Here is a 67,339-nt window from a genome sequence, read left to right on the forward strand (position 1 = left end):
CTTCCAGAGAGAATCACAATGCATTTGGAAAATCTCAGAATCGATCCACGAATCGCGATACATTGATTTATCGTCACAATGTAATATTGATAGTAATTAACTGTTCCACTGCACAGTAAAGTCCAGAGACTCCATAATGATATGTCTTGCTTTATTTAGATGAACATTTTAGTGAATACAATTCATTAAATGAGCTAACAGAAAAACAGTGTAACTACAAATCAACTAAACAACCCACTAGATCAGGGATCCTCAAATCTTACCCTGGAGGTCCAATGCGCTGCAGAGTTTAGCTCTAACCCTAATCAAACACACCTGAGCATGCTAATCAAGGTCTTCAGGATCATTAGAGAATCACAGGTAGGTGAGTTTGATCAGGGTTGGAGCTAAACTCTGCAGTGCATTGGACCTCCAGGGTAAGATTTGAGGAACCCTGCACTAGATTGTTACATTTTATGCAATCAGAAAGAAAATTATTTAAAAAAGCCATATATTAAGTGTTTTTAATTCATAGGCTATATCAAGAGTGATTATGCAGTGACACGATTAACCATATGTAACACGTATGGAAAGTAATATGTAAAGTGAAAATGTTTGCAAAGTATACCTGATATGCCTATCTGTGTGTGTGCACCTTCCCCTTTAAATTCCTACGGCACAGTTAATCTTCATTTCCTGTCTTTGCACCTCCTCTTCCCTTTCCACACTGTCTCCACATGGGAGAGGTGGGTTTCTGTTAAGCTTTTATAATGTTATCTTTATTTTTAAAACCACTTTAAAAGTTTTTTTTCTGTTTACATCATATTTATAACTTTATTTTTTATGTACATTTCATTATTTTCATGTTATCTATTTTAATTGAGGTTGTGATTAATTTTGTTGTCCTATCGATGCATTTGAAGCATGTGCTAAATGTGCTGCACTTTTCCTTTAACAGGAAAAACAAGAAGGAGGAAAACACAATGTGTTATCAGATTAAAGGGGTGCTATTATGCTTTTTTCTCTTTTTGAACTTTAGCCAGTGTGTGGTGTGTATGTTTGGACATAAAAAACATCTACAAAGTTACAAATCTCAAAGTCCACTCCAAACGGAGATATTTAGTTTAAAAAAAATCCCTTTTCAAGAACTACAGCGAAACGACTCGTTTGGACTACAGCGTTTGTTTTCCGCATGCAATGATGTCACAACGCGGTATCCCGCCTACTGAAATTCAATTCGTTGGCGGGTGGGGGATTCGTACGGTGGCCGACAGAGGCCAACGCGCTGCAAACAAGAAAACACATGCAAACAGAAAAAAACGACAACAAATTAAGAAAACATCTTCATCAGTTTGACAACACAGGCGCTGCAAATCCTCGCAACGCAAACACAAATACGGAAACGCGCTGCAAATTCTCACAACACAACCAAACTCAGAAACGCGCTGCATATAGCACGGTCCACAACGGAAATGTTTCAGGGGGACCTCAAAAAGTGACGAACTCATCTGGGACCTGATTATTTATATCACTATTACCTTTAAATGATACTATACTATCACTAAAAGGTGATAGTTCACCGATAACACCTCTGCTCTGACCAACAGCCACTGAACAAATAATCAGGTCCCAGATAGGTTCGTCACTTTTTGAGGTCCCCCTGAAACATTTCCGTTGTGGACTGAGCTATATGCAGCGCGTTCGTGTGTTCGCAGCGCGTTTCTGAGTTTGGTTGTGTTGTGAGAATTTGCAGCGCGTTTCCGTATTTGCGTTTGCGTTGCGAGGATTTGCAGCGCCTGTGTTGTCAAACTGATGAAGATGTTTTCTTAATTTGTTGTTTTTTCTGTTTGCATGTGTTTTCTTGTTTGCAGCGCGTTGGCCTCTGTCGGCCACCGTAGATTCGCCTAACTTTGCCCATGTAATATGGACAGCCGCTTTTGGGATGCTACAGCAAGCTGTAGGTCAGCTCGTTTAAACACAGCTTTAACTAAAGGGTCCACGAACTGCTCCGGTAGCCGTGCTGAAGCCGCGCCGTTCACGTGTGTTGAACAGAGGGTCCAAACACACGCAGATCCGCGACTGATGTAAACACGAACATTGACTAGTGATCCTCCGTGGGCGCGTCGGAGCCGCGCCTAGACGTGCAGTGTGTGGTGAGATATTTATTCATCATACAGTGTAGACAACTTCACTAGCTTAATGGTTTCGGGCATGCAAATAATTAAATACATTAGCACAATAATGATAATGTCACGTATCAGCGATCTCCCATGCTGATGGTAGGATAAACAATAGCGTATTATTTATTTACTCACCCTTCATGCATCCTAGGTGTATATGATTTCCTTCTTTCAAACGAATGCAATCGGAGTTATATTAAATCAATTCTGGCACTCGTAGAACAGCATAGACTGAAAATACGTCAATCTATAGTAAAAAAAAAAGTGCCTCACATGGCCCAAGGGCAAGCGGTAAAAGCCTCCTTTAGCAATCAGATGTGTTTTTGTAAAAAAAATATCCATATTTAAAAAGTAAGAATTACTTTAATCTAGTTTGCTGCTTTGGGAAGGGGTATAGCAGGGGCGGAACACGGTCTACACTGTGTGCCAATCACAACGCAGTGGAACTGCTGACCAATCACTATACATTTAGTTTTGTGGAAGGCGGAACCCGGAACTACGAGCCGTTTGTGCCAGCCTGGGGAGAAAGCTATTATTATAATCCAAATATTGTGAAAAATAATGCGTTTTTCAAACAACTAGGCATGAGAGCATGTTCAAGGACACCCCAAAAACAGAATAAAGACTTTGTAAAGGAGCATAATAGGACCCCTTTAAACCAACCATCAGTTGATGTTCGTCTGGTTTCTACATTGAGAGAAAAAAACAACAACACAGACAACACTGGTAACACATATATATAAAAAAAATGTAAATGCTTTTTTGATGATTTTTAAAAACAGACCAGATGATGGCCTGCTGTTATTAGTTTTGGCATCAAGGAGCCCTGCAACTTGACCTCTTTGCAAATAAGACAAGACCTTTTTTCCACAAAACCTGCAATTAATTTCAATTATTTTGAGTCCTCTGAAAATAAAAACATCAGATTTTTCCATCATTTGCTATTCAGGCGGTATCCAGGATTGAGTGGAAAAGCTTGTTTAGATTCAAAGTCCATATGGTTCCAAAAGCACATATGTAGATTGATTCAGCATAGTGCCACTCTGTGGTCAATTCTTCTCACATTATGGAGTATAAAGCCTTGTGTGAATCAGTCATTTGCAATGCATGGAATGACAAGAACGTGTGGAGGAAATGAATGAGAAAAATGTGACACTCCTTATGGCCCATAAAAAAGCTCAGCAATAAAACTTGACATGTGAACTCTTTATTTTTTAGTCATAAACAGATCACTGAATGCAGCAATTTGTTACCAACTTTGGAGATGCAGATTTCATTGCATTTCCTGTGTTTGTTTTAAGCAAATTGGTCAAAAACATGGTTGAATATGTAGTTCCCGGTGCTAGAGCTGTGGGGAAGAGACGCTGTAAGAGTGTGGGTGCAAATGAAGCCCCATACCCCAACAAAAAAATGGTCAACATAATCAGCAATTTATTATTTGAGAAAAAATCTTCTCTTTTCTTCTCTGCTTCACTCACTCTCCTTTGCAACTCTTTTTGGATCCAGATGTCCAGGTCCCTCTTGACTTTCTCTTCTCTTTCCATTCTCTCCCTTTCCACCTCCACCCCTCTTTCCTCCAGTTGTTTCATGTTCTCCAGCTCCTCTTGCAGAGATGCTCTTAAACGTCTCAGCCTTTCTGAAATCGGTTGCACATTCTGTTCTTCCTTCTGTATATCCACCTGGATCTGACCAATCCTACCTTGTATTAATTTCCTTTCTTGTACTGTTTCTTGTCTCTCTTCAGTGATGGCATCAGTGAACATGGCCCAATGAGTGTCAGCCATTTTTCTGACCTCCTTTTCTATTTCCCTCATTCTTTCAGCCTTTTCAGCTTGTGTTCTCTCTTCTATTATCCTCTGGGCTTTTTGCATTACCTCTGTAACTTCATTAGTAAAGTGATGGTTCTCATTCACAGCCAGCAGCTCGTCCACTTTCTGCAGGAGTCGATGCACTTGATCTTGGTTTGTAGGGTTTGTGTTGTCAAAGGCCACGAAACGCCTCCCAAATCTCTTCACGAGGTCTTGGATTTTTCGATTTTGTCTTGAAATAAACTTTTCAATGGATTCTCCTCTGAGTCTGTCGGCGTGTGAGAAGATCAAGATGGCGTGATGTCTGATGTCCTCATGAAACATCTCCAGAATCATTTGTACGGTGCGTTGCTGCTCCTCCGTATATCGATCTATCGGTATAACGAGCAGAAATGCATGAGGACCGGGATAACTCAAGGCCAGGCAGTGTATTGCTTCTTGTTTTACTTGTTCTTCTGTTAGGTCTGTGTCAAAAAAACCTGGTGTGTCAACAAGAACGAGTTCTCGTCCTTTCACCATTTCACATGCTCTCTTGCACTCTCTTGTTACTGAACCCATGCTCACTTCAGCATGAAAGTGTCTTTTTCCCAGGATGGTGTTTCCTGTTGCACTTTTCCCTGCACCTGTTTTTCCCAGCAGAACCAGTCGCAGTTCATTTAGTGCTGGATTTACTGTGAACGGAACACTGCCAGGTAAGCCATCTTTACTTGTGCTGGGAGGATTTTGAGTTTGAGAGGGTGAACAAACATTTTGGGCTGGTCTCTCATTATTAATCTCATCAATACTCTCAGTACTCTTGTTAGAGTTATCGTTTGACCTTCGACTCTGAACATTATGTGTTCTTGATGCTTCTGAGAAAAAAGAACATCCTACAATCATTATTTAGTTCACTTCTGTGTATTTAGTATTTTGGGTCTACAAAAGATACAAACTATTACAGCATAAAATTACCCATGAACATCAAGGCTTTTTTTCAAACAACCAAATCCTGATTACCAAAAAACTAAAATAATGTAAACTGTTTAAGTAAGTGTAGATTGTCTGATGAATAAAGATTAATTACCTTCGTTGGACATGTTCTCTGGTTGGGTTTCTCTGTATGTGTGTTTCTAACCTGTTTCATGTTGTTAGACTGGTTTGAAAGGGGAAGGACTTACAGAAACAAACAAAACTCAAATGTTGACGTGTTAGACCTCTGTTACATATTTCCATGGTGAATTAATTTTAAATCATTTAATTATGCATTGCACTTCAATACACAAAAGGAGATCGCAGTATAGTTGTCTTGTAAGGCTGGACATGCAGTCTGCCAAAATATGTACACCCTCCCCTCTCCAAAATGTACAGATGATGGCCTATCATCAAGCATTTTATTTTGTGAATACTTCAGTTCATGTCTAATAACAGTGGTGAATATGAACAAGTTACTTGTTACCTGGCAAAAGTTATAGTGGGATACATATCTTAACCTATTTTTGACTGGGGATACGTTTTTTTATCAGCCACCGGAACCGAAAGAAACAAGTGCTGCTTCAGTTTGATACTGCTGATCCGTGAATAAGGAAGTTGGAAGATTTTATATCAATAAACTGTGTTACACTTCTGATCACTGCTTTATTTTACACATGAGTATAAACAAGGTTGTTTAATGTTCAATTGTATGTTTGTGCAGTCACGAGATGACGAATATTGAAGTGTGTATTTTTAATTCATTCACACTGATTTTATATGAGAATAGTAGTATGATCTTAATCTTTTGTAAAATTAGTGACTGAGCGAAACTAATCATTTAGACACACCGCACTAAAAACTATAGTTAATTATTGGTCATTATGTGTGATTATTATTGTTCATTAGTGTTGGAGTGGGCTAGCAATGCATTCTGAGGTAATCTTAATTTTTAAGTAGTATAGTTTACATTTACATTTTTTGAGTGTAAAATCAACAGTCTTCTCCAACGACGAGATCTTCGAACAGTTGCACTCTTTGTGCAGATATTGCAAACATGGAGGAAAACCTACTAGGCAGGGTTGTCGTGTTACTAATGCTATGAGGTGCTGGTGCACTTGTCACTCTTATTTTCTTTTTATTATTATTACTGCAGACCTTATAATTACATACAAAACTCAGGGAAAAACAATAAACATAACTATTTTGGGCTTGCATACATCATAGTATGAGATTATATACACAGAAAGAGGAAAACAAAGGAGATTTAAGCCAGTTTTGTGTGTCGGTGAACAATTTTGGACATAAAATTAAGAAATTAATAACATATCCGAGAAATAACAATTTGGGTTTTTGTAACAAAAATAATATCTATAAGGAGTAAGGATCATATAAGTAGAGATAAATAGAGAGAGATAAATAAAAATCAACCCAAAATTTATTGGTTATACTACAATCACAATAAAAGGACAACAGGACCACAGAATGAGCAAATTTCATCAACATCAAAATAGTTACAGATAGATGAAATAAACCTGTAGCTCACATCTTTTAAGTTGTTGTGCTTGTTCTAACGCCGTAGATCACAAGATAACGTCAGCATGGCGGAAGACGTTCGGATCGCATTCATACTCAATAAGATTTGGCTGTAGAGTACATACTCTATTAGCACTTGTTAAGTAAGTACTTACTGGAATTAAGTTCCTACTCAGTATGAGTATGCGGTTTCGGATACAGCCAAAGTCTAAATTGTTGTTGATTTTAATATGCATGTTGATAATTAAAAAAGATGCATTTGGTATCAGAATATATAGACATTCTGAACTCTACTGGGGTTAGACAATGTAACGAAGAGTCAGCGGAGTGGGGATACATGTGCAGCTTTGTTGAAACGATCTCAAAGTCAGACAGTTCAGGTAAATTGACAGCAGACAGGTATATCAGAGACAATGCAGTAATCGTAGTAAATAGACAGGCAGAGGCTCGGGCCAGGCGGCAGGCAGAATAAACAATAGTCCATACAACAAAGCAATAAGTCAAGTGAAGTCAAGTCACCTTTATTTATATAGTGCTTTTAACAATACAGGTTGTGTCAAAGCAACTTCACAGTATTAAACAGAATATTGTGTCAATAATGCAGTAGTGTAGACAATCAATTTTTTAGTTACAGGCAGATCATCATTGAATTTAGTGATGTCATTATCCAGCTCAGTTCAAATAGTATACGATATCGCTGAAAGTGTCCCCGACTAAGCAAGCCAGAGGCGAAAGCGGCAAGGAACCAAAACTCTACAGGTGACAGAAACGGAGAAAAAAACCTTGGGAGAAACCAGGCCCATCGGGGGACCAGTTCTCCTCTGGCCAGACTAAACCAGCAGTTTGTACCAATGTCAGATTTCAGAGGACTCATCTGTGGTCTTGCACACACAGTGGTCCAAAGTACTTTTTTCGGATGAAAACAAATTTTGCATGTCATTCGGAAATCAAGGTGCCAGAGTCTGGAGGAAGACTGGGGAGAGGGAAATGCCAAAATGCCTGAAGTCCAGTGTCAAGTACCCACAGTCAGTGATGGTCTGGGGTGCCATGTCAGCTGCTGGTGTTGGTCCTGCCAACTCTCCTGACCTGAACCCCATAGAGAATCTGTGGGATATTGTGAAGAGAAAGTTGAGAGACGCAAGAGCCAACACTCTGGATGAGCTTAAGGCCGCTATCGAAGCATCCTGGGCCTCCATAACACCTCAGCAGTGCCACAGGCTGATTGCCTCCATGCCACGCCGCATTGAAGCAGTCATTTCTGCAAAAGGATTCCCGACCAAGTATTGAGTGCATAACTGAACATAATTATTTGAAGGTTGACTTTTTTTTGTATTAAAAACACTTTTCTTTTATTGGTCGGATGAAATGTGCAAATTTTTTGAGATAGGAATTTTGGGTTTTCATGAGCTGTATGCCAAAATCATCAATATTAAAACAATAAAAGGCTAGAACTATTTTCAAATGTGTGTAATGAATCTAAAATATATGAAAGTCTAATGTTTATCAGTACATTACAGAAAATAATGAACTTTATCACAATATGCTAATTTTTTGAGAAGGACCTGTAGATTGTTCCAGAGTGTAGGTGCTAAATAAGAAAATGATCTGTCGCCGGCAGTTGATTTTGATATTCTAGGTATTATCAAATTGCCAGAGAATTAACGTTTCTGCATTTGACATTGACAGCATAGGTCGTCATTTCATTATGTTTTTGAGATGAAAAAATGCGGTTTTGCAAATGCTAGAAATGTGGCTTTCGAAGGAAATATTGCTATTGAATAGCACACCTAGGTTCCTAACTGATGACAAAGAATTGACAGAGCAGTCATCGAGTATTAGACAGTGTTTTAGGTTATTACATGCAGAGGTTTTAGGTCCAATAATTAACACCTCTGTTTTTTCAGAATTTAGCAGTAAGAAATTACTCGTCATCCAGTTTTTATATCAACTATGCATTCTGTTAGCTTTTCAAACTGGTATGTCTCGCCGGGCCGCGAAGAAATATAGAGCCGAGTATCATCAGCATAAAAAGTAATGGCCCTAGTACTGAGCCTTGAGGTACTCCATACTGCACTTGTGATCGATATGATACCTCTTCATTTATTGCCAAGAACTGATGCCGGCCGGATAACAACGATTTGAACCATTAATGCTAACATAATTTTCAAGTCTATTAAAAAAAAATGCATTTGTAACTCTAATAAGGGCAGTCTCAGTGCTATGATTCGTTCTAAATCCTGACTAGAAATCCTCACAGATACCATTTTTCTGTAAGAAGGAACATAATTGTGAGAATACTAACTTTTTTAGTATCTTTGACAGAAAATGGAGATTCGAAATTGGTCTGTAATTAATTAATTTGTTGGGGTCAAGTAGTGGATTTTTAATGACAATCTTAATAACAGCCCGCTTGAATGTGTTGGGGACATATCTAAATGACAATGACGTGTTAATAATATTCCGAAGAGGATCTATGACTTGATCTATGAAGCACATATTTTAGTAGCTTAGATGAAATAGGGTCTAACACACATGTTGTTGGTTTACATGATTTTACAAGTTTATACAGTATTTCCTCTCCTATTGAAGAGAATTAATGGAATTGTTCCTCAGGAGGTCTGATGCAATACTGTAACGGGCGGCTGCATGGTTACAATTTTATCTCTGATAGTATCGATCTTGGTAGTAAAGTAGTTCATAAAGTCATTACTGCTGTGCTGTTGGGAAAAGTCAGCACCTGTTGGTGCTTTATTTTTCGTTAATTTAGCCACTGTATTGAATAAATACCTAGGGCTATGTTTGTTTTCTTCTAAAAGAGACTAAAAGTAATGTGATCTAGCAGTTTTTAATGCTTTTCTATATAGGATAGGGTACATTCACGCCAAGTGGTACAAAAAACCTCTAGTTTTGTTTTCTTCCAGCTGCGCTCCATTTTCCGGGCTGCTCTCTTTAGGGCGCAGGTGTGCTCATTATACCACGATGTCGCACTGTTTTCCTTAATCTTTCTTAAGCGCAAAGGAGCAACCATATCTAAAGTGCTAGAAAAGAGAGAGTCCATAGTTTCTATTACACCATCAAGTTTTTCTGAGCTATTGGATATGCTGAGGAATTCAGACAAGTCAGGAAGATTACTTACAAAGCAGTCTTTTGTAGTAGAAGTGATGGTTCTACCGTGCTTGTTGCAAGAAGTTGAATTTACAGTTTTAGCTATCTGGAGTATACACGAGACTAGATAATGATCTGAGATATCATCGCTTTGCTGTAAAATTTCAACGCCATTAATTCCATGATACAGTGTTAAATCTAGAGTATGATTTTGACAATGAGTAGGTCCTGACACATGTTGTCTAACCCCAATAGAGTTCAGAATGTCTATAAATGCTGTTCCTAATGCATCTTTTTCACTATCAACATGGATGTTAAAATCACCCACTATTAAGACTTTATCTGCAGCCAACCCTAACTTCAGCAAATTCTTTAATAAAGTCTTTATGGTGCCCTGGTGGCCTGTATACAGTAGCCAGTACAAACGTCACAGGGGATTTATCATTAACACTTGTTTCTCTGGATAATGTTATATAAAGCACCATTACTTCTAACAAATTATACTTGAAGCCCAATCTCTGAGAAACACTGAAACTATTGCTATAAATATTAGAAACACCTCCCCCTTTACCTTTTAGATGTGGCTCATGTTTATAACAGAAATCTTGGGGGGTTGACTCATTTAAAATAATGTAATCATGTGGTTTTAGCCAAGTTTCTGTCAAACAGGGCACATCTAGGTTATGATCAATGATCATAATTTACAAAAAGTGCTTTCGTATAAAGGGACCTGATATTCAATAAGCCAAACTTCATCACTTGTTTTTCTGTATTATATACATTTTTATTTGTTTATTTGTAACATCAATTAAATAGTTACTCTTAATTAGGTTTGGACGTTTTTTGTATTTTCTAGCTCGGGAAACAAACACAGTCTCTATAGTGTGATATATAGGTGAAAGGGTCTCTATGTGCTGAGAATTAACTGATTTCTGTGTCGATTTAGCCAGTCTGTCTGCTTCCTGACCTGGGCCCTAGTTAGTCAAGTACAAGTACGCTTAGCATTAGCCAGCACTTTTAAATTTGCCAAGATGTCAGACGCTCTGGCTCCCGGTAACATTGGACTATGATGGCTGGTGTCTCTATTTCCATGTTCCGTTGATGTTCTGATCAGAACGGAAGAGCGGTGTTTTGCCCCGCGACTATGCCGTCTCACAGTTACCCAGTCGCCCTGCTGCATGGGCGTTGTTACCGGAACCGAACAATGTTCTGGGCTCCCTGAACTAGTCTCATCCAAAGCCGTATCTAAGGTCCTCACATTCTTACCATCCTCTGTTAAAGTTAGGATGTGTGACTCTAGTTCTGAAATCTTCTCTGTCAGCCTAACTATTTTCCTGCATTTATCACATGTAAACCCCTCACTGCCGACAGAGATAGATAAGATATACATGTGGCAAGTGGTGCAAACAACAATAGCAGGAGAAGAAGCCATTGCTCACTGTGATTGTAGAATGATTCCAACTTACCACTGTTGTTTGATGAACTCTTGAAAAACAGATCAGGGGGAAAAACAACGAAGCAGGAGAAAAAAGAAAACAGTTGTAGAACAAACGCGAACAAATAGAAACGTGAATGGCAAGCTAACAGCTAACGGAATGCTAATGATAATAGATGCAAAATAAAAACGTCAATGGAATGCGAATTTCAAGCTAACCGGCTAACGGAATGCTAACGCGCTGCACTCGCGGTTATAGAATAAAAGCTAGGGTGACCATACGTCCTCTTTTACCCGGACATGTCCTCCTTTTTGGCTATAAAATTATGTCTGGGGGGATTTTGTAAAATATCATAAAATGTCCGGGTTTTTTACCTCATTTCACTGACCGTCATTAATTCAACACTTTAAATGCAGCCACTGCCCACCGGCATTATTCTGAGGTACCTGTCTGATGACGTGAAAGACCCAGTTGTCAAAACAAAACAAACGAGGAGCTGCTCTGCAAGAGCTGTGTGTCACTAACATGCTGAAATGCAGATGTAGTTTCACAGACGAATTGCAAAAAAAATACCCGATGTTCATTTGTGGTCGTGATAAATGGGAAGCATTGTGCACCATCTGCACCTATGCTGCCCTCCAAAGGCAAAGTGCAGTAACTACACCAACACTGAAACAAAGAAAAATGCCTTTAAAGTTTTTAGGCCAGCTAGTCAAAGAGGTTGACACACTTGTTTCTCGGAAACACTCTCGTTTCTTTGGGACAAAATTGATCAGGAGACTTTGCCAAAAGACAAAACAGTTTTCATCAAGTCCATTTTAAGCCTCAATTTTGACCAAATGCGTAGTTACTGCTCTTTGCCTTTGGAGGGCAGTATGTGTCTGTTGCAAATAAAGGAGGGGGGGGGGTGCATCCTGGGGAGGGTGTCCTCTTTTTGGATTCTCAGAATATGGTCACCCTATAAAAGCGAATGATCAGATCAGTCAGATTAGTTTGGTGGATAATATCAGAAATTTGATGGGAGTTAAGCTATATTTTATCAATTTAAACAACAGAGAGTGACAGTAAGATTCCAACAGAAAAACAAAGCTCGGGGGAGCTACAAACACAAACCACTCTGCAGGAAGGCAAACAATTAAAGTCCAAGGGCAGGCGGCAAGGAATCCAAGGAGAGAGAAACAGTCCAGAGTCATACATGGGTAATCCACAATAGCAATAGAGAATGCACAGAAAAGTCAGCTGGGGCAAAACAAGACTTTGCAATGTGTGAGTGAGAACCAGAAGTTTATATAGTCCAGGAACAGAAAGTGATCGCCGTGTGATCAGTGCCAGGTACAGGGTCATGGGATATGTAGTGACATGTGTGTATATGTTTGTATTCCGGTGACGCTGACCTCTGGTGATGGTCAGGGAGAAAGTAACTCTTTTTGCGCAGTAGTACTGTTTCTGTTTAGTTTGTTTTTGCTTCCTTTTAGCAATCACAAGCTTTTGATCAGCGACCTGGGGTTGCAACTGCTTTCCCGATGTAGGCAGAATGGAACGGAGACGCCGACTCATCAGCAACTGCGCGGGAGACTTAAATCCGTCAACGGGTATTCCTGTGTTACAATAATCTAAGGTATGGGTCCTTCTTTTCAGCGTGTGCTTTGCTCAATATGGTCTTTGCAGTTTGCACTGTTTTTTCGGCGAGACCATTACTTTGTGGATAGTAAGGACTGGATGTCACATGCACTAAGTCCCACTGAACTGCAGTCTTTAAAGTCATGCGAGCTGTACTGCGGTCCATTATCTGAAATAATTTTTTCAGGTACGCCGTGCCTGGCAAATATGGCCTTCAGCTTACGGATCACTGCTGTTGATGTGGTTGACCGAAGTCTTTCCAACTCGAAGAATCTGCTGTAGTAGTCGACAGCTACCAAATAGTCATCTCCGTTCCACGTGAACAGGTCTGTTGCGATGACCTGCCATGGACGCTCCGGAATCTGGTGGGAGATCATAGGATCTCTTGGGTTAGATTTTCGGCGCTCTAGGCATATGGTGTATCTCTCCACCATTTCCTCGATCTGTTTGTTTATTCCTGGCCAAAACAGGATGTCTCTGGCTCTTTGTTTACTTCTCTCAATTCTCTGCTCGCTGCAGACATGAATGCTACTCATAGACGTCAATTATTTCTTGACAATGTTTACATTCAAAGGACATTCAAGTGTTTTAGGGAACATTTTGCTATCAGACAAACCAGCAGTGATTGCCAAAGTTATTTTATGTCCAGTCATGAAGAAAATTGGGTTATTTATTTGTTAAATATTAGAACATTCTTTTGAAAAGAGGAGCTGTTACTGAATTCACTGTGAGGTACCGCACTTAAAGATTACTGTATTTATGTCACCTATGTAACTGTAAGGCTTTGCTGTTTTATGTGTCAGTTTTAAGATCTGACTTTCACCAGCACTTTCCGCAAAAACTTTTATTTTATAAACCTTCATTTTTAAATTGCACTTCAAGCTTTGTGTTTGATAGTTGTTTCTATGATCTGCTTCAATGCAATAAAAAAACGATGTAGTACCAACATTTTTCTTGGATTGACATTATACTTTTGTAATTTGTTCTACATCATTAGAGATATTAACCTGTTTTATGCTTTTTTGGACAGCCCTGTTTTTCATCCAAGCATTTCCAGTTTCCTCAAACTTCATCACATTGATTTTTGTCCATAAATGACTTCATTGTCCTTTTTTTCTCTTGAACAGACATTTCTCATACTTTTTTAAACCATTTAATGAAGGTGTTACTTAATACTGTAAGCACGTTCATGTTAAAATCCAAGTAACAGTCTACATATGATGGAATATATAATAAATAATCAGACCTGTACACAAATAATCTGTCATTTCTGAAACAGGGTCACTGTGTCTCTCTAGTGGATTTATTAGACTGAAAAAAGGGTCATTAAATATAGAAATAAACATAGGTCTAATGCATAAACAAGTTTAATTTCTGTTTTCCTGTAAGCCCTTCCCCTATCAAACCAGTCTAACAACACTTGAAACTGGTTAGAAACACACACACTGAGAAACCCAACTAGAGCATGTCCAACGAAGGTAAGCAATCTTTATTTATTTATTCATCAGACTTATTTTAGCAGTTTGCATTATTTTTGTTTTTAGAAATCAGTACTTGATTGTTCGAAAAAATAGCCTCGGTAAACACATAGGCCATTATTCATTGGTAATTTTACGCAATAATTGTTTGTATCTTACAGAGAACTGAACTACATTCTTAATGCCATAGAAGAACCTTTTTTGTCTAAATGGTTTTATAATGAACCTTTAACATCTGTTTCTTACCTTTTTATAATCTGGAGAACCTTCTTTTGCCACAAAAAAACTTTTTTGTAAAAGGTAAGAAAGAGAACCTTTGGCTGAATGGTTCTTTGTGAAACCTGAAATGGTTCTTCTATGGCATCACTTTGAAAAACCTTTTAAAGCACCTTTATTTTTAAGAGTGTAAATAATGATTGTAGGATGTCTCCTTTTCTCAGGACCATCGAGGACACTTAATGTTCAGAATCAAAGGTCAAACATGAACTTGAATGACAATAACGAGAGCAATGAGAGACCTGTTCAGAATGTTGGTTCATCCTCTCAAACTGAAAATCCTCCCAGCATGAGTAGACAAGCTTTACCTGGCAGCGAACTATCTGCATTAAATCCAGCTCTGAATGAACTGCGACTGGTTCTGCTGGGAAAAACGGGTGCAGGGAAAAGTGCGACGGGAAACATCATTCTTGGAGAAGATCGATTTGATGCTGAATTAAGCATGGGTTCAGTCACTAAAGAGTATAGGAGAGAATGTGCAACGGTGGAAGGACGAAAGCTTATTCTTGTAGACACACCTATGTTTGCTGATACAGGCTTAACAATTGAAGAGCTGCGACAGGAAGCAGTACACTGCCTGGCCTTGTGTTCTCCTGGTCCTCATGCATTTCTACTTGTTATACCAATAGAACGATATACAGGGGAGCAGCAAAGCATCGTAGAATTGATTCTGGAGATGTTTCGTGAGGACATCAGCCATCACACCATCCTGATCTTCTCGCACGCCGACAGACTCAGAGGAGAATCCATTGAAGAGTTTGTTTCGAAACAACATCGAAAAGTTCAAGACCTGGTGGAAAGATTTGATAGCCGCTTCGTGGCCTTCGACAACACAAACCCTACAAACCGAGATCAGGTGCGTCAACTCCTGCAGAAAGTGGACCAGCTGCTGGTCAGGAAAGAGAACCGTCACTTCGCTAACGAAGATACAGAGGCAATGCAAGAAGCCCAGAGGGAAACAGAAGAGAAAAGAAAAGCTGAGATAGAGAAGGTGGTCAGGAAAATGTCTGATGTTCACTGGCGTGCCTTCACTGCATCCATGAATAAAGAGAGGCAAGAAATCGAGAGAAAAAAGAAATGTATACAAGGCAGGATTGATCAGATTCGGAAAGATATAGAGAAGGAAAAACAGAATGTGCAACCGATTACAGCAAGACTGAGACGGTTCGGAGCATCCCTGCACGAGGAGCTGGAGAATGTGAGAAAAGTAAAGAAAAGAGCGACTGAAGAGGAGATGGAAAGAAAGGAAAGAGAAAAAAAAGAAAAGAAGAACCTGGAAATCTGGGCTCAAGAAGAGGTGCAGAGGAGACTGAGTGAAGAAAAGCCAAAATTTGTACTTCCATCATATTTCAATAAAAAAAACATGATTAGGTTTTTATTCTTAATAATGGGGGGTTTAATAGGATTGATTTTAGGATTTATTATAGCATATTCTCAGCAGTCAGATCGTAAGCAGTGTCATTGGTTAACTTGTTAGGATTTGGAGCTCCAAGAAAGGGAAGGTTTTTTGGGGGAATGGCCAAAAGAAACCTACTAAAAATCACAAAAACTTTAACTAAAATGTAATTAAAATAAAAAATATATATAAATAAAAGGCCATTTAAAATAATAAAAAGTAGAATAGTATCTCAATACTAAAAAAAAAAACCACTGGCTTTGTTATTCACATGTTTCTAATTTATCATTTATTCATTTTTATTATATCACTTCAAGCTTTGTGTTTCAGAGTTTCTATGATCTGCTTAAATGCAATAAAAAAAACGATGTTGTACCAACAGTTTTTCCCCAAACCCTCATTCATCAGAAACACTGGTCCATAAATGACTACATTTTTCTTTTCTGTCAAACAGACATTTCGTCTTTATTCTTCCATCCAAAGATTTTACTTTATATAGTAAGCAACAATCATTGTGTTTTTGTTTATATTGCAAACATAAAAATATAGTGCAGCAAATGTATGCAGACAGCATAAATAATAGTCTGTAGAACTCAGTAACAAACTGTGAAGAATATAAAAAAAGTTCATAAATTATGTCTGCATATTTTGCTTTTTTTTTAAATTGCAGAACTTGTAAAAACATACAAGAACAGGAAAATGAGACATGGATGTATTCCAACAAAGGCCGATCATAAAAATAAGGACGTAAAACTAATAATATGGATTTTCCTATATCAAATTATGGTATTATCCATACAGAAAAAGAAAAGCACAAAAATAAAATTACATCTTTTTAGAAAAGTTGTCATACACTCTTAAAAATAAAGCTGCTTTAAAAGGTTCTTCACAGCGAGAACCATCTTTGGTTCCACAAAGAACCATTCAGTGAAAAGTTCTTTAAAGAACCATCTCTTTCTTACCTTTTTATAATCTGAAGAACCTTCTTTAACCACAAAGAACCTTTTGTGAAAAAGAAAGGCTCTTCAGATGTTTAAGCTTCTTTTAGACAAAAAGGTTCTTCTATGGCATCATGAAGCAACTTTATTTTTAAGAGTGTAATGCACCAAAAATTTGGCACTATTTGTTATTTGTCTAAAAGTCTAAAAGATGAAACAGAATCAATTTCAGCAAAATAAATAAATAAATAAAATAAAGGGTAAAGGAGATTTAAGCCATTTTGCTAATGAATGAAGAATTTTGCTTAAGTCAATCCATAATTTGTTGGTTGCAAACCAAAAACAATTGGGCAGCTGTTTCTTAACAAAACCACAAACCGAACAAGACTCAACATCAGAAATGAACAGGATGAACAGGAAGAATTTTATAATGTATCTCCTTAACCTGTATGCAATGAATCAGTGACGACACTGTGTCCCTCCTTGATGTAGATAAACAAAACACATTATTAAATTCACAAATAATCCCTTTTGTGCATGTCTTACATTAAATATGTTTATGAACAAATACAAATGCATTTATTTATTTTTCACTTTTTACAATCATTGCATCTCATTTATTGGTTTAATGCATCGACATCTGAGTTTGTGATCAGTTTCGTTTCTATAAGTCCTGCCCATCATAAATAGTCCAACAAGGCTGGAAGCAGGTTACAAAGTACAAACACACATTGAGAAACTCAACTAGGAAATATGTCCAGCAAAGGTAATTCAAGATTTAATACTATCATTTATTCATTAGACGGCTACATTAATTTAAACATTTTTACATTATTTCTGTATTTAGTAATAATTCAGAATTTGTTTATTTGGAAAAGCCTTGATAAAGAACACGTATTGTATTATGCTGTACTTTTATGTACTTTTCACACCGAGTGAACCAAATAATGATTGTAAGCTCACTTTTTTTCTCAGGTGCACTGAGGCAAAAGTCAAACAGAAACTCAGATGAGAGTACTGAGAGTAATGAAAGACCTGCGCAAACTGTTTGTTCACCCACTCCATCTTCGAATGCAGTGCATCTGGTTCTGCTGGGAAAAACAGGTGCAGGGAAAAGCGCAACAGGAAACAGCATCCTGGGAAATAAATGCTTTGATGAGAAACTTAGCATGAGTTTAGTCACAAAAGAGTGCAAGCAAAAATGTGAAACAGTGGAAGGACGAAAGCTCAATCTTGTAGACACACCTGATTTTATTGACTCGGATCAAGCACTTAAAGAAATACAGCATTGCCTGGCCTTGTGTTCTCCTGGTCCTCATGCATTTCTACTCGTCGTTCCGATAGAACGATATACAGAAGAACAGCAACGCACCATAGAAATGATTTTTGAGATGTTTCATGAAGATATCACTCATCACACCATCCTGATCTTCTCACACGCCGACAGACTCAGAGGAGAATCCATTGAAAAGTTTGTTTCGAGACAACATCGAAAGGTTCAAGAATTTGTGGAGAGATTTGAAAGGCGTTTCATGGCCTTCGACAACACAAACCCTTCAAACCGAAATCAGGTGTGTCGACTCCTGCAGAAAGTGGACGAGCTCCTGCTCGTGAATGATTACCGTCCCTTCACCGCTGAAGTTCAACAGGTAGTGCAGGATACCACAAGGGTAATACAAGAGAAAAAAGAAGCTGATATGGCTGAAAGAAATAGGAAAATCAAGAAGGTGATCAGAAAAATGTCTGAGGTTCGCTGGTCTGCGTTCACTGCTGCCATGAATGAAGAGAAGCAAGAATATGAACAAAAAATGAAACGCATTCAAGGCAGGATTGATCAGATTGTGGCGGATATTAAGAAGGAAAAACAGAACGTGCAACCGCTTCCAGCAAGACTGAGACGGTTCACAGCGTCTCTGCAGAAGGAGCAGGAGAACTTGAGAAGGCTGAAGGAGAGAGGGATTAAGGAGGAGAGGGAGAGAATGGAGAGAACAATTAAAGAAAAGAAGGACTTGAACATCTGGATCCAAGAAGAGGAGCAGAGAAGACTGAATATAGCAGGAAAGAACAAATCAGATTTCAATACCGAAATGCTTGGCTTCTTTTTGCTGGGATTAATAGTCGGAATTGTTCTCCTACTCTCAGCGCTTCCACTCCTTTCTAAACTCTTGAAATTGGATTCTCAGCTAAGCTTATGGTCATCTTAAGTTTCAGTTGCAATAAAAGTTGCATATGTAAAGCTGACGACACTGATGCACTGCTGTATTCAGTGATTTCATTAATCATTAACAACCAAAATGAGATTACCAATCAAGCTTCATTGCCGACTTCATCAGCAGTCTTAAGTCTAACGTGTTTTCTAATTTCCTCCTAATGGACTTCAGAGTATTAAAGGAGTAGTTCACTTTCAGAACAAAAATGTACAGATAATGTACTCACCCCCTTGTCATCCAAGATGTTCATGTCTTTCTTTCTTAAGTTGTAAAGAAATTGTGTTTTCTGAGGACAACTTTTCAGGATTTCTCTCCATATAATGGACTTTTATGAGGCCCCCAAGTTTGAACTTACAAAATGCAGTTTCAAAGGACTCTAAATGATCCAAGCCGAGGAAAGAAGGGTCTTATCTAGCGAAACGATCAGTTATTTTCTAAAAAAAAAAATTACAATTTATATTCTTTTTAACCTCAAACACTTGTCTTGTCTAGCTCAGCAAGTTCAAACTCGGGGGCACCATAGAAGTCCATTATATGGAGAAAAATCCTGAAATGTTTTCCTCAAAAAACACTATTTCTTTACAACTGAAGAAAGAAAGACATGAACATCTTGGATGACAAGTGTCAGGGTTATGTCAGTGTTTCCTTTGTGCTCCTTGTCCTGGTTTTCCCTTGTGTTTCCTCATGCCCATATTTGGTCTTCCTTTTCCTGTGTTCATTTAGTTCCATTAGCTCCACCTGTGTTGCATTAATTATCCTCGTTTCTCCCTATTACTTAAGCCCTGTGTTTCCCTGTGATTGGTGTCTGCGGTTATACATGTCATCCCTTCCTTGTTGGTTTCCTTTTGGATTATGTTAAAAAAATATTATTGGTATTATCTCCTCGTTCCCTTGCTTCAGCGTCGTGACAACAAAGGGGTAAGTACATTATCTGTACAATTTTGTTCTGAAAGTGAACTACTCCATTAAGCCATGAACCAAATCAACCAGATCTGAGATGAATTGCAGCATCACAATCATTTGATCTGAAGGAAAAAGGTTATGAAGGAAGGCTGTGTACAATTAAGTGAGATTCGACCACAAAGTGGCGCTATAATCATTAAAATGTTCATCTAAAGTTGAACGTGTGTGGAGTTTCTTCATTGTGCAGTGTAATGTAATCATTAGGACCACATTATGAAAAAAGTTTTTAAAAAGGAACTTTGTTTCTTGGTTAAGAGTTTTTAACTACTTTTCTAAATTAATTGAGCTTATTTGTGATGTATGAATTTTGGCCTCATACCCAGGAAAATATTATTTATACATGGCAATGAAGTGTTTAAATGCATAGGCCTATATAATGCGCAAGTGTAGACAATGCACTTTGAACGACTATAAAATGCACTATAAATGATTGTTTTCTAAAATTGTATCTCAAAGGCAAGCATGGCTTGTGTTTATTGCAGAAATAAAAACAGAACTGAATTAAAAGTCCATGTGATTTTATACAAAATGAAAAGCAAGTGGTTAGTTTTTTTTAGAAATAAAAACTGCATGTTTTAGTTGTCTGAAACAGGTTTAAATGGAGTACAGCATGTCAAGAATCATTGGAGAGACTTCAATCCTTGTCCTTATGTTTTATTATGAGTAATTCATCAATGCACATTATAAATAAAGACATGATTGTCTTGTAGTTAGTCATAATAACAGGGTTTTCCACATCCCTGATTCTTCAATTCAGTACCGGCGCAAGGAATCTTGAACTGACCAAGGACCAGAATTATAATTAATCTAAGGGAATTAAAAATGTAAAACATTACCGATTAAGCGAAACTATGTATTTTTTACTTTTTATTATGTATTTTTACTAGATTCATCCTTCAAAAAGACCGGAAATCATAGCGGCACCCCTGTGTATTTAAATGCAACCATTTCTAAGTTCACTTAGAAATATTTGTCAAATTCTGAAAACCTTCAGAATGCAGTATTAATGTTACCTACAATCTTAAAATGTAAGGTTTTTGGGCATGGTTTCACAGACAGAGCTTAGATCAAGCCAGGATGTTTATTAATTTTGATAAACATTTAAAAAACACCTCTGGTGTTCATCTCGAGCCAAAACAAAGTCAATGATATACTATATATGTATTTTAAGATCGGTCTGTGAAAATGGGGGTTGAAGTTTTTAAACTGAGGCTAAATAACACTATATCAGGGATGCCAAATCCTGTTCTTGGAAACCATCCTGCAAAGTTCAGCTCCATCCCTGAACAAACACACCTGACCTGAAGTCTGCAGGTTGTAGATGGATCTCTAGGAACAGGATTGGGCACCCCTGCACTAAATGATGGAGTATTTTGGTGTTTTATGTCAGTTTTTAAGATCTAAATTACAGTTTTATTGGCTCTCACCAGCACTTTCCCCAGAAACGGTAATTCTGTTTAGCTAATCTTTGAAGTTGCACTTCAAGCTTTGTGTTTCATTGTTGTTTTTATGATCTGCAATAAAATTATTATTTTCTTGGTTTGATAGGCTACTACGTTTTCCTGACATAATTACCTGTTTTATCATTTTTGGAAAACTGTGCCGTTTTCACCAATCATCATTCAATAAAGATTTTACTTCATATGTTTTGTCTTTAAATGGCTAGTTTTATTGCAGCCATTAAATTACAGTAAAGCTGTAAACGATAAAGAATAAAATCATATAAAAGGCCTACGCGTTTTTGCACATGCTACCATATGTAATGAATCAGCATTGAATGGAATTTTTTCTGATGCCAGTTCATTTCTGAAAAGGGCTCACTGTGTCCCTCTAGTGGATGCAAAGTGGACTCGAAAGAAACAGACAGGTAATTAAAGTAATAAATAAACTTTTGTGTGCATATCTTACATATTGTATGTCTGTAAAATAAATATAAATGCATTTATTTCTCATTGCATACACCCAGTAAGCACCAGTCTCATCTGCTGCATCATCGTTTTGGCTTGTGTCCAGTTTCGTTTCTGTCGAAGTCCCACCTCTCGGAATAACAGTCAAACATCATTACAAACGAAACACAAACACAGAGAGCTGTTTGATACCAAACTACACGACATGTCCAACCAAGGTACTGTAATATGTCTATTATGTGTATTTAATCATTGAAGTATCATTTATTTAGTTATAAGGTATTTTTCTTCAGATTGAGACACGTTTTTCTAAACAATGTAACAGACAAAAGGAGATTTGAAAGTTTAAAGCTTTGAGTTTAAAAAGGATTTTACACAGAACTTGTTAGAAAACTAAAATCCACCTTCTGCTCATCTCTGGTAACACTTTAATGATAACAAATGTAACTTTTTTTTTTTTTTTTGTCAAAAAATATTTTAAATGAAGAAGTTTAACTAAAACCAGAATTGTATTGTTTTAGTCTTTAACATGTCAGATAGTAATCAGCAAGAAATACTTTCATTCTTAATTGTCTTTCCTTATATTTTTCCAAAAATATTAATGTGACCAGGTGTGACGGGGTTCAAGTCTGTAACACATTGTTCACTCGAAATGGCCACTGCTGCTTATGTAGTTAGGAATAATACAAGTATGTAAGTATTGTATATACTTATGGATTAAAATAAAATGTTAAATAATAATTTTCCATCTTATGTGATGGGGTTGAGTTGTTAAGCTTGACAGTATCCTCCATGATATGCCTAAAAATATGAATATATAGTATGATGCTACTAACCATTTTCTGCAGCACTATTAAAGAGCCCTGAATGATGTGATTTCTGGTAAATAATGTCACATAGGAACAGAGTCTAAATTATTACGGGCGTAAAATGGTTAGGGTGACGGGGTTGAATTTTTAATAAAATATCTAGCAGTTTTTTAGAAAAATATTCTTTCCAAGAAAGGAGCACAAATAAATGCTTACACTATTGCCAAAAATCACAGACACTGGCACATTTTGTTAATAATTTTCTAAGTACAAACCTCAGGGACATGACAAAATGCTTGGTTTAAGAGATAGAAGACATTAGTTTAGCTAAAAAATATAAAAATGCTGCAATAATTTTTTTATGAATTATAATGAACATGCATCAGTTATCATCTTGAACTTGGTAAAAGTGTTTTTACATATGCCGCCACTTCAGACTGGATCTTCTCCAAAGGGAAATAAAGTTACAAAACCTAGTGTCATATAACTATTTTAAGTCTTTATTATGTAATTTAGAGAGAAATCAAATTAAAATTGTTATATGAAACCTATATGAAACCTGGTGTCCTATAACTATTTTAAGTCTTTATTATGAAATTTAGACAGAAATCAAATTAAAATTGTTATATGAAACCTATATGAAACCTAGTGTCATATAACTATTTTAAGTCTTTATTATGCAATTTAGAGAGAAATCAAATTGTGTGTGATTGTTTTTAATGTGTTATTTGCAGTCTTTGTACTGTTGTAATCTTGTTGTTACATGTAAAATTGGTTACCTACCTTGGTCAGGACACTCCTGGAAAAGAGTTTGTTTCCTGGTTAAATAAAGGTAAATGAAATCTCAAAGTATTGTGAAAAGCTTTGAACTATTAATTTTAGTGAACCACCACTTTAGAAACTCTGGCGAACTGAAATATTACAGAATCCCAGGAATATGCGTCTTTAGTGGTGTGTTCTGGAAAGACAGAGAAAGCTAAAATCAACAATTGTGGAAAATAACTGTAGTAAATGATCAACAGTGTCATTTTTTTTCTCACAACAAACACTTTTTCCTCAGAAGCAAAGATGCCGCACATGCAAAGTCACCGCAGACAGTGGTCCAACAGGAACTCAATTGAGGGAACCAGACCTACCCACAATGTTTGTTCACCCTCTCAACCTCAAAGTCCTTTCAGCATAAGGTCACCATGTTTATCTGACAGCGATCCTTTAGCAATATATCCAGCTCCGAATGAGCTGAGACTGGTTCTGCTGGGAAAAACCGGTGCGGGGAAAAGCGCAACGGGAAACACCATCCTGGGAGAAAATTATTTTGATGCTGAACTGAGCATGGGTTCAGTCACTAAGGAGTGCAAGAGAGCATGCGGAACGGTGGAAGGACGAAAGCTCGTTCTTGTAGACACACCTGGCGTTTTTGACACCGACTTAACAGAAGAACTACTCAAGCAAGAAGCTATACACTGCCTGGCCTTGTGTTCTCCTGGTCCTCATGCATTTCTATTAGTTGTACCCATAGAGCGGTTTACGGAGGAGCAGCAACGCACCGTACAAACGATTCTGGAGATGTTTAACGAGGACATCAGACATCACACCATCCTGATCTTCTCACACGCCGACAGACTCAGAGGAGAATCCATTGAGAGGTTCATTTCGCAACAAAATCAAAAAGTTCAAGACCTGGTGGAGAAATTTGAAAGGCGTTTTGTGGCCTTTGACAACACAAACCCTACAAACCGAGATCAGGTGCGTCGACTCCTGCAGAAAGTAAACGAGCTGCTGAACTTAAATGAGAACCGTCCTTTCGCTAACGAAGTTACGGAGGCAATGCAAAAAGCCCAGATGATAGTAGAAAAAAGAATCCAAGCTGAAACAGCTGAAAGAACGAGGAAAATAAAGGAAGAGGTGAGGAAAGTTTCTGACGTTCGTTGGCGTGCGTTTCTCTCTGACATGAACGAAGAGAGGCAGGAAACTGAACGGAGAAGGAAGCGCATACAACGCAGGATTGATCAGATTCAAGCAGATATAATGAAGGAAGATAAGAACGAGGAACCCATTCCGGAAAGGCTGAAACGCTTCACGACGTCTCTACAGATGGAGCTGGAGAACATGGGACGACTGGAGGAAAGACGGATGGAGGAGGAGAGGGAGAGAAAGGAACGAGAAGAGAGAGAACGCAACGATCTGGACATCTGGATGGAAGAAGAGGAGCAGAGGAAACTGAGCGAAGGAGAACCGAAGAGTCTACTGTCTCCAGAATATATTAAAATTGTGACTATGCTCTCTATGTTTATGTTGGGGATTGGGGCGACGTTTGCACCCGCTCTCTTAGCGTTTCTGATACCTGCGGCTCCAGCGATGGAAACCGGGTTGGCGGCGGGGATTTTGTCCAAATTCTTAGCTGTGGAAGGAGGGGGGTTCATTTGGGTGGCCGCTGGAGTCGCCAAAGCCGCGGTGCTGACCCATTGCTCCATACAGTGATCCGCTCATTATTAAAGAGGTCATCGGATGCCTATTTTCCACAAGTTCAAATGCTTCTTTAGGGTCTTAAAGGGATGGTTCATTGCTATGCACTCCGAAGCCCATCTAAATACCCCATCCGAAGTTTTTTTTTACCTTAGTCGAACATTTATGGAGATATTAGAGTTTTTCGAATTGCTTGTTACAGGAGTGAATGGTACATGTGATGTATCTCGTAAATTGCACCACTAAACGTGCAAGTAACCTTACCAAACTTGTACAGTAGTGTAAATAGGTTTTGTACTCACAAAACGCTGCATCAGAACATTTGTAAGTCCACCATGAGTGTTTTAAAAACACGTTTTAGCCGATCCCTACTAGTCTCAAAAACTACAAATGGCGACACGTCGACGTCACTTCCCTGGTTTGAAAAAAGCACGTAAAAGTCCTCCTACAAGTTGACATGCACACAGATGTAGTAGGAGGACTTTTACGTGCTTTTTTCAAACCAGGGAAGTGACGTCGACTTGTAGTTTCTGAGACTAGTAGTTCTCGGGTAAAACGTGTTTTTAAAACACTCATGGTGGACTTACAAATGTTCCAATGCAGCGTTTTGTGAGTACATAACCTATTTACACTACTGTACAAGTTTGGTAAGATTACTTGCACGTTTAGTGGTGCAATTTACCAGATACATCACATGTACCAATCACTCCTGTAACAAGCAATTCGGAAAACTCTAATATCTCCATAAATGTTCGACTAAGGTAAAAAAAACTTTGGATGGGGTATTTAGATGGGCTTCGGAGTGCATAGCAATGAAGTCAATTCTACTCCGAACCATCCCTTTAATGAAAAGTCTCTAATATACTTTGATTAAAAATTCTCAATAGTAGTGTAAAAAAACACCCTTTTACCTTGACAAAATCAGCTCTGCAAAATATCAACTCATTTTACGCATGGGCTCTTTAAATTCAAAAATTTAAATTCTCTATAAATTACTGACTTTCATCAACACTTTCCTCCCTAAAAAATTTATTTTATAAACCTGAACTTTGAAATTGCACTTCAAGCTTTGTGTTTCATAGTTGTCTGCAACAAAATGCGATAAAAAACACTCTTGTTGTACCAACATTTTTCTTGAATTTTCCTGCATTCTGATATATTAACCGGTTTTATGCTTTTTGGACAGTGCAGCCCTGTTTTTCATCAATGCATTTCAAGTTTCCTCAAACTCTCATTACACTGAAAAAAAAAAAAAAGATTTATTGAATTTACTAAAAAAATGTTAAGATAAGTGGTTGCAATCAATTCATATAAGCTGCATTTATCAATTAATTAAAACATGTTAGTTAGTATGCATTTATTGTTTATTGAAATGTAGCTAAAACAAATTGATTGCAACCAAAAATTACAAATCATTTCCACGACATCACATTGATTCTTGTCCATAATTGCCCTCTTTTCTATTGAACAGACATTTCTCAGGACTTTTTTCCTACTATTTCATAATAATGATGATTTTGTGACTTTAGTTTTTAGTGTTAGCTTTTATTGCAGCCGTATATAAAATAAAGTGAAGCTGTAATCAAATAACTAACGGAGGCCTGCACATATTTACGCCATATGTAAATAATCAGTAATCGCGTATGCAAATAATCTGTGACGTCAGACTCAGATCATTTCTGAAACAGGATCACTCTGTCCCTTGATTAGAGCGATCCCAGTAGGCTTAGCCCAGTTAATAAGAAATCACCTTAAATTTAGTAAAGGCAACCGTGTTTATAAGGCTTTATGTTTGGGTGGTATCAATATTTTAGATTGGAAATGCAATAACAGACATATTGGCAAAATATTTCAGACAAAAAGAAAGATTACCCCAAGAGGGAAATTCTACTGGGGTTCCTTTAAAACAAATATTAATTGGAGAAAGGCCTGGCTATATCTAGTAAGGTTAAGGTGATTCATTATAAAATTCTTCATAAAATTTAGCTCGTTTTGTGGCTTTGTTGAGGAAACAGATGCCCATTTGTTTTTTGATTGTGGTGTTACCATCATGGGTTGACTTAAGCTCAAACATTTTTAGCCTTACAAATGTGACCCATACTTTTGACCTCAAAGATATTACTTTTTATTATAAAATCCAAAACAATTATCTGTTAAATATGTTAACTTTCTTACACTGAATACAACATTTTTCATTCATAAGCAAAAATGGCTTAAATCTCTTCTGTCTTTTCCATTTTTTCTAGCTGATCTTGATTCTGTTTGTTTTTTTCTCTCAGACTTATAAATAACAAAAAAAGAGCCACATTTTTTTTTTGCATTATGACAATTTTTCTAAAAGGATGGAACTTATTTTTACACTTTTCTTTTTCTTGTATGGATTACACCATAATTTGATGTAAGCAAATCCAGAATATTATTTTTAGATTTTTATCTTATGATTGTTCCATGTAGGAATTTATCAGTCTGTAACTTCCCTGTTCTTCTATTCTGCAATAATAATAAAAAAGGATCACTCTGTCCCTCTAGTGGATAGAAAACAAAACATACAATTACCTTAACACCTGTGAGCATTTTTTTTTTTAATATTAAATATAAATAAATTGCTTTATTTTCAATTGTGTACAGTCAATAGACATTCTGCGCTCAACGGAGGTTTAATAATAGAGATTAACAGCTGAATTTGTCATCAGTTTCGTTTCTGTAAGTCCTGCCCATCATCAACAATTCAACGACGAGGAACACTGCAAACACGCACTGGGAAACATGTCCAACGAAGGTAAATAAACATTATTTACTCATTTAAGAATCGTTTTATTACTATTATTACTATTAGACGGTTACATTATTAAACATTAGCACATTATTCCCGTATTTAGTAACAATTCAGGATTGGTTGGTTTTGAAAAGGCTTGATAAAGAGCGCATATTGTTAACCGTAGTTAAGTATATTTACTCTGCTTTAAAAGTACTTTGCAAAGGTCTGTAATTTATCAGTGTTTTTCTTTAGAAAACTTAACAATCCCTTACCAAAATAAGTATACTTTAAGTTTGTTTTAAGTCTTAAAAATGAGATGATAAAGGTGCTTCACGTTGCCAGAAGAACCTTTTTTGTCTAAATGGTTCCATAAAGGACCTTTAACATCTGAAGAACCTTTCTGTTTCACAAAAGGTTCTTTGTGGAAAATAAGGTTCTTCAGATTATAAAATGGTAAGAAAGAGATGGTTCTTCTACGGCATCACTACCCACATGGAAAGAACCTTTATGAGGATATATGCGCATATATGAAACCTATATGCAGTATATATGCACATATATGATAATATATGCTGCATATATGCATATATATGCCACATATAGGCAAAATTGAGGTGCATATTATGTGCATATGCAGGCCATGTACAGTAGGTCTCCTGTATTGCTTCTTTATATCCACATATAAGCCCTATATGTACATACAAGATATGTCTCCTATATAGCTCATGGCAGGATCTGGTCATTTTAGCTCATATCTCACTTTGGCAACTGCACTGTTAAAAAAACCCTAATTTTACAGAAAATAACTCTAACTTTTTTTACATTAGTTTTCTGTTATTTCAAATTAAATTCAAAACTTAGTAATATTACTAACAATATCTGTAAACTAACAACCCAGTCTCACGGCAGTTCGTGATATAGTCACGTAATTTAATCTATTTTTTCGTGGCAGGGGCACGTTTATTTCGCTATTTTCGTAAGTCCAGCACGTTTTTTGAAACTAATGCATTTCAATTGGATGCATATTTCGTGAAACTGCACGATTCTTTCTGCCAGTCGGGCTGCAGCAGAGAAGCTTTTTAATCAACATTTTTTCACGAGATCTTATCATGGATTATATATGTGCAGTGCTGCTGCTAGCCATTTCGGTGCCCTAACCATAATTTCTTTATGATTTTAAACATAAAGAGAGCTTAGTCTTTTATATACCTCCTACTGTCAAAGTCAAACTTGGCGCAAACCAACCGACCACTCCAGAGCAATTAAATACTCTTTGCTGAAAGGTGCCTAATAATATATAATGAAATAATATCGGAATTATAATTATTGACTATGATTATTGATTTTTCATTAGGCTAGTTTTGGTACCCCTCAGCACTGCGCGTGGTGGGAGTGGCGGCGTTGTATATTAATTATTATTTATTATTATTTCGGTCTTTTTCGGTTATTATTCCGAAGCAGGATTGCTTTGCTGTTTATTTATATTTTTAAAACTATAACGCTACATCTATGGGCATTTGTTATCATTGTATCCATTCATTTCTTTATTTTAATAATATTATTTGGGTCTTATTACCGGTGAAATGTTGCAGTAAGCCATCAGCGATAAGCGGGTCATTAACGACACTATAGGCTATCGCATTAAGCAGCCTTTACAATATATTTAGAGTCTAAAGAAAAAAAAAGAAAAAAAAAAATTTGAAAAGCCCAAAGATCTGTAGGCCTATCTTTGCTAAATGAATTTAACATACGTTTGTGATGCCCTTTATTTTAAGTTTCTTTTTTCTTTTCTTTTTTGGTTCTTTTTATTTAAACTATATTGTTACTAAATTTGAAAATGTGTAAAAGTAATGTGTCAAGGACTTGATATTGAATTCTGTCATTTTAAAAATTCAATAAAAAAATAAGAATAAAACAGTTTAAAAAACGAAACACTGCGCATCTTACAGAAAAAAAAGACATTTAATCTGTGTTTTTGTCACCAGCAGTACAGTATGTTGCTCAGTTTTGTTACAGTAAGTTAAGCTCCGATTTTTTTTTAAGTTCCAGTAAGTTTCTTCTGTTCTCCTGTTGGAGAAAAAAAAATAGTTTAATTTAATTTTTCACCTTTTTTTTTTTTTTTTTTTTTGCACAACAATATCCGGGTGACGGCGCTACCGCCAATTAGCTACTTAACGTTACGTCCTTTGGAGTCGTTGAGTAAGGTAAGATAAAATTATTGGCAACCTCATGAACAAGTAGACTATATAATTCGATGAAATATGTATGCAAAAGTGTATTAGTCAAGTATGTTGCTGGAGTATTGTCATGACTGCCTTATGCTCTATTTTAACTTCTTGTGACATTGTTTTGGTGTTTCCATTTGTCTGATATAAAACGCTATAAGTGCTAACTGCATGTCACATGTTAGTGTAACTAGTTCACAAAAAAATTCTCAACTCTTCCTTTTCGATTTTCGTGTAATTTAATAATGTGATATTCATAAGGCGTTCAGTAGACATTAAAATGTCACATTTTTCTTTTATCAATAGGACTATTTTCGGTCTCTCATATGGGCAACACACACACAGTGTATTACTGTGTAAATAGCAGTTAAAAATCAGAGAAATGTTTACCCTTATCACAATGTCATCACGAACAAAGTTCAAAACTCAGAAGAATGACTGGTTAAGACAATTTGACCATTGAAATTAAGAAAGCACATAGCATCCCTTACATAGTGTGATTTTAAGTCCTATAGTGTGATATTAATTCAGAATGTTTCAATGGGTAGCCTATATTATACATAAATAACTTTCTCTTTTTTCTTTCTTTTTTTCTCAGACAACATGGTTTCTAATAAGAAGAAATGCCCCAACTGCCCTCAGGTCATGCCCTGTGCCACTAAGGTCTGTAAGGCCTGTGGGGCAGAGCAGCCCAAGAAGGCACGTTTGTTGAAGAGACTGCAGGCCCTTGATATGAAGAAGGGGGAGTGGCTTGGCAATCTTAAAAAAAACCACAATGAGGCAGCCATGCGTGATGAAGCCATAATTTTGGTGTGTACAATTAACACTACCTTTTTTAATAGGGTCGCCACATTTACCAGTCCTGATTGAGTGACATTTTTGACAGAAGATCATAATATATTTTTCAAATGCTTTTATTTGTATTTATTTTAAAGAGGGATTTAAACCAGATTTCTGAAATATAGGGTTTACCTCTACCTCGACCTCTAAACAGAGTTTAAATACCAAATGCAACTTGAAGGTTCTCTTTCACACAGTTAAAGCCTAGTGCAGGCGTGTTAAACACATGGTGGTCCAAAATTAAAAACTGTCCAAGTTGCGGGCAAGGTAAATCTTTATTGAAAAACTGACTTAAATTGAGCATGTGATTCCACCTTTCAGTAGTATGTGATGAATTTAATGTAGTCATGGCATTCATGCAATAATAATAAGGAATTTAGGTACTACTGTTAAAAGTGGAGTTTAACTTTAAACACAGATTCTTCAGAATAGAATAGAATAGAATGCCTTTTATTGTTATTATACACATGTACAACGAGACTGAAGCAACTCCTTTTCCACTGTCAACATGTACATAAGAGAAATGTAACAACAAGGAATAAAATAAGTATTGCAAAAGAGGGGGGAGGGGGTGTAAGGTGCACAGTTCTGAGAAGCTATATAAATTAAAATAAAAAAATAAATTTGGTTTCTAAACTGATTTTGATTATATCAGAAGTATTAAGTATTACATATTAAGTATTAAATATTGAACAGTAATGAAGTTGCACAGAATAGCAGTGTTATCAAACGTATTAAATATTGCACAGTAGGTGGGCAGAAGAAAGTCTGGGGATTGGAGGGGAAGTGTGGAGTCAGTTCCTGTTCCTGAGTTCAAATTGGTTATGGCTTTTGGGAACAGGCCAGCAGAGTCAGAGTCACTGACTGTTAACTTGAAAGGCATATTAATGAACTAAATACCCATTGCCAAAAATTCACTCTCCAGAACATTCTCATTCACGGTTCCATGCTGGTGGAACGATCTTCCTACCATCATCCGGAATGCAGAATCCCTGACAACATTCAAAAGACAACCAAAAATTCATTTATTTCATGAGCACTTAACCTTGTAAAAAAAACATACAGTATGAATGGGTTTACCAAAGTAAACAACACAGCTATATTGTGTATTTTACTAAATCCTGTATCCTAGATGTACCATCTTCCGTCTCGTAGAACTAATCCCGTTATGTATTTGCAGTGTATTGAAATGCATTGATTTTCAGTGTAAACCTATTCATTTGGGGTGGTAAATATGAAATATGGATGGAAAAAATCTATACATCTACAGGGCTACCAAATTCATACAAGTGGCAACCAGATTTTGACTTTTAACATGTAACATTAAGTCCTGACCTGTTAATAATTCTAACATCAAATTCAAGCCAGAGATAATTTTTCATACAGAGTAAATTTGACAAAATAGAAAATTCAGTTTTGATGATGACTCAGTAATTTTGCTTTTGCTGGTTATAAGTGCATTTATCCTTTAAAAATAAATGTCTTTGCAGCTTGAGAAGCTACATGCAATGGGCTACAAGCCACTCCTCCTCCTTCAGAAGGAAGGCAATGGCAAAAAAACAAAAATAACTTCCCTCACCCCAAGATGCGAACTGGACCCACTGGCCACACAACACCTCAGCAAAATAACTGCCTTTTATGAGTTGGTTTGTGCAGGTGAGATGTAAAGTATATATTTTTTTCAGTCGTCTACTTGTACAGTTGATTGTCAATACTTCCCTATTTTTTCAGCACTTATCAAATATTTATAGTTTATACAACAAATGACAGCCTTATTACATTTCAACGTTGTGGAATGTTGGTTACATGGACGAGATAATTGTGGCAAACAAGACACTGTCCACTGAAGGTAGAACTACTTTTTGTTGCGTAGAAACTAAGTCGAAAATTAAATAAATAAACAATACTCTGGTGTTTTAAGATTATAATTCCAGCCATGTTCAATACATAGCCTTGTTAATATAGGTTACCAAGTGTAGTCTGAAAATTTGGTAAAACATAGTTTGGGTTTCTTAAGATGCCAGTTCGATATTTGATGTATGTTGTTGTAAGTTTCCCTGTTTTCCCCATTGTTTCGCCTTTAGCTATTCACACCTTAAACAAAATCATATAAACTTGCATCCCGTATGAAAAATAGCCTATAGTCAATGTTTTGCCTGTGTTTCAGAAATATGTAAATGCATACAAGCTAAGAAATATAGTCTTAAAATTCTTATGTGCGGCAATGTCAAATAATCTACCTGTTTGAATATTATAATACATTATAGTTCAGCCTCATTCCTACCATTTTTTTCTAATCAAATTTGAACAGGTTGGAAGGCAAGTGAGGACACTGTCCTCACCTTGACCCTCACCCCCTGTGACGAGCAGGGCACCTCAGGGGAGGTGGGGTCAGAAAATCTTGTGCAGGAGGCGGAGCTGGGAGGCCTCGTGGAGGAGGCGGAGCTGGAAGGCCAAGGTGCGGGGACTGAAGGCCTCGTGGAGGAGGCGGAGCTGGAAGGCCCAGGTGTGGAGACTGAAGGCCTCATGGAGGAGCCGGGGCTGGAAGGCCCAGGTGTGGAGACTGAAGGCCTCATGGAGGAGCCGGGGCTGGAAGGCCTAGGTGCGGAGACTGAAGGCCTCGTGGAGGAGGCGGAGCTGGAAGGCCCAGGTGTGGAGACTGAAGGCCTCATGGAGAAGCCGGGGCTGGAAGGCCCAGCTGTAGAGAGTGATGGCCTCGTGGAGGAGGCGGGGCTGGAAGGCCCCACTGTGGTGGGTGAAGGTGAAATACATCTACCTAAAAAAGGTAACTCTTACAGCGAACTTTTAAAGCTCTTAAAGCAACATTCCGCTGTGTTTTGTTTAATTCGCTCACTTGCTGTCTACCAGAGAGTTAGATTAGGGAGGGACATATACTTTTTTTGTATTTGTATGCAACATCCCAGTTCGACATATCCCCCTATTAGCCTAATTCAATTGAAGTTGGAGGGGCCGATTAGCATGTAAGCTAAAGGCTAGTTGTCTCCAACTGAAATCATTAGCTTAGCTAATGATGTCAGTTGTTACAATGGAGGTTATTGCACACATAAGAAAGAGTATGGTATGTACTGTATCCAACAAATTTTTCAGCAATTTTGCTGGGCAACTTCTCAACTGATTGATTTAGTTCTGATTGGGTGTTCATGTTCATTTTTGTGGTATGACATAGGTTACACATGAGGGTGTGTGCGTGTGTGTGTGTGTGTGTGTGTGTGTGTGTGTGTGTGTGTGTGTGTGTGTGTGTGTGTGTGTGTGTGTAAACACAACATGTGTGAATGTGTGCCTGTTTTAATGAATGTATAAAAAGACATACCTAGATAGTCCTTAATTGTTTTCCACTCCATACTTAGTTTGACATCTGACTTCTTTAAAACCACAGGGTCAACAAGGAAGAGAAAGGGGAAGTCAGGCATGTTTTGCATTTGTCAATTTTTTTTTAATGATATTGATATTTGTAATAAATGGTATGGTGAGCAAGACCGTTTTTGAATTGTTTGCCTTTTTTGAGTGAATATATGTCTGTTTTTTTTTTTATCCCACAGAGGCAGAAATGGATAAAAAAAAACAAAAAAGTAAGTTTAAATGACTTTTGTCAAATAAATACATTTGCATTTAGACTTGATGTTTGATCACTTTGATGTGAATGCTTGACCTGAATATGTTTATGATGTTGTGTTCGTAATCTGAGTTTTGATGCCTTCAGATTGCTCCTACCACACTGGCCTAGGTGTTTTTCCAATTAGGAGTGCTCTGAAAGAAAGAGTGAGAAAGGTAAGACATGCATAACAGAACACATACTACTCTTTATTTGTTCTATTTACGTCAAACTAATGTCAAGATGTTAAGTTAAAATACCTGTCAATCACAGAAGTAAAGCTGGCAAATAATCAAACAATGTAAATATTGTATACAGTATATACTACAGTCTCTTGACTAAAATAATTCAAATATAATAGTAAAACATGAAACAAAAAACATGGTGGCTGTTACCAAAGCCTGATGCAAAAAATATGTAAGGCAAGCATGTATTGTTGTTCCTGCCATAGGGTCAAACAGAATTGCTGATTGACTGGGAGCCTTGTGCAGCATGGTATGTTTTCTACTATATGACAAATACAGAAATAAGATTGCTCTGACTCTCTATTTTACTCTCAATCTCACACACGTTTTGAAGTCAATTGCGTTTACCTAGACCTGTTTTGAAGAATGTGCAAATGTGTTTGAAGTTAACATTCCCAATAGAATAATTGAAATATCACATGTAACTTAATTGTCTCCTTTTTGTTTTCAGTGGGAAACAGTGGACTCCTACTTGGGAGCCCAAAGAGTCATTTGTTTAAGTTAATTAATTTAGTAATATATGTTGTTTTATTTTTTTTATTGTACATTGCATATTCAATAAAGTTTTTTATAGCAATTTTGTGATATTTTTATACAAAGTAAAGTGTTGTTTACAAGCCCTGTGTTAAAGATGGTAGATGTTCAACATTTCCTGCCATTTCAGAACTGGATAATTCAAGAAATGCGTAACTCCATACAGAAACATGTTCTTCTTTTGATATGTGGTTTATCAAGAGGTTAGTAAATCATTCAACCGAGCAAAATGTGTGCACAAAGCAGGACTCTGTACATGCTGTAAGTCAGATGAAATTTATTGTAAATTTTAAAAAAATCCCTCACGAATGACAGTGTTAATAATTTAAAATGAATGTGCAATATCCATAATGGTCATCACAAACACGTTTCTATATGTAATATGCATGGCAGTTTCCAACATTCATACAACAGAAGGTAATGTAGTGTGATTATTTACAATATTTGTTGATTTAGGATTGGTTGGCTGAAACTTGTTATTCTTGGTGGTTTAAATTACCTTACATCTTTCCCCTTTACTGATGTTTTACCAGTCACTGCTGCTGATGTGGTCCCACTCCATTATTTGGTTGCAGTTCATCAGTGGTCCCTGGTAAGGTAGATAAGTAAGTGTTGTACTGTTTTGGACATCCTCAATTTTTTACTTTACCAACTTCTGTACACACACTGGAAAATGTCAGCTGAGCATTACATATTTGTCCCCCCCCCCCCACCAGAAACAAGCTGAAGAAGCCGGTCTTTGTCGTGCCACACTTCCCTGTAGTAGTCCCACTCCACTGTTTGGTCGTTGATCCTTGGTAAGTACATGTTTCACTTTCATTTCACAGCCACACGATATGTCTGTGAATGACTAGTAATTTAATAAGTAAGGGATAATGTGCAGAACGCCAGTCATTATATTGAAAATAACTCCCTACAAGGCGAACAGGTCTTGCTTTATCCTAAAGGGACTTATTTCCCAATAATGACCAGCATTTTGGGCATAAATCTGTTTTTCCAATTTGATTTTTAGGCTCTCCTATTATATTGTGGTGGTGAGACTGTAGAAGGACCCAAAAAGAAGACCCAAGAATGTTCCAGTGGACAATGGTGGTGGTGCTGCTGCTTTTACCTCATGCCGCTTTTTGGCTGTCCAATCAAACAGCCTCTTAAGCCTAAACACAATCCCCACCCCCACACACACTCCTGTTTTTCCACCTTTCATCTGCTTGCATCCCTGTAGTTTCCATTAAATGTATATTAAATAAAGTTTTTGCTAAATATTGAGAGATTTTTGTTACTTTCATACATATATGCATAGAGAAGACAATAATTGTCTTTTGTCACTTTCATATAGACAACAACATTCAACAAAGTACAAAATAATTAAAATAAGCAAACAATGTCTGTAAATGAAATTAGTATGCATTACATTAATAAACATGGAATAGTTTTTACACTTTGTTAACAGTGTTTTATTGTTAAAGGTAATTGTGCAGTTTGTGGTAATCGTGAGTTGATTTGATGGGTGTTGATGTTTACAGTCAAATAGAGTATGCCCACTACTCCGGGTGTGCCCCCAATGTGCGTGGAGTGGACACTCTTCCTCTGACTGAATATCCATGTATTGATAATCCATTGCATAAATAACAATAAAAAATATTTCCTTCTAACAATGATTTATTGCGTAATTGGGTGATAACAATATCATGATTCTAATGCATTGTAATTTAATGCATAGTAAATTATACATTTCTGTAGTTTCATGTAGCCCATTCATTGTTCTTTAGCCAAGCTGTACAGGGTGTGTTGCCTAGCAACAGGGGTCAGAAATACACATTTTTTATATATTTTGTTTAATTACACTGTTTATATTGTTTGTCATTGTATGCTGTGGTTCATATAACATGTTTGTAAATGAGATGGACCAATAACAGATATAATCATTATAATCATTATAAACCATATCTTAAGTGATTAGCATAACACATTCAAGGATTCAAGCCCTTTTGAATGTGTCATTTTTTATACCTTTGGTGGGCTCTACTGAGATAACCTGGGGTCCAGGGGCAGTAACATTTCATCAGATGCTTTCTTCTATCTGGTTAAATAACAGGTAATTTTATTGCCACACACACACACCAGTCATATCATATGCAGAGATACAGTACAATTTCATGAGCATAAAACATAAAGATATGTGCAATTTTGGCAAAATAAATTCTGATGTATATGTTTTGCTAAAATATATCCAGTTTCATAGCTGACCTGCTTTGGCAAGTCAAGGGCCCAGACATCCTCGCATCATAGGACAGCATGTGGGCAGTACTTTTCGGGACAGAACAGTTCCTAAATAATTCTCCAACCATTGACAGAACATTTACAGGCTATAGGGTTCTGGAAAAATGTGTGGTTTTGGTGGTTGAATCAGCTGTACCTCATTGGTAAATAGGCCAAAATGTACCACCTGTAAAGTTGGTTCCTCAATGTACAATATGGGGCTATGTAAACTGTAACCCATATGCTAAATGCCTATGCATGTCAATTCATGTGAATTAAGACATGTTCCATCTTCCAGCTTCGGTGCATCATACTGCATAGATAGCCCCATATTCTATATTGATGAACTAACTGTCCAACAGGGTTGGGGCCATTCATGATTGAATTGAGAATGAATGGTAAATTCAAATTCCCTTCCTGGAATGGAATTGGAATTGGAATTGCATGCAGCTGTCAGCTGACAGGAAATGGAATTGGAATTTAATTGGAATGTCAGGAAACAGAATTGAAATCAAATAAATTCCACTTGAGTTGCTAAATAAAAAAAATGTGACTTGATTTGCTTAATAGTTTAAAGTACATTAAATATTGTAAATCACATAAACAACAAACATATAAAAGAAACACAAAGTACTGTATGTTTAGTATGTTAAGCATGACCATTTCACATGCCAAATTTCAGCAAATTATGATAATTTGATGCAATAAAAAGTGAAAGAAATACATGAATGAACATGACTCATTTGTTTGTGAGTTGAGACATACACTATGTGGTAATCATACATTGAATGTATAGTGCATCCAGAAACTTATCACCACTGTCATTCAATTATTAATTCATAAAGTACAGTTCTCATTTTTATTTCCTTGCATTTGATCAACTCTGTTTCATACATTACTTGGTATTTGTAAAGCATCATAAATAAAGTTCAAATGTATGTCTCTAAATGTAATCACAAATAAATGCTTACTGCACTAAACAGCACTAAATGGAATTCAGTGGAATTTCCCTGAATTGAATTCCACTTCCTGTAATTCCAATTCAATTCCAACTCTGTTTCCTGTAATTGTTGTTCAATTCCAATTCCATTTCCTTCTTTGAATTGGAATTGTTGAGTTCATTCCTGCATTGACCCCAACCCTGCTGTCCAATGCATCAATCTCATCCATGCCCTCATCACCTCCAGACTGGACTACTGCAACAGTACAGGTGCATCTCAAAAAATTAGAATGTTGTGTTTAATTTATTTATTTTAAAGTTTAATTATTTCAGTAATTCAACTCAAATTGTGAAACTTCAATGCATTTAACAAAAACCCACCAATTCACTATCTCAACAAATTAGAATACCCAATAAAAAAAATAAGACCAATAAAATGTTTTTTTTTTTTTATTAAATTATTGGCCTTATAGAAAGTATATTAATTTACTCTATATGCACTCAATACTTGGTAGAAGCTCATTTTACTTTAATTACTGCCTCAATTCGGTGTGACATGGAGGTGATCAGTCTGTGGCACTGCTCTCTCATCTTCCTCTTGACAATATCCATAGATTTTCTATGGGGTTCAGGTCAGGCAAATTTGCTGGCCAATCAAGCACAGTAACACCATGGTTATTGAACCAGCTTTTGGTACCTTTGGCAGTGTGGGCAGGTGCCAAATCCTGCTGGAAAATGAAATCTGCATCTCCACAAAGCAGAAGGAAGCATGAAGTGGTAGATGGCTGAGTTGACTGTGGACTCCAGAAAACACAGTGGACCAACACTAGCAGATGACATACCAAATCATCACTGACTGTGGAAACTTAACACTGGACTTCAAGAAACATGGACTCTGTGCCTCTCCACTCCAGACTCTGGGACCTTGATTTCCAAATGAAATTCAAAATTTACTTTCATCTGAAAAGAGGACTTTGGACCACTGAGCAGCAGTCCAGTCCTTTTTGTCTTTAGCCCAGGTAAGATGCTTCTGATGTTGTCTCTGGTTCAGAAGTGGCTTGGTAGCCCTTTTCCTGAAGACGTCTGAGCGTGGTGACTCTTGATGCACTGACTCAAGCTTCAGTCCACTCCTTGTGAAGCTCTCACAAGTGTTTGAATCAGTCATCCCTGTTGCTTGTGCACCTTTTCCTACCCAAATTCTTTGCATTTAATATGCTTTGATACAGTACTCTGTAAACATCCACCCCTTCAGTAATGACCCTCTGTGATTTACTCTTTGTGGAGGGTGTCAATGTTTGTATCATTGCCAAGTCAGCAGTCCTCTCCATTATTGTCTCCATTATTGTGGTTTCAAAGAACAAGAGATACAGTGAATTTATACTGTAGGGATGGTCATTTGTTGAAACTCAAATGTAAATATTCTAATATTTTGAGATACTGATTTTTGACTTTCATGAGCTGTAAGCTCTAATCATCAAAATTACCCCCCCCCCCCCCAAAAAAAAACAACTTTGAAATGTTTTACTTTACATACAATGGATCTAAAATATCTGAAAGTTTCACTTTTTTAAATAACTTACAAGGAAAAAATGAACTTTTTCACAACATTCTAATTAATTGAGATGGACCTGTACTCTGTATTGCAGTGTTTCCCAACCCTGCTCCTGAAGGACCCCCAACACTCCACGTATTATTTGTCTCCCTAATCAAACACACCTGATTCAACTCATCAGCTCATTACCACATGGGTTAATGAGCTGAGGCGTTAAATGAGGTGTTTGATTAGGGAGACAAAGAAAATGTGCAGTGTTGGGGGTCCTTCAGGAGCAGGGTTGGAAGCACTGCTCTATGGTCTTAAAAAGCACTATACAAATTAAATGTTTTATTAGTATTATTTAATGCCTGTAGTGCTGCTCTGTATTAGCATATACATTTGATGTGTGTTTTATGTGCATTTAATCCACAAAATATCTTTTTGACATATTGGTGGCAAGCTTGATGCACCAGATATACTTCAATTCAAACACCCATATTGGCCAGAGAGGCCTAGGTAAGTGTTACACCCATTATTTCATGAAATGTTAGCATGTGGCACATATTGATACAGGGAATGATAAATTGTTAGTCAAATTTTAGACCTCCCGCTGCTTGTGTGTTGTCAGGAGGTGGAGCATAAGATTTAAAAAAAAATTTCTAGGAGGCACTATAGAATCAGTGAATGTGTAGTTGTGATTTTACTTAGCTCATGTATAAACCTTACAAGTCCAGAAAAATGGAACAACAGTGTAACCCTGACCAGGCTCCTTTTTGCCCAGGCAACATGAAATGGGAGACCACACGTGGATAAAGATACATAAAATAGTGATTTATTACAGTACATATGTGAGATGAAACCTGAGAAATAAGCAATAATCAGTATAAATGATATGGTATGAAATGAAAGTGTGATGTAATAAGTCATATGGCAAAAAGGCAAACAAAAAGCAAAACAATGTGATACAGGAGAGAAGGAATCCAGAATGGCACCCATGAAGTTCTTTTTACACTGCCCTGGCCGCAATCAAGCGATTACAGACACCTGCCCGGTAGCTCCTCACTGAGAGACACAGACACAAACAGACAGGAGTAGACATTTAACATTAAACAAATGTAGTATTAATGCTATCTTTACTCAATTTGACAGGTTACATAAATTAAGGATATTCAAATGACACTTTTCACATATTCATTACCTGCACTCCTCCTCTTCATTTTCACTGGTGTCTGGACTGCTGAAATCACTTTCATTCTCCTGTTTATCTTCCAGATCTATAGCAGAGCCCTGAGGGCCTAAAACAGTCTTGTATTGAAGGAGCACCTCTTTCAACGTATCCGAAACTTCAGACAGTCGTCTTCTGCAGAGACAGGAAAGGCCCTTGTTTCGCTTGTCTGTAAGTGAAAAGTGAAAAACAAATCCAAATTACCACAACATTGCTTTGTAATATTTGTTATAACTCACCAAAATTAGATGGTCAGTGTAATGTTTTTAGTAAGATTTCTAGTAAGATACATCTCTTGTTAGGTAAAGTTAAAGTATGGTGTCCTTATCACCATCACTTCCTTGTTTGATTGGTATGGTTACAAAGATGAAACTTGCCTTCCTCTGAAGTTTTTCTTCTAAGAGTTGCCTGCAAGTTCTGCAACCATGAGCAGTGCTGGGCCATCTCCTGAACAAGTATTGTCCTTTCCTCCTCCAGTCTCATTTTCAGCATGGCTTTGTTAAAAAATTTTAACTTTTCTTCGATTTGTGCTACAACAGAGGTAAAGAAAATGTATAAATACATTTGACTTGAGTCTTTACAAAATAAATCAGAGGCCTCGGGAAACTCCGCTTACCGCTGCCATGAATCTCCCACGGCCATGTTGGGGACGGGTTGTCTCCTGATAGCGACTGCTCCACTTCATTAAAATCAATTGGCATGGCAGGCTCATGACTGTTATAGGTCTCTATGTCTTTCATTAGCAGTCTCTTGCTCTCAGCAATTTTCCTCCGCAGGCGGTGACGGAACTTGCCACTATCTGTAAACACATGAAGCAGAAGGTAAAAAAAAAAAAGACCAAAAATACAGTGAGCAATTATTTATAGACTATGTAATTATACCATTTTGGTGGTATAGAGCCTGCTTCCGCTGCCTCACGTTAAGGTAACGTCCCTCAATGGACTGCTCTAGGGAAGTACCTGTTGTTTCTGGAAACACAACACAAAAACACAATAGTGTAAAGAAGGACGAGTCGGGAGGAGGTGGGTGCCAAAAAAGGATTACAGAGATAGTGGCATGCAGCATAGTAAGCAGTAGGCAGCTTAAATATCATGATCTTAATGATCGCTGCCAATGAGGAAGCACAAAGTGAAACACATTATTGGTTCAAACTTACCACCAGCTGCCCATTCCCTCACATCAGACACCCACACTGCTTCATCGGTGCAAGCCAAGCTTTCTTTAAGCTCCGCTAGACTTGCAGTCTCCTCCTGAAGTCTCTGGCAAGTCTAATGCGACAGTTAAACAATGCAGTTACACAAAGGTACACAATAACCACAAATTGAATTTACAGAGAACACACCTTCACATATCTTGCAGACAATGCCCGATGTAGTGTTGTGATTTTTTGGTAGTTCCAGGCCATAGCATGGATTGTAAGCATATCCACACGTGCTGTTGAGAGTAAATGTTGAGTGAATGTCATGCAAATAAGCAATAAAAAAATACATTAGAAGAGAAATACTACAATCACCTCCTTTCGACATGTATTTAGTCGTTAGGGCACAGCGGGAGAGGTAGCTGTTCACCTGTTCAACTTCCTCCCCCGCAGTTGACCCTGCTCCTTCTTGGTTTTTGCCACTCCATGTAATCTAGTAGTAAGAAGACATGTAAGGGATAATGTAATGTCCGCCGGTCATTATCGGATAATAAGTAATGACAAAACGAACCGGACCGTGACGTGCAGTAGAGGGACTTATTTTCTGATGATACAGTTAAACATAATAAACACTGAACATACCTCACACTTAGTGGAATGTGCTTTAGCATGCATGACGCTTAGGAAAGGCCTGATTGATGTTAGCCCCTGGAGATCAGGAAGGATGTTTGCTGATTTGTGTAAATATGGCCAGTATTTACACATTACATCCATGGCGATAAACCTTGGCTTTGAACTCATCAACTCCTTGTGCAGATACATGGGGTAGGCAAAGATTTCACCTAGGGATATACAAATTGTATTAGAAATGCAAATATCCTTTTATTGTACATTCTAAAGAGAGCATCATAATGGGAAACTCAACCATGCAGTGGTATAAGCTGCACTAATAGTGATAATTGAGATGCTTCTCCATATTATTATTTTATTTAGCTTTTGTCCAAAGTGACATACAAATAATAACAATACAAAGTTACATTTACAGCAAACAATTTATTATAATCTCACCTCTGAACATATTAAGCGCTTTAAGGAGGAAACCATGCCGACACACCGCAACCTCCATGCCCTCTTCGTCCAACTTGAAGGTCCTCCTAGAAGTCTCCTTCGCTGCTGTCCACGAGGAGCTCCCACATCTGCCTTGTCCAGGTTGCTGTGATGTAAATGAGACACACTATAAACATACTATATGTGCACCTTGTATTTTGAAGTTGAGGGCAGTTTTTCACCAATGCAATGAAAATCTGGAAAAACATAGTAATTTAATTAACAAATAATTTGAAACCTGCCTGTTTCACAGCTTTATGCAAGACTTCAACAAATGCAGACACAGATGTGTCTTCTGCGACAAATGCCCCTTCAAAAAACGAAGAGTCGGAGCTGAGGAACAAAGAAACAGAAAATGTATCCATGCTGAATATAGAATCTAAAAAAATCTAGATCAATCTATACTGGTATAAAAAAAATATCACCTTCCGTTTCGGAGAAACCGGTATAGCTTCCTGTTGCCATCCACAGAGATTGCCAGCATGTCTGGAGTGCAAGCGGGGCAGGTGAAAGGTGCACCGCAGGACAAGTTATCTTCCTCAAAAGCACAATAGGAAAACTCCAGGAAGCTGCGCTGCAGCGTGTCCCCGCACACTGGTCCTGACTGAAAGATGCATTATATTAATTGTTACTTCGGAGATGTCTGCATATGTTAAACAATTCTATAATATGGTGAACATTTACCCGCCCACCACACTTTGTACGATGCTCCAGCAGCTTTGCAAAGGCTTGTCTGGACAGTGCCGGCGCGATGACTTTCAGTTCTCTTACACTGCTGAAAAGGTTGAGGGAATACAAAGTAGAAGAACTGGTGGAAGCTGGCCAATATCCACTGTTTACGAGGTCCATGAACTCTGGAGCCCACTGCTGCTGGCATGTTTGGCATGCAAACAATGGCTGGTGCATGTCATAACGCCCTTGGATTATAAGAAAACAAACCCATGGATACCTGAGCTTTTAGAAACAATCAGCTGGCACACTTTAAGACACTTGGACTACATCTTGAGTAGAATCACACCAGCATAGTTTAAATTAGTATATTTCTTTTGATTTATCATAGTGACAAGATGTATTCTGCAATTTTTGAGCACTGCTTTTTTCATTGCAACGCAAAGCCAAAAAAGGGGGAAAAGCTAAATATAGAAAAAAGATCAGAGTTTGGAAATATTACCATTGATGGAAATTAAAATGACTGCTTTGCCAGGTGACACAGTTATGCTGGGGACTTCACAGGGACATTTTTGAGTCACTCTCACCGTTGGCAAAATACAAGCTAGTAAAGGAAAGAAACACAAAATTAGCCTACCAGATTTATTAGACAAGAGTACAAAAGAGTTTTGCAATTACCTACCTTGGTCGTGTGAGCTGTATCCTCCTTCCCCTCTTACAAAATATGTGGATGGGGGAATAGCTTTAAAAAAGCCCTCAAGGACTGACTCCCTGTCGTGGAGTGGCCATCTCCTGTGATTCTTGGTATCGCAGGTTTCACAGAACCACTGATCTGGTAGACACTCTCTGCATCTAGGAACGAAATCAACGAACCAATTTAGTCATTGAATCAACTCTTTGAAACAGCCCTGATTCCACCATAAACATGGAGTTTATCCAAAACATGAAGACATCAATTAGTGATGCACTCAAAAAACCTACAAAGTATGAAAGAACATTAATGAGATCTCACCTAACAACCGCAGGCTTGCTGCAATGGCTACAAAATGGTTGGCCAACATCCTGAGTTTGGATGAGGCATTTAAGGTGGAATGGCCTTGCCTCCTTCCATCTTTGTGAAGCTTGCTGCTGCCTGAAAGTCCATGATGATGATGCCCTCTGGATTTCAGGGGAGTTAGAAATCATAGCAGAGAGGCTCTCCATGTTTTTTTCTGCAAAGACAAATATTAATTTAATTGACAAAGGACCATTTCTATGCAGACCCACTATTTCATAATAATGGGTAAATATCTTGCCAATGCTTTCAATAACATCAATTTCAGAACTTTTCCAAATCAACTTTCCCACAGTCTAGGGCCAAATTCAGCATAGTTTGAAACATGGATCAGGGTAAATTGTATCAACGTGAAAATTGAGATGGAATTTCTATTGGGATGAACTTGAAACTACTACAAAAAGTGGTTCAATAATAGAATTCAGCCTATTGTGGACACAATTCGTGGCTTTGCTGGTTTATAAAAAAAAAAACCCTGAAAACCCGAAAACCGCCACAGGTAACTAGGCATGGAAAATCTGCCTCAGAATATTACCTAATAATAATTTAAATGTATTTGACCATATTTTACCAAATTCCACTTGAGGATCAAGACTGGCTGCAGGAAGCTCTTCAGTGAGCAGGCAGTTCCCGATCTGGTTGTGTCTAACTACTGTACAACAGCACACAGAGGAATAAAACCAAGTTAGACCACCAATGCATACTTTTTTGGTTGAATCTACATATCTATACATTTCAAATATGGGGGAAATTACATTTAAAAATTAAAATAATTAAAATAAATAACAACAGAACTTGGAAATAATAAATGTAAATAATAGTACAGTTAACCTGTGGATGCAATAAGAAGTTGAACCATGTGGAATATGTTTATGCAGTATTTGATTTGATAACAGTATAAACATATTCCACATAGTTCAACCTCATTATAATGAGCTCATTATCTGGATACAAGTACATGTTACTTAAGTCTACCAGCAACACAACTTGATTTCTTGACAATAATGTGTAACCAATTACTATTAGTATTTTTACCGGTAGCTGAGGCTTTGGGCCGTCCTCCACGCCTCCCCCTTGGCTTGCCAAGCCCTAAACGCACCCTTTTTGGGACTGGCGGTGGGGCAACTTGCCTCTGCTCCTCAGATTCTTTCTGGGGGTTGAAGTGAAAATTATGATTAGGCTGTTAATTTATTTTTAACAAAAGATGCAATGGATATGAAAAAACTCTTATCATACCCTCTATATTTTGAGGGGGGGTGGGATTCAAGAAAGAATCCTTGATCAATGCATTGAGTTTGGCTGGACCAAGGAGTTCAAAAGTAAAAACCAACTCTACAACCCTTTCATGAAAATGTTTGAGAATTGAGAGCAGCTAGATGCAATAACAGACTGAATGAGTCTGAGGTACGTAGGCTTATATAATAGCCTTATATAACACTGTTTTCTGATAAGCTACAGAGTAATTATTATAGCCTAAACATTTCTTCAACTATTAAGATACAATGGATAGTGTTTTTTTGTACATGGCAATACATAGAATAGGACCCGATGTAGGCACTCTAATTCTCTGCATCTGAAAATTCAACACCTAAAAAGCACCTACCCTGGCTTCAGTCAGAGCATGTTCTAAGCTCATTTCAAGAGCCATCCGTCTCCCCTCCATGTAATAGCCATCTTGACTGTCGGTGACACGTGTAGTGTTCATCACAGAAACAGAGAAAGGGGCAGACAGACACTGAAATGGACAGAGGGGTAGACAAACACTCAGAGAGGGACAGAGGGGTAGAGAGAGATGAGAGACACAGACAGAAATGAGAGGTAGAGCACAAATCCAGATAGGCTGGCGCTTAAAAGGGCCTTTGGTTGTGGTGATTTACTGGTGATCTACTAGTGGGTAGGTTGGTAGAATCTAAAAAACAAAACAAAACAAACAAAAAAAACACTCGTTTAGAGGAAGGGAGTTAATGGGACCGAGACAGTTAATTGACTTAACAATGGATTAAATATAACATTTTTGTGACTGGTGCAGGTAAATACAACTTTTTAATGAACACTGAAGATCTCAAAACTAAAATGTAAGCAATTCTGTTCACTCGGAGTCTGGAGGACAACTTTCAATCCGCTGAAAGAAGTCCGGATAATTAAACAGAAGTAAAAAAAAAAAAAATGCAATAAGCAATAAAATCGTATATATCCATGTAATAGGATAATGTAGAGAGATGCGGTTGTTATAGTGGATACAACCCCGAGAGGGTGAAATGCAAACACCAAAACAATGTCACAAGAAGTTAAAATAGGGCATAAGGCAGTCATGACAATACTCCAGCAACATACTTGACTAATACACTTTTGCATACATATTTCATCGAATTATATAGTCTACTTGTTCATGAGGTTGCCAATAATTTTATCTTACCTTACTCAACGACTCCAAAGGAAGTAACGTTAGTAACTAATTGGCGGTAGCGCAGTCACCCGGATATTGTTGTGCAAAAAAAAAAAAAAAAAAAAAACGTGAAAAATTAAATTAAACTATTTTTTTTTTCTCCAACAGGAGAACAGAAGAAACTTACTGGAACTCGGAGCTTAATTTACTGTAACAAAACTGAGCAACATACTGTACTGCTGGTGACAAAAACACAGATTAAATGTCTTTTTTTTCTGTAAGATGCGCAGTGTTTCGTTTTTTAAACTGTTTTATTCTTATTTTTTTATTGAATTTTTAAAATGACAGAATTCAATATCAAGTCCTTGACACATTACTTTTACACATTTTCAAATTTAGTAACAATATAGTTTAAATAAAAAGAACCAAAAAAGAAAAGAAAAAAGAAACTTAAAATAAAGGGCATCACAAACGTATGTTAAATTCATTTAGCAAAGATAGGCCGATCTTTGGGCTTTTCAATTTTTTTTTTTTTTTTTTTTTTTTTTAGACTCTAAATATATTGTAAAGGCTGCTTAATGCGATAGCCTATAGTGTCGTTAATGACCCGCTTATCGCTGATGGCTTACTGCAACATTTCACCGGTAATAAGACCCAAATAATATTATTAAAATAAAGAAATGAATGGATACAATGATAACAAATGCCCATAGATGTAGCGTTATAGTTTTAAAAATATAAATAAACAGCAAAGCAATCCTGCTTCAGAATAATAACCGAAAAAGACCGAAATAATAATAAATAATAATTAATATACAACGCCGCCACTCCCACCACGCGCAGTGCTGAGGGGTACCAAAACTAGCCTAATGAAAAATCAATAATCATAGTCAATAATTATAATTCCGATATTATTTCATTATATATTATTAGGCACCTTTCAGCAAAGAGTATTTAATTGCTCTGGAGTGGTCGGTTGGATTGCGCCAAGTTTGACTTTGACAGTAGGAGGTATATAAAAGACTGGCAAGCTCTCTTTATGTTTAAAATCATAAAGAAATTATGGTTAGGGCACCGAAATGGCTAGCAGCAGCACTGCACATATATAATCCATGATAAGATCTCGTGAAAAAATGTTGATTAAAAAGCTTCTCTGCTGCAGCCCGACTGGCAGAAAGAATCGTGCAGTTTCACGAAATATGCATCCAATTGAAATGCATTAGTTTCAAAAAACGTGCTGGACTTACGAAAATAGCGAAATAAACGTGCCCCTGCCACGAAAAAATAGATTAAATTACGTGACTATATCACGAACTGCCGTGAGACTGGGTTGAAACTAACAACTTGACTGTTATTTTAGGTCCTATATCATTAAAGACAAATTACAGTATTTTTTATTTTTTAACAGGAAAATTACTGTATTATTTTTACAGTATTTTTTGTTATCTTAAATTGTGTAAAAAAAAAAACTTTGTAAAATTACAAACAATATCTGTAAATTAACAACTTAACTGTTATTTTAAGTATTATTCCGTTAATGACAAGCTACAGGAATTCAATTTTTTTTATACAATAAAAAATGTATTTTTTTTTACAGTATTTTTTCTGTTTACTTTTAATTACAATCTGTAATTAAATAATGTAGCTCATTAAGGTTTATGTCCATACTAACAATTTAATGTTCCTTTTTGTAATTTGAAAGTAAATCTTATTAGTTTTATATTTAGGTGTATTTTACATTAAAACTGTGTAATTTTATATAAAACAGGAGTAGAATATATATAAAATAGAAAATCAGTCTATATAAAATTGGCCATTTTCCTATATCTACATATAATATAGGAAAACGGCCAATTTTATGTGTCACATATATTACAAACCTATATCAAAACCTATATTAAAACATATATGTTTATATAGGTTATTTCCGTGTGGGTGTGAAGAACCTTTTGAAGCACCTTTATTTTTAAGAATGTGAAGTAAACTTCATGTAGTAAGTATACAAATATCAGTGTACTAGTAGTTTACTTTTAAGTGTACTACATCAATACTCCTTGGGACTAAATTGGTCCACTTTCTAGTATATAAAAGTATACTTTTAAGTATACTTTATGTATTAAGTATACAAATATCAGTGTACCAGTAGTATACTTTTAAGTGTACTATTTCAATAGTCTTTGGGACTAAATTGTCCCACTTTCTAGCATATAAAATATACTTTTAACTTTACCTTTTACTGCATAATGCATATACGTTTAAAAGTATACTTTTAACTTTAACTATAGATTGCATTGTATTTTATGTATAATCATTTTTATTCTTAACTGTTTTAATTAATTTTAAATAATTTTTTAAATCATTTTAAATGTTCCTAAATTCTCTGTTTTATTGTTGTGATTATCATTTTTTATGATTATTTTAAGTCCTCTTATGTACATCACTTTGAATTACCATTGTGTATGAAATGTGCTACTGTATATAAATAAACTTGCCTTGCCTAAGTATAACAGTCGGAAACAACTAGTTTACATCTATGTTTTCAGTTTGTACTGCAAGTATACTAAAAATGAACTTATAGTTTACTAATTAAATACTTTTTATGCATTTTTAGTGCACTTTGAACTACGGTCTCAGTACACTACTAGTTTAGTAGTTTTATACAAGTAACCATCGTAAGTTAAGTGAACTTTACATTATGCTTTAAGTATACTATATTATGTCCCTAATTTGAAAATATTTTGTTATATGAATATCTAAACATACAAAACATAAAAAACAACAACAAGGCATCTGCTTGTAAACAAAAACATTTTATTCTAGCTTCATGCATTGTTTTTTATAAACACTTGAATGTGGGTAAGTTTCATAAATAAAAAATAAACAACATTTTGAACAAAAAGCTAAAAAAAAACAGGACAATTCATGATTATTAAGATGTAGATGAGATGATCAACACCCCAAAGCTTGACAGTCATTATTACCTCTTCATGGGTCAACATATCTATGGTTTTGATGTTGTTTAATGTCTGATGGTTGTGTTAGATGTGCATGTGGAAGCATCTGTTGTTTCAGTTTCTTCTCCACTTGTGTTTTGGAAATTCTGTTCAGAAGATGTGCAATAACGGCCCTAGAACATAATAATAACACAGATTCTCAGAGAACAAGCATAGCTCAAACATACTTAGACTTTTTTAAGTCAGTTTAAGTCAAGTATACTTAAATGTTATTTTAGGTATATTACTGAGAAGTATATAAAGCACATTTCTGAGAAGTATTCAAAAATTATACTTTCCTATTTTTTTACTAATTGCACACTTGAATAAACTTTTTCATAAGGGATATTTCAAAGCATAATATTGTACTTTTTACTGCACTACGTTTCATATTAAATATAATTTAATACTTAATCACATTAGAAATCTAATACTTTCTTACTTTTACTCATGTAAAAAAAAATCAAAGATTTACAAGATAGTACCACATTTTTAATGTTCTTAAGTATGAAAGGTAAAAAAACCAACAACTTTTATTTATGAAATGTAGTGCAGTAAAAAGTCAGATTTCATGCTTTGGAATGTAGTGAAGTAAAAGTTTTCCAAAGAAAACCATTCTGATAAAGTACAGATGCTGACCCAAATAATGATTGCTCACTTTTTTCTCAGGTGAACTGAGGCAAAGGTCAAACAGAAACTCCAATGAGAGTAATGAAAGTAATGAAGGACCTGCGCAAGCTGTTCGTTCACCCTCTCCAGCTCTGGATGAGCTGAGACTGGTTCTGCTGGGAAAAACTGGTGCGGGGAAAAGCGCAACGGGAAACACCATCCTGGGAAACAGATGCTTTGATGAGAAACTGAACATGAGTTCAGTCACTAAACAATGCAAGAAATCATGTGAAACAGTGGAAGGACGACAGCTTGTTCTTGTGGACACACCTGATTTTATTGAGTCAGATCGAACACTTCAGGAAATAAAGCTTTGCCTGGACTTGTGTTCTCCTGGTCCTCATGCATTTCTACTCGTTGTACCCATAGACCGATTTACGGAGGAGCAGCAACGCACCCTAGATATAAATCTGGAGATGTTTCATGAGGATGTCGATGATTACACCATCCTGATATTCTCACATGCCGACCGACTTAGAGGAGAACCCATAGAGAGGTTTGTTTCAAGACAAAATCAAAAGATTCAAGACTTCGTGGAGAGATTTGGAAGGCGTTTTGTGGCCTTTGACAACACAAACCCTGTAAACCGAGAACAAGTGAGTCAAGTCCTGGAAAAAGTGGACGAGCTCCTGCTCGTGAATGAGAACCGTCACTTCACCTGTCAACTTCAGGAGGTAATAGAGCATACCACAAAGATAATAGAAAAGAGAACGCAAGCTAATATGGCTGAAAGAAAGAGGAAAATCAAAAAGGAGGTCAGGAAAATGGCTGACGTTCGTTGGGCTGCATTCATGGCTGAAATGAATGAAGACAAGCAAGAAATTGAGAGAAAAAAGAAACTGATACAAAACAGAATTGAACGGATTGAGACGAATATAAAGAAGGAAGAGAGGAATGAGAAAACGATTCCAGAAAGACTAAGACGGTACAGAGCATCTCTGAAGAGAGAGGAGGAGAACCGGAGAAGACTGAAGGACAGAGAGATGGAGGAGGAGAGCGAGAGAATTAAAAGGAAAGAGAAAGAAGATAAGGACTTGAAAATCTGGATCCATGAAGAGGAGGAGAGGAGACTGAGTGAAGCAGGGCAGAAGAAACAATATTCTTTACCATTCAGTAAAGAAATAGCATTTTCTATGCTGGGGTTAGTGGTTGGATTTACAGCATTTTTATACTTTGCTCAGAACAGAACCGAACAATCCAAAGAGGATTCTCAGCCTGTTGCAACGAAAGCTGCATCTGACAACACTGACTGCTGCATTCAGTGATTCGTTAATGATTAACAACCAAGATGAATTTACAAACCAAGCTTTATTACTGACTTGAGTCTAAAGTGTTTCTCAATCATTTCCTTCTCAAGGATTTCAAATAATTGAGCAATGAACCAAACCGGCCAGATGAGATGTGAAAATCTGAAGAAAATCCTTTTATGAGGGAAAAAAAAAGCTTTTACAATGCTTTGAGCTATCTTTAGTCAAATATGTTATTTACAAGTGTGCAGTTTACAAATGTACGGCTTTGGGTTTCTAAATGTGTCAGTTTTGATGGACAATGTATAGTTATGAATGTTTTAATTGTTCCGGCTGGATACACCCTAGTAAAAAAGTAATAGATTTAAAATGCATTTATTTTACACTAAGTATACACTCTTAAAATAAAGGTTCTTCACGATGCAGTAGAAGAACGTTTTTGGGTCTAAATGGTTTTAACAAAGAACCTTTAACATCTGAAGAACCTTTCTGTTTCATGAAAGGTTCTTTGCGGCAAAAGACGGTTCTTCAGATTATAAAAAGGTAAGACCTTAAAAGAACTTTTCACTGAATGTTTTTTTGTGGAACTAAAAATGGTTCTTCTATGCCATCGCTGTTAGGAAACTTTTAAAGCATCTTTATTTTTAAGAGTGTAGGTCAAGTCTAATATAACAATTGTAATTCAACTTTATTTGGAATACTACTTGTGCACAATGCACATTTCTTATTATTAAGCCTAAAATATGTTTTAATGTTCCTATTGATGAGAATCGTATGATTTTTAGTCTTTGAATGCAAAATATTTAAAGTGTATCTAAAGTATACTTGCAATAGTTCCACTTTAGCACAATCAAATATACTAAAGTATATCTTAAGTTGCACTTCTTCCGAACAATTAAAGTGTACTGAGTACAAAATTAGCAGACTTTAAGTACAACTGCAGGGTATTTTTATTAAACACATAATATGTAAATGTATTTGTAGTATACTTAGTATGAATTAAATGTATTTTAAATACATTTTACTATATTTATTTAGCCTGCAGGAAAAAAAACTGTTCTTGTGCCTGGCTTTTCTGGTGGTCAGTGCCATGTGGTGCAGATATATCAACAAAGTAATGATATGTATTTATTGTGACCAACCGCCTTAAATGTGATTTAGTTCAAACTAAGTTAAACCAGAGGGAAATAGGCAAAAAAAAAAAAAAAAAGAATTGAAATATGTCCATTAAAAAAAAAAAAAAAATTAAGTGAGGAAGAATGTTTTAAATTGCAGTAGGCTAAATAATGGAGTTTGAGTGTTTTATGTGTCAGTTTTAAGATTGCTGTTTTACTGAATTTCTTCAGCACTTTTGCCATTAAGCATTTATTGAACTTTGAAATTGCACTTCAAGCTTTGTGTTTCATAGCTGTTTATATAATCTGCATAAATGCAATAAAACAATATTGTTGTACCAACAGTTTTCTTGGTTTGACATTGTACTACACTCTTAAAAATAAAGGTGCTTCTCGATGCCATAGAATAACCTTTTTTGTCTAAATGGTTCCGAACCTTTAACATCTGAAGAACCTTGCTGTTTCATGAAAGGTTCTTTGTGGAACCAAAAATGGTTCTTCTATGGCATCGCTGTGAAGAATTTCCTTTTAAAGCACCTTTATTTTTAAGAGTATGTCTTCCAGACATATTAACCTGTTTTATGCTTTTTAGACAGTGGCACCATGTTTACAATCCAAACCTTTTTTATCATCTACTTTTTTTCTCTTGTACAGGCATTTCTCATTTCTTACGATACTTCATATGTAAACCTTGTTTTAAGTTGTTTTCATTGCAGTCATAAAAATACAGTAAAGCTGTAAACAATAAAAGAAATAAATGCACACAACAGGCCTGCGCTTTAGTACCACAGATATATTTGTAGCAACAGATCAAAATACACTATGGGTTAAAATGATCGATTTTATGTCAAAAATCATTAGGATATTAAGTAAAGATTAAGTTCCATGATGATATTTTTACCTAATTTTTTATTAGTGATATGCATTGATAAGAACTTAATTTGGACAACTTTAAAGGCGATTTTCTCAATATTTGGATTTTTTTGCACCCTCAGATTACAGATTTTGTTATTGTATCTTGGCCGAATATTGTCCTATCCTAACAAACCATACATCAATAGAAAGCTTATTTATTCGGCTTTCAAAACTGACACTTATGGCTCGTTTTGTGGTCCATGGTCACATATGTAATTAATCAGTATTGAATGGTATTTATCTGTTATGTCAGTTCATTTCTGAATCTGAAACAGGCTCACTGTGTCCCTCTAGTGGATGCATAGTTAACTCGAATTAACAAAAAAACAAAAAACAAAAAAAAAAACACGTAGTTAAAGTTATAAATAAACTTTTGTGTGCATATCTTACATGAAGTATGTCTGTAAATAAATATAAATGCATTTACGTATCATTGCATACACTCAGTAGGCCTAAGCACCAGTCTCATCTCTTGCATCATCGTTTAGGGCTGCGTCCAGTTTCGTTTCTGTCGAAGTCCCACCTCTCGGAATAACAGTCAAACATCATTACAAACCGGCCACAAACACACAGAGAGCTGTTTGACAAACACACTGAGAAACCAAACTACAAGACATGTCTAACCAAGGTACTGTAACTAAGTCTATTACGTGTAATTAATCATTTAAGTATCATTTATTTAGTTATAACCACCTATTAATATTTCCAGGGGGGTATTTTTCAGATTGAGACACGTTTTTCTAAACAATGTAACAGACAATGAGATTTAAAAGTTTTGTTTAAAAAGGATTTTACACAGAACTTGTTATAAAGCAAACATCTACCTGCTCATGTGTCCCTGATATTAATGTAATGATAACAAATGTAACATTTATCACATTTTTTTAAACTTAAAAAGACTAAAAAATATTTTTAATGCAGAAGTTTAACTAAAAACAGGATTGTATTTTTTTTAGTCTTTAACATGTCAGATAGTAATCAGCAAGAAATGCTTTCTGTCTTAATTGTCTGCCATATATATATATATATATATATATTTTTTTTTTTTTCAAAAATATTAATGTGTTGAAGTCTGTACCACATTTGTAGGGATACATTGACTTTGATTTTAATTTTTGGTTTTGTTTCTCTCCCATATTATCCCCTTATTTCTGGGTCAACATATCTGTAGCCCAACACTGTCTTTCTGATGCAAATGTGGTGCTATTTCTAATGTAGGATGCTTGTCAAAGTTTAAGTGGACATGTTATAAGATTCTGTTTATAACAAAAATATGAGTTTTATGAGTATATGAGTAATATGAGTATTTGCTCAAACCATTAATATTTTTTTCATTAAAATTATAAAAAAATGATGTAAATAACTCAACCCCGTCACAAGTTTACAACCCCGTAACAATGAGAATTGAAAAACACATATATTTGTGACAGGGTTGATGTTTTTCACTCATAATGGCCACTGCTCCTGATTTAGTTAGGAGAGAGAAAAAAGTACATTGTATATACTAATGGATTAAAATAAAGTGTTAAAAAATACTAATTTTCCATATTAACTTTATGTGAAAGGGTTGAGTTATATCCTCCCTGACTATAATATGTCTCAAAAATATGAATAAATAATATTATGCTACTAACCATTTTCTGCAGCACTGTTAAAGAGCCCTGAATGATGTGATTTCTGGTAAATAATGTCTAAATTATTACAGGCGTAAAATGGTTAGGGTGACGGGGTTGAATTCAGACTTTAAAGGCTGTTTTTTTATACAATATATGGCCGTTTTTAGAAAAAAGATTCTTCACAAGAAAGGAACACAAATAAAAGCTTACACTATTGCCAAAAATCACAGACATAATGGGTGCAATTTTTGATGTAGTATGCTTGTCAAAGTGAACATATAATATAAAAACTTCTATTTATAACAATAATATGAGTTGTCATGATTTTGCTAAAAATATATTTGCGGAAAACCATGACTATTTAATATTTTTTCCATTAAAATGATTAATAAATGATGTAAATAACTCAACCCTGATACAAATTTACAACCCCGTAACAATGAGAGGTTTTTCACTCACAATGGCCACTGCTGCTTATGTCGTTAGGAATAATACAAGTATTTTTTGTATTGTGTATATTCTTATGGATTAAAATAAAATGTTGCAAAATAATAATTTTCCATCTTATGTGATGGGGTTGAGTTGTTAAAATATATTGTTAAAAATATGAATATGCTACTAACCATTTTCTGCAGCACTTTTAAAGAGCCCTGAATGATGTGATTTCTGGTAAATAATGTCACATAGGAACAGAGTCTAAATTATTACGGGCGTAAAATGGTTAGGGTGACGGGGTTGAATTTTTAACAAAATATCTGGTAGTTTTTTAGAAAAGTATTCTTTCCAAGAAAGGAGCACAAATAAATGCTTACACTATTGCCAAAAATCACAGACACTGGGATATTTTGTTAATAATTTTCTAAGTACAAACCTCAGGGACATGACAAAATGCTTGGTTTAAGAGATAGAAGACATTAGTTTAGCTAAAAAATATTAAAATGCTGCAATAATTTTTTATGAATTATAATGAACATACATCAATTATCATCTTGAACTTGGTAAAAGTGTTTTTTTTACATATGCCGCCACTTCAGACTGGATCTTCTCCAAAGGGAAATAAAGTTACAAAACCTAGTGTCATATAACTATTTTAAGTCTTTATTATGTCATTTAGAGAGAAATCAAATTAAAATAGTTATATGAAACCTATATGAAACCTGGTGTCCTATAACTATTTTAAGTCTTTATTATGAAATTTAGACAGAAATCAAATTAAAATAGTTATATGAAACCTATATGAAACTTGGTGTCATATAACTATTTTAAGTCTTTATTATGCAATTTAGAGAGAAATCAAATTGTGTGTGATTGTTTTTAATGTGTTATTTGCGGTCTTTGTACTGTTGTAATCTTGTTGTTACATGTAAAATTGGTTACCTAGCTTGGTCAGGACACTCCTGGAAAAGAGTTTCTTTCCTGGTTAAATAAAGGTAAATGAAATCTCAAAGTATTGTGAAAAGCTTTGAACAATTAATTTTAGTGAACCACCACTTTAGAAACTCTGGCGGACTGAAATATTACCGAATCCCAGGAATATGCGTCTTTAGTGGTGTGTTCTGGAAAGACAGAGAAAGCTAAAATCAACAGTTGTGGAAAATAACTGTAATAAATGATCAACAATGTCATTTTTTTTCTCACAACAAACACTTTTTCCTCAGAAGCAAAGATGCCGCACATGCAAAGTCACCGCAGACAGTGGTCCAACAGGAACTCAATTGAGGGAACCAGACCTACCCACAATGTTTGTTCACCCTCTCAGCCTCAAAGTCCTTTCAGCATAAGGTCACCATGTTTATCTGACAGCGATCCTTTAGCAATATATCCAGCTCCGAATGAGCTGAGACTGGTTCTGCTGGGAAAAACCGGTGCGGGGAAAAGCGCAACGGGAAACACCATCCTGGGAGAAAATTATTTTGATGCTGAACTGAGCATGGGTTCAGTCACTAAGGAGTGCAAGAGAGCATACGGAACGGTGGAAGGACAAAAGCTCGTTCTTGTAGACACACCTGGCGTTTTTGACACCGACTTAACAGAAGAACTACTCAAGCAAGAAGCTATACACTGCCTGGCCTTGTGTTCTCCTGGTCCTCATGCATTTCTATTAGTTGTACCCATAGAGCGGTTTACGGAGGAGCAGCAACGCACCGTACAAACGATTCTGGAGATGTTTAACGAGGACATCAGACATCACACCATCCTGATCTTCTCACACGCCGACAGACTCAGAGGAGAATCCATTGAGAGGTTCATTTCGCAACAAAATCAAAAAGTTCAAGACCTGGTGGAGAAATTTGAAAGGCGTTTTGTGGCCTTTGACAACACAAACCCTACAAACCGAGATCAGGTGCGTCAACTCCTGCAGAAAGTAAACGAGCTGCTGAACTTAAATGAGAACCGTCCGTTCGCTAACGAAGTTACGGAGGCAATGCAAAAAGCCCAGATGATAGTAGAAAAAAGAATCCAAGCTGAAACAGCTGAAAGAACTAGGAAAATAAAGGAAGAGGTGAGGAAAGTTTCTGACGTTCGTTGGCGTGCGTTTCTCTCTGACATGAACGAAGAGAGGCAGGAAACTGAACGGAGAAGGAAGCGCATACAACGCAGGATTGATCAGATTCAAGCAGATATAATGAAGGAAGATAAGAACGAGGAACCCATTCCGGAAAGGCTGAAACGCTTCACGACGTCTCTACAGATGGAACTGGAGAACATGGGACGACTGGAGGAAAGACGGATGGAGGAGGAGAGGGAGAGAAAGGAACGAGAAGAGAGAGAACGCAACGATCTGGACATCTGGATGGAAGAAGAGGAGCAGAGGAAACTGAGCGAAGGAGAACCGAAGAGTCTACTGTCTCCAGAATATATTAAAATTGTGACTATGCTCTCTATGTTTATGTTGGGGATTGGGGCGACGTTTGCACCCGCTCTCTTAGCGTTTCTGATGCCTGCGGCTCCAGCGATGGAAACCGGGTTGGCGGCGGGGATTTTGTCCAAATTCTTAGCTGTGGAAGGAGGGGGGTTCATTTGGGTGGCCGCTGGAGTCGCCAAAGCCGCGGTGCTGACCCGCTGCTCCATACAGTGATCCGCTCATTATTAAAGAGGTCATCGGATGCCTATTTTCCACAAGTTCAAATGCTTCTTTAGGGTCTTAAAGGGATGGTTCGGAGTAGAATTGACTTCATTGCTATGCACTCCGAAGCCCATCTAAATACCCCATCCGAAGTTTTTTTTTTACCTTAGTCGAACATTTATGGAGATATTAGAGTTTTTCGAATTGCTTGTTACAGGAGTGAATGGTACATGTGATGTATCTGGTAAATTGCACCACTAAACGTGCAAGTAATCTTACCAAACTTGTACAGTAGTGTAAATAGGTTATGTACTCACAAAACGCTGCATCGGAACATTTGTAAGTCCACCATGAGTGTTTTAAAAACACGTTTTAGCCGATCCCTACTAGTCTCAAGAGCTGAAGAGCTGACTCTCTGAAAGCCTTTTTTACATATTTATTTTATGCCTTAAGCAAGGGACAAGAATGAATGATAATATGAGTACATGAACAAGATGTTTATTTTCTCTATTATAGGTACAGCCATTTAAATTAGAGGCAACCACTGCATTTTTAAACAACCTACATAAATAATGTATAAAATATATTATAAATAACAAAAAATAAACGACACAGTTCTTTCTTAGTCATGTAGACAATAAATGCAGCCATAATCAAAGTAGGCTACTCTTTCAATATTCAATGTGCAAATAGAGACCGAATCTTTCAAGCATGATACAGAGGCTATACAATTTATTATAGCCCACATACTAATATTTAATAACAGCTTCTATAATTTATGTAGCCTAATTCTCGCACATTTGGGGAGTCGATCTCTAAACGTGGGCTATTAAAATTGCTTTTGAATGCGGTGTGCGTTTTAATTTTGGTTTCGTTTTAATGATCGCGCGAAACTCTCAGCAGCGCTGAGCGTGCATTCTACAATACAAGAGATTACTTTAACAAAACCTTTTGAAAGTGGGAGGACACCAACTTGATTTCGAAAAACGTGTCCCCAGTGAAAATTACGCCCTTGCCTGAATGCAAGTCTCCCGCTGAGTTATCATCTGATGTGAATGTCTGCCGAGTTGTACAGTAGCCTATATTTAGACTGAGACTTTAAATGTAAAAAAGTTCAAATGGTTATGTAATGTTGGAGCGAACTGCTCACAGCAGTCTGTGCAGTAGGCTGCTAGCGAAAGTTTTGTAAAGAAATGAAACCAAGTCGCACCACAACAATTTCTCGCTCTTGCATAAAATACAATTAAATTTTGGGAGCATATGCAACAAAACGGTCGCAATTTCGAGCCCTGTACATACATGGTATATACATACCTATATATACATGGTATGTACATGTAATACTAGCAGAGATGAAGTATAGCGTTAACTGTCTAAAGTGTGAATTGATCTCTCTAATCTCATTAAGTTAACTGATGTCGTCGGCGCCTAGTTAATTTACACAACGGATAATAAACGTTACTCAGCAAACAAACCTTATGATAAACTATAAAACGTATTTCAAATATGTTTTATTATTCGTCTTATGCTCATGTCTTTGGCTCGTCTTGATTTGAAAATGGCTTAAGCATATGCAGCGTTACCGGCAAAATTCTAAAACTTCTTTAGACAAATGAGATGTCAATCAGCATCAGGTACTGCCAGCAGCAAATAAAATTTTGGGGTGGCACCCAGTGCAGTGTCCAGTGCCACCCCGGACACCCCTCTGGCTCCGCCACTGGGAGTGCATAGCAATGAAGTCAATTCTACTCCGAACCATCCCTTTAATGAAAAGTCTCTAATATACTTTGATTAAAAATTCTCAATAGTAGTGTAAAAAAACACCCTTTTACCTTGTCAAAATCAGCTCTGCAAAATATCAACTCATTTTACGCATGGGCTCTTTAAATTCAAATGAGCTCTGCTCGCCCCGCCCCTCTCTGCTGAGAGATTACGAGCTGTAATGTTTACTTTAGCTGCATTTAGCCGCATTTATCGGCAAAACTTGCCGACAAGCACATTATTAAGAAAGGCCATTTGCAAAGATGCATAAAATACCTGAAGCTGCATTACGAATGATATTACTTTAAAGATACCACGGGGTGGATTTTTATCATTGTAGGGTTGTGTACACAAACTGACAACACACATTAATGTTCAAACCACATGGAAAAGTTAGTTTTGCATCAGATGATCCCTTTATTAAAAATCGAGATGATTTTTCAACTCCAGGCGCCTTGCATAGAAACATCAAGATTCGTTTTCCTAAACAAATCCAACGTATTTTTGTCTTGTTTCTAGTCAAAATATCGAACAATTCTTAAATTAAGATGCATTTACCTGATAAGCAAAATGACTTGGTCTTGTTTAGTCTTGTTTCCAGGGGGAAAAACTAAATTAAGTGAAGTTTGCTTAAAATAAGACTAATTATCTTATGTCATTTCGCTTATCTAGTAAATGCATTAAATATTAAATAATTAAAAAAACGTTAGATATTTTGACTAGAAATGAGAAGTAAGATAAGCCTTTTTAAGTGTAAATCACAGCTTATCTGAAAGCGTTAGCTAGTTCAGTCAGAAATTAAAATTCAATCATTGTTTACTTACCTAATCTTATTTTGGCAGTTATTTGAGTAAATAATTGCGGTTTAATTTTTGACTGAACTGTCTTTTTAAATTCAAGCATGCAGTGAAAAAGCCTACAAAACCAAAAATTCCTACAAGGCGCGTATATTTATAAGTAGGACTACTCTACCAGTCAAAAGTTTTTGAACAGTAAGATTTTTGATGTTTTTAAAGAAGTCTCTTCTGCTCACAAAGTCTGCATTTATCAGTAAAATCTGAAAATATTTTTACTATTTAAAATAGCTGTTTTCAGTTCGTATATATTTTAAATTGTAATTTATTCCTGTTTTCAAAGCTGAATTTTTAGCATCATTACTCCAGTCGTCAGTGATCCTTCAGAAATCATTACAATATACTTTTTGCTGCTTTAAAAAAGCATGTATTAATTATTATGTTAAAAACAGCTGATTAGAATTTTTTTCAGGTTTCTTCGATGAATTGAAAGTTCAGAAGAACAGCATTTATCTGAAATAGAAATCTTTTGTAATATAATAAATGTCTTTATCATTACTTTTGATCAAGCATAAATAAAATTAAAATATGAATTTCTAAATTTCTTTGCACTAAAAAACAAACAAAAAATTATACTGACTCTAAGCTTTTGAATGTATAGTGTATAATGTTACAAAAGCTTTTTATTTCAGATAAATGCTGATCTTTGGATCTTTCTATTCATCAGAAAAATTCTGAAAAAGATGTACTCAACTGTTTAAATATTAACGATGATTATAATAATAATCAGAAATGTTTCTTGAACAGCAAAAAGTGTATTAGAATGATTTCTGAAGGATCATGAGACACTTAAGACTGAAGTAAAGATGCTGAAAATTCAGCTTAGATCACAGAAATAACTCACATTTTCAAAGTATATTCAATTAGAAAACAGTTATTTAAAATAGTAAAATATATTTCAAAATTGTACTGTTTTTGCTGTACTTCGGATCAAATAAATGCATTACAAATCTTACTGTTCAAAAACTTTTGATTGGTATTGTATATACTTTTTTCATTAATTTCAGTGATTTTCAGTGTATTTTCATAAGTAAGCTATATAAAGCTATCAATATAGTATTCATATATGCATGCTCTTCAGTTAGCATACGCATAAGAACATCTTTTTTTATCATTGAACACATTGAACATAATATGCATATACAATGGCACTGATAAATGTAAATAAACAGATATTAAGCGAGGCACATATCAGACAAAACAGATACAAAGTACCAATATAATTACATATATTCTGGAAAAGAAAAGAAAAGAAAAGAAAAGAAAAGAAAAGAAAAGAAAAGAAAAGAAAAAAGTTAGTAGGGGTTTCTTCATTCCTCTTCAAGTAAATATTATTCCAACAAAAGCAGTTATAAATAGTAGTTATAAGTCATAAGAACATCTTAATGTCAGTATTTGCCTAAATTTAGGATCAAATCCATGTGTTTTATAAGTGAGGTGGCAGTTTATTCCGTTATTTAGTATTTTATTAGCCTATTAATAATCCTCCTTAAGGATGCCAAAGAAGAATTCTTTAAAAAGCAGCCGTGAAACACCGGATCTGAGATGATCTGTGTCAGAAAAAGTGAAAGAACGAGTCATTCCAGCGAACAAAAATATGTTCAAAGACACTTGAAGTAACATTAAGTTATGAAAACGTTACAAATGGTTGGTTATACGAAAGTTAAAGAAACAGTTTGTTTATTATTTTGCAAACAAAATGGAAATGTTACATTTAAATGTTCTCCAAACATTGTAACAAGTTGAAATATTTAAAAAACGTTTGAACTCTGTTGAAAAAACGTTTCATGATAATGTTCCATGAACTTTTTTGCACTATTGTAAATTTCAGTCATTTCCTTCTAAGTGATATCATTTAAAATGTGTCATATATTCTTATTATAGTCCTTTGTAATGTACATTTTTCCTTTATGTTTAGCAAACTGCATTCACTACAGTATCTACATAAAGAGAAGGCACATCGAACATGTATGGAGTCTTTGGACTTTATTGTGTAAAGTGAAGAATCTTGAGTTATTTTAATTATATTACTTCATATTTTACTTATTGTGTGTCTAAATAAAGGTCAAATGGGAATCGTGTCTCTGGACTTTATTGTGTTTTGGTGGCATATTAGCTTACATTACATATTTAATATATGTAATTAAGATCACATAATGAAAAACATTGGTTTCCAGGTTCTTGTTCTTTAAAGTACTAAGTAAAGTCACACGGGTATATTTGTAACAATAGTCAAAAATACATTGCATGGGTCAAAATTATTGACTTTTTTTCTTTATGCCAAAAATTATTAGGATATTAAGTAAAGATCATGTTCCATGAAGATATTTTGGAAATTTCCTACCGTAAATATATCAAAACTTAATTTTTTATTAGTAATATGCATTGCTAAGAACTTCATTTGGACAACTTTAAAGGCGATTTTCTCAATATTTAGATTTTTTTTTTTTTTTTTGCATCCTCAGATTCTAGATTTTCAAATAGTTGTATCTCAGCCAAATATTGTCCTATCCTCAAAAACCATACATCAATGGAAAGTAAAAAAAAAGAAAGAAAATACATTATATCAATATATTCTTTAGATTATCTAAGGTGATATAAATGCATATCTATAAAGTATGTAAATAAATTTAAGTATAAATATATGTGTATGTTCATATATATAATCAAATAAATAAATATATATATATATATATATATATATATATATATATGTAAATATATTTTATTGTTTTATGTTTCTAAAAACAATAAAAAAAACAAGAAAAAATCTAAAATTTGAGTAATACATTTTACATTATTTTGGAATTATTATTATTTTTTATTATTCTTATGCTTTTTTTTTTTATCTTTTTATGTTATAAATCCTGAGAAATAAATTATTTATTATTATAAATTTTCTCTTTATAAAAGTTTGCATTGTTTAGAAAGTCAGAATAGTTACATTTACATTGTATACATTTACCTTTATTTTTATTTCACCCACATACATGTAGAAAGAGGAATTAATTGTTTTGTGGTGTTTATAAATTTTTTCTTTATGCCAAAAATCATTAGAATATTAAGTAAAGATGTTGTTCCATGAAGGTATTTTGTAAATTTCCTACTGTAAATATATAAAAATATTTTTGATTAGTAAAATGCATTGCTAAGAACATAATTTGAACAACTTTAAAGGCGATTTTCTCAATATTTAGATTTTTTTTTTGTTTATTCTAACAAACCATACATCAATGGAAAGTAAAAAGAAAATTACATTTATATCAATATTCTTAAGGTGATATAAATGTATATAAATTTATGGTGGTGATATAAAATCCTAACAAATAAATGATCATACATTTTTCGATTTTTTTACAAAATACTTTCTAAAAACTTACATTTCAGGAAATCAAAATTAATAAACTCACTAACAGAATCATCCTGTGCTATACAGTTTAGTTAATATACAGGTATACAGAGGAATTAAATCTTCACAAATTTTCACAAAAATTATTAAATATTTATAAGTTAAAATAAATAATAATTTTAAATAATTTTAAATATTTATAATATATTATATAATCCATATATAAATACATTTAAGTATAAATATGTGTATATACTGTATGTTTACATATATAATCAAATAAAAAATATATAAAAATATTTATTTATATATATACAATATATATATATACATAGAATAGAATTCATAGGAACTATGAAAATAAATATGTAAAATATGTAAATACATTTTCATGTTTTCTAAAAATTGTTTTAAATATTAAATTTTAATTTTGATAAATAAATTTTACATTCTTTTGGAATTATTATAATTTTTTATTATTTTATTATTTTTAAAAAATCATTCAATGTTATAAATCCTGAGAAATAGATTATTTATTATTATAAATGTTCTCTTTATAAAAGTTTGTACTGTTTAGTTACATTTACATTCTGTACATTCAGCTCTATTTTTATTTCACCTATATACATTTTATACATTTTTACTTTAAACCAAAAATCATTAGGATATTAAGTAAAGATCTTGTTCCATGAAGGTATTTTCTAAATTTCCTACCTTAAATATATCAAAATATTTTTTGATTAGTAATATGCATTGCTAAGAACTTCATTTGGACAACTTTAAAGGCGATTTTCTCAATATTTAGATTTTTATTTGCACCCTCAGATTCCAGATTTTCAAATATTGTCCTATCCTAACAAAATCAATAGAAAGTCTTTTAAAAAATTACCCTTATGACTGGTTTTGTGGTCCAGAGTCAAATATATAAATCTCAAACTCAAAATAATAATAATAATAATAATAATAATAATAATAATAATAATAATAATAATAATATTGATACATGACAACTAAGTGTTTAAAGGCACTTTAAATGGACTACAAAGGACTCTAAAATTAATTATAAATGTTTGTTTTCTCAAAGACGAGCACTGCTTGTGTTAATTGCAAAAAGAAAACTATAACAGAATAAAAATAAACTTTTTGTTTTAGAAAATAGGTGTCGCTGTTGAGCGGAAGCAGCGACTCTTATTCGCCGAACAAGGAGCCGGAACCGGAAGAAAACAAGCGCTGCTTCAGTTAGAGACTGCTGATCTGTGAATGAGGAAGATGGAAGATTTAATATCAATAAACTGCATTAAACTTCTAATCGTCGCTTTATTTTCCACATGTGAGTATAAATATGAGTGTTTAATGTTTAATTGTGTGTTAGTGCGGTCACGAGACGATGAATATTGTTTACTCGCTCAGGCCTGGAATAAAAATATATTCCTTTGTAAATCACTATTGTGTATTATTATTAATATATTCACATTAATTTAACATCATAATATCGGTAAAAGGATGTTAATCTAGTGACTAAGCGAGTGTATTTGTTTTCACTCCGCACTAACAAAGAAGTTACGAAAAGTACCACAGTAATGCCCTGTTTACCACGTTAAATCGATATATTCTTTAATTTACCTTGGAGTAACATGGTAAATGACTGTGGTACTGACTGATATTTTATTTAAGGTGGTGATATAAAAGCCTAACAATTAAATGATCACACATTTTTATATTTTTTTTTACAAAATACTTTCTAAAAGCTTAAGTTTCAGGAAATCAAAATCAATAATTTTACTCAGAATCATCCTGTGCCATACAGTTTAGGTAAAGTTTATTGTCATTTTAGCCATATACAGCTATACAGAGGAATTAAATCTTCATGAATTATTAAAAATGTAAATATTAATTTGAATTAATTTTAAATGTTTATAATATATATTATATATACAAATGCATATGTATAAATAAAGTGTGTGAGTGTATGTGTATATATATATATATATATATGCACACACATATATAAATAAATATAAACATATATATTTTTCTATATAAACATTCTTTATTTTTATGTGTGCGTGTGTATATATATAGTGTATATATATAGAAACTATGAAATAAATATGTACATATATTTTAATGTTTTACTTTTCTAAAAACTGGTTTAAAAGTTAAATCAAAAA

The 67,339-nt window shown here is 35.6% G+C and overlaps 8 protein-coding genes and 2 long non-coding RNA genes across 12 annotated transcripts; 7 read left to right on the plus strand and 3 right to left on the minus strand.

Annotated features, from left to right (window-relative positions):
* Window positions 1-2,824: 2,824 nt before the first annotated feature.
* LOC141343784 (uncharacterized) lies at window positions 2,825-5,043 on the minus strand. The gene is made up of 3 exons (XM_073848429.1): window positions 5,031-5,043; window positions 3,417-4,818; window positions 2,825-2,846 (listed from the first exon to the last, which is right to left on the minus strand). The coding sequence occupies exons 1-3, from the start codon at window positions 5,041-5,043 to the stop codon at window positions 2,825-2,827; spliced, it is 1,437 nt and encodes a 478-aa protein (XP_073704530.1).
* A 9,034-nt stretch (window positions 5,044-14,077) lies between these two features.
* LOC141343785 (GTPase IMAP family member 7-like) lies at window positions 14,078-15,843 on the plus strand. The gene is made up of 2 exons (XM_073848430.1): window positions 14,078-14,090; window positions 14,531-15,843. The coding sequence occupies exons 1-2, from the start codon at window positions 14,078-14,080 to the stop codon at window positions 15,841-15,843; spliced, it is 1,326 nt and encodes a 441-aa protein (XP_073704531.1).
* Window positions 15,844-17,453: 1,610 nt separating this feature from the next.
* On the plus strand, window positions 17,454-19,995 carry LOC141343787 (GTPase IMAP family member 7-like). Its single transcript, XM_073848431.1, has 2 exons — window positions 17,454-17,466; window positions 17,676-19,995. Exons 1-2 carry the CDS (start codon window positions 17,454-17,456, stop codon window positions 18,902-18,904), a joined length of 1,242 nt encoding a protein of 413 aa, XP_073704532.1. The 3' UTR covers window positions 18,905-19,995.
* Window positions 19,996-23,658: 3,663 nt separating this feature from the next.
* LOC141344842 (uncharacterized) lies at window positions 23,659-25,293 on the plus strand. The gene has a single exon (XM_073849739.1). It carries the CDS (start codon window positions 23,667-23,669, stop codon window positions 25,068-25,070), a length of 1,404 nt encoding a protein of 467 aa, XP_073705840.1. The 5' UTR covers window positions 23,659-23,666; the 3' UTR covers window positions 25,071-25,293.
* A 452-nt stretch (window positions 25,294-25,745) lies between these two features.
* LOC141343795 (uncharacterized) lies at window positions 25,746-53,948 on the plus strand. Its single transcript, XM_073848441.1, has 2 exons — window positions 25,746-27,834; window positions 51,245-53,948. Exons 1-2 carry the CDS (start codon window positions 27,822-27,824, stop codon window positions 52,507-52,509), a joined length of 1,278 nt encoding a protein of 425 aa, XP_073704542.1. The 5' UTR covers window positions 25,746-27,821; the 3' UTR covers window positions 52,510-53,948.
* LOC141344922 (uncharacterized) lies at window positions 30,005-35,193 on the plus strand. 3 transcript variants are annotated; one of them, XM_073849813.1, is made up of 6 exons: window positions 30,005-30,848; window positions 32,369-32,534; window positions 33,190-33,663; window positions 34,439-34,468; window positions 34,600-34,667; window positions 34,943-35,193. In XM_073849813.1, exons 1-6 carry the CDS (start codon window positions 30,642-30,644, stop codon window positions 35,030-35,032), a joined length of 1,035 nt encoding a protein of 344 aa, XP_073705914.1. In that variant the 5' UTR covers window positions 30,005-30,641; the 3' UTR covers window positions 35,033-35,193. The 3 variants fall into 3 exon arrangements, with proteins under 3 accessions (XP_073705914.1, XP_073705915.1, XP_073705913.1); XM_073849814.1 differs by lacking the exons at window positions 34,439-34,468; window positions 34,600-34,667; window positions 34,943-35,193 and adding an exon at window positions 34,276-34,423; XM_073849812.1 differs by lacking the exons at window positions 34,439-34,468; window positions 34,600-34,667; window positions 34,943-35,193 and having other exon boundaries at window positions 33,190-34,232.
* Window positions 35,234-36,910, plus strand: LOC141345014 (uncharacterized). Its single transcript, XR_012356894.1, has 3 exons — window positions 35,234-35,875; window positions 35,987-36,067; window positions 36,283-36,910. It is a non-coding gene; the product is annotated as an uncharacterized lncRNA (long non-coding RNA).
* Window positions 40,814-41,387, minus strand: LOC141343699 (uncharacterized). The gene is made up of 2 exons (XR_012356794.1): window positions 41,202-41,387; window positions 40,814-41,065 (listed from the first exon to the last, which is right to left on the minus strand). It is a non-coding gene; the product is annotated as an uncharacterized lncRNA (long non-coding RNA).
* Window positions 41,562-47,075, minus strand: LOC141343735 (uncharacterized). The gene is made up of 17 exons (XM_073848369.1): window positions 46,800-47,075; window positions 46,232-46,346; window positions 45,768-45,848; window positions 45,155-45,353; window positions 44,825-44,994; window positions 44,645-44,746; window positions 44,158-44,390; window positions 43,899-44,077; window positions 43,716-43,806; window positions 43,435-43,579; window positions 43,009-43,208; window positions 42,742-42,859; window positions 42,571-42,662; window positions 42,385-42,496; window positions 42,110-42,196; window positions 41,845-42,027; window positions 41,562-41,758 (listed from the first exon to the last, which is right to left on the minus strand). The coding sequence occupies exons 1-17, from the start codon at window positions 46,899-46,901 to the stop codon at window positions 41,562-41,564; spliced, it is 2,406 nt and encodes an 801-aa protein (XP_073704470.1). The 5' UTR covers window positions 46,902-47,075.
* Window positions 53,949-54,074: 126 nt separating the features above from the next.
* LOC141343794 (uncharacterized) lies at window positions 54,075-59,216 on the plus strand. The gene is made up of 2 exons (XM_073848440.1): window positions 54,075-55,149; window positions 57,796-59,216. Exons 1-2 carry the CDS (start codon window positions 55,137-55,139, stop codon window positions 59,214-59,216), a joined length of 1,434 nt encoding a protein of 477 aa, XP_073704541.1. The 5' UTR covers window positions 54,075-55,136.
* The last annotated feature ends 8,123 nt before the right edge of the window (window positions 59,217-67,339 follow it).

This window comes from Garra rufa, chromosome 10, assembly GCF_049309525.1.
Source record: "Garra rufa chromosome 10, GarRuf1.0, whole genome shotgun sequence".
Classification (NCBI taxonomy): domain Eukaryota; kingdom Metazoa; phylum Chordata; class Actinopteri; order Cypriniformes; family Cyprinidae; genus Garra; species Garra rufa.

Bases quoted from the DNA above. Each gene is read 5' to 3' on its own strand.
- LOC141343784 (XM_073848429.1), bottom strand. The intron at 2,847-3,416 runs GTTGGTAACAAA...CTCTCAATGTAG, and splicing joins ATGAAATCTGCATCTCCAAA to AAACCAGACGAACATCAACT.
- LOC141344842 (XM_073849739.1), top strand. From the start codon at position 23,667: ATGCAAAGTCACCGCAGACAGTGGTCCAACAGGAACTCAATTGAGGGA.
- LOC141344922 (XM_073849812.1), top strand. From the start codon at position 30,642: ATGGTTTCTAATAAGAAGAAATGCCCCAACTGCCCTCAGGTCATGCCC. The intron at 30,849-32,368 runs GTGTGTACAATT...ATGTCTTTGCAG, and splicing joins GTGATGAAGCCATAATTTTG to CTTGAGAAGCTACATGCAAT. The intron at 32,535-33,189 runs GTGAGATGTAAA...AAATTTGAACAG, and splicing joins TTATGAGTTGGTTTGTGCAG to GTTGGAAGGCAAGTGAGGAC.
- LOC141343735 (XM_073848369.1), bottom strand. From the start codon at position 46,901: ATGAACACTACACGTGTCACCGACAGTCAAGATGGCTATTACATGGAG. The intron at 44,391-44,644 runs GTAATATTTCCA...TTATAATCCAAG, and splicing joins CATTTTAATTTCCATCAATG to GGCGTTATGACATGCACCAG. The intron at 43,580-43,715 runs GCAGGTTTCAAA...TTTACATCACAG, and splicing joins TGCATAAAGCTGTGAAACAG to CAACCTGGACAAGGCAGATG.